The sequence below is a fragment of the Bombyx mandarina genome, chromosome 23, assembly GCF_030267445.1.
Source record: "Bombyx mandarina strain Sakado chromosome 23, ASM3026744v2".
Classification (NCBI taxonomy): domain Eukaryota; kingdom Metazoa; phylum Arthropoda; class Insecta; order Lepidoptera; family Bombycidae; genus Bombyx; species Bombyx mandarina.
In genome coordinates, this window is record NC_143229.1 from 9,072,386 (window position 1) to 9,144,474 (window position 72,089).

The window sequence follows — 72,089 nt, forward strand, 5'->3', positions numbered from 1 at the left end:
GGGCTCATTTTTGCATATTCTACAAAATGCAAAAACACGCTAATTTCTAGCTGGCCAATTTTAGCCGTTACGTCTTTGGTAGAAAATTGATAATTGCAACTTTGGAAGTCAGGCATTTACAAAGATTCACTAAGCAGCACTAGTTATTTTTATTAAATGGATAATTATTTGCAAATAGCATATATTACATTACAGAACTCATTTTCAGCATCTAATTAATTTTATCAAAACAATGTAGTATAATATAACTTAAAATTGTATTTCGATAAAATTCATTATTTACATTTAGTTAGTTTCTGTAATGAATCATTTCATCAGAAATGCACAATAAGTAATCTTAATGATTTTTATCGATATTAATATAATATAAATCATAATATTAAGATTTCCATAAAATCATTTATTCTTTTTCATTATTTTTTCCATTTTGTTGATGGCATGATTTTAATAAGTTAACATCGATTAAAAGAACATAGTAACTTCTTGCAGGCTAAGTGGTACCTCGGTTGTAGTTTAGTGAGTTATAATTTAGGGTTTGGTGAAATGCGACAAAACAGCTTGTCTAGGGAACACGGGGCATAAGACGAACCCGACGAACGCGGGTGAGGGTGGGTTTACGCGGGACGAAAGAGTACTGCTTCGCTCGCTCAGTTTGCGGCGAGATACGTTGATTACCACGCCTGTTATAGAAGTTAATGATTTCTGACAAAATGCAACGAAATAAATGTTTCAAACAAGGACGAGGAAGCAAGATGTTGGAGCAATTGAAGTTCCGAACAACCTATTACTGGTGGTAGGACCTCTTGTGAGTCCGCACGGGTAGGTACCACCGCCCCGCCTATTTCTGCCGTGAAGCAGTAATGCGTTTCGGTTTAAAGGGTGGGGCAGCCGTTGTGACTATACTGAGACCTTAGAGCTTGTATCTCAAGGTGTGTGGCGCATTTACGTTGTAGATGTCTATGGGCTTCAGTAACCACTTAACACCAGGTGGGCTGCAAGGCCATCCACACATCTAAGCAATAAATAAAAAACCTAGCAAGCAAACACCTGACCTACAATAGCATCATTCTTTCCACGAGTGTAGAAGACGTTAAATGATACACTGGAGAACGGGCAACATCGTTATCTGAGAATCATACCAGTGGACTACGATTGCCAACTTGTATTTACTGATAGGATGGTTGGTATGGCGTATGGAAAGCCCGTACAAGTTGGTACCACCATCGAAGCGAAACAGCATACGGAACAATTTAGATTTAGATTTCGGGTCTCAATATGGGTGGTGGCATTCACGTTGAGATCTCTATGAGCTGCAGTCATCACTGTAACACCAGACAGGCTTTTTTATATTTTTTTAGGATTGAAGGATTACTGGTGGCCCGGAGGCCTTTCCAGATTCACCAGGACATGTGGGCTATCAAAGGCCCAGCCAAGAGGGGTGGGATTTGCTAACAACTGTCCGTGCGCCTCCGAAAAAGACCTAACAACTCAAGAACAGCTGCTTCGCGAATGAATCTACTACCGGATCGGAATCGCGACCCGCTGAGAAGATCCGGCGAGAAACTCAGCGAGCTGATGTAATCAGTTTCTGTTATGCTTAATGCTATACTTAGTTCAAGTTACCCACCTTGAGGTGATTGAACATAAGTATTTAGAATTGGGCCATACACAGAATAATAATATGGAGGTCGATAATATGCATAGTTCTATCGAGAATCAAATGCGTCTTATGCCAATTTTTTCTATGATAGACCTCTGTAATGTTTTAAGATTGACTAGATCGAACAGAAAGCTAAACAAGAAAAAAACAGCAAAGAAGCCGTATGAACCTATGAGCCACTCTGATATCTTGAACCTAAAAGAGTTGAGAAACAAATTAATGTATAATAAATCAAACCGGCCTAACATTGTTCAATATAGGTATGACTACGTTTCCAATTTTAAGGACCTAGCCTGCAGAGCTACAGCATTGGTATAATAATATACCTGATAAAGAAGGTCCAAATTATCTTAATGAAGAAGAAACCTCTGATACAGTTTTTTTAACCTAGCTCTTTTTTATTTGTTTTATGTTTTTGTATGGTGTTTAAGCTCAGTTCCTAATTTTCATAAAAAAATACATGATTGAATGAATACATGAGTGATTGACTAACAGGGAGAAGAAAATAATTTTTAGTTTATTATTGAAGTCATCCTGGCCTAAAAGATAAGACGTTCGATGCATTCGTATCTAGCGATGCATCGGTGTTCGAATCCAGCAGGCGGGTACCAAATTTTCTGATGAAATACGTACTTAACAAAATTGAAGGTGAAGGAATAATATCGTGTAATAAAAATCAAACTCGCATAATTATAATTTGCGTAATTACTGGTGGTAACACCTCTAGTGAGTCCGTACGGGTGGGTACCACAACCCCGCCTATTTCGGCCGAGAAGCAGTAATACGTTTCGGCTTCAAGGGTGGGGCAGCCGTTGTGACCATACTGATACCTTAGAACTTATATCTCAAGGTGGGTGGCGCATTTACGTTGTAGATGTCTATGGGCTCCAGTGACCACTTAACACCAGGTGGGCTGTGAACTCGTACACCCATCTGAGCAATAACATAAAAATAATATTATGTAAAACTTTTGAGACTGCGAAGTTGTCGTGAGTACTTGGCAATATTAGCTATTGCAAGTTCTTACGTCAACTGTTATGAAAAAAATGTTTTTGATTATTATGTTATTATTCGTTTTTGTTTATTTCAATAAGGTTTGATAAGTATTTTGTTGTTTTATTTTAATTTAAGAAATAATTAATTCACATATAAAACTGACTTACAGTAGCAAGAAGTCATTAACTTTTAGTTTTAGTTTATAAATAATATATAATGTTATATAACTACCGACTCTCACTTGTTTTAATTAATATACATATTAAGCAATCCAAAATATTCAATTTTTCTCACAGTAATTATGTATGAAGGATAATATGGGCTAATCAACATAACCACTAACTAATTCCAACTAAAATGCCGTTTTCCCAAAATATTGAATATGTCACATAATGACTTCTTGCAATAAGCCGACGATATGGTCTTAAGTAGTCATTGTCAGTCATGGGCATTGACAATGTCAAGAAACTTAGCCTAAGTTTGTGTCTACTGCTAGATTATTATTTAAAAGAAGATGTGTTAGAGTACTCCCAAAAAAAGCTGCAATGGGTTATTCTTTTAGCACCAAAAGCATAATGTCCAACACTTTATGTCAAAAGTTTTTACAGATCACATTGGCCTAAAGTATGCCTGGTGCTTTAGTATCAAGAAATGCAACTGTGCAACTGTTTGAGACCTGTGCCGAGGCTGCCTAAAAATGTTTCTATTATAATACATACCTAACTGACTTCTATGGCTTAGGAATGTAATTGTTTAATAAAAATGAAACATGCTAGCATTTTCGGTGCTAGCATGGCTTTGCCCCTGGCATTGCTGAAGTCCATGGGCGACGGTAACCACTCACCATCAGGTGGGCCTTGTGCTCGTCTGCCTACAAGGGGAATAAAATAAAAAAAAAGTATTTGCTGGTGCTAGGGCCTCTTGCACTGGTAAAGGTACCACCACCTTACCTATTTCTGCTGCATTCTGGTTTAATGCATCTGGCAACTGTTGTATTATTAAAATGAGACTAGAAACTCAAATCTCAATGTGGGTGGCTGCATTTACCTGGTAGTCTTGTATGGACTCTGGTAACTATTTGACACCAGGTAAAACGTGAGGCACCTGATTTAGGAATAAAATAAGCGAGGGTTGATTTTGTATACCTATAAGAGCCTATATTTTAGATTTTCGCATAGCGATAACAAGGTAAGTTTATTCAATAAAAGCGTGTCAACTAAAAATAAATTCAATAATAGCTTCTAATGTAATACTCTTAAGTTCCTTAAATTTTCACACCATTGCTTTCCTTATTCTCCTTACATTTAAATGCATAATAACAAATAATATTAATAATTCTATTGCAGGGTCTCCTAGGACTAGCATATCTACCAGTTGGAGCAAGGGGAGCAGATGTGATTGTGGAATCATGGTTAGATTCCCTTGACCGTACATTGACTAGACCTGTATCATTTCAACTCAAACTTTGTGCTACATTAAGCACACAAAATGCGACGCACTATGGAAACTTTCAGATACTAGGTAATGAATTACTAAAAACTAATGAGGCATGTCTAATATAATAACTTAGGTAGTTATTATATTAAACATCGGTATAAAGTTACAACCAGAAAATGACGACTATGATTGCTATGTGACCCATAATTGTTTTTATAATCGGTTCATTATTCAGCAGCAACATAAACAGAGCACTGAATACTAAATTTCTACGAAAATATTATACAAAACTAATAATTTAGTTTAGTTAACATCGATTGATGGTTTCCCAAATACCAAAACAGTAATTTAAACTCTTCATTTTATTACAGATGGTAAACAAAAAAATGAAAATTTAAACAAATCATACCGAACAACTATAATACAAAAAAGATGGTATGAAGTTGGTGTTTTATCTGTGAGGGTTATGGGACATATAAATAAATCAAGCAATCCTCCAGACATAGATGAACATATGTGTCAAACGCTTAATAAAATAAAGGCTATAGTTGATAGCGGAACAACAAATATAAGGTTACCTAATTGTTATTTTAGGCAGGCAAGTTGTTTTTAATTTATAACATCATACACGACATGCATAATTATCTTAAATTACAAAAAAAAAGTTCATGTTAATGTTTTTAAAAATAATTTAGATTGAACCTGCTCAATTAGAATGGCATTTGAGACATCGTAACTGTGACATCAGTTTTACAAAAAAAAAATGTATATAATTATAGAATTGACATGTTATGTTTTTTGATATTAATAGTGGCACCAGTGTCATGTAGTCTGTGAAACTAAAAAAACAAACGTCGCGTTAGTTCCGATTTTAACCACATGCAAAGTGACATGTCAGACTGATATTATATTTTTTCTTTAGAACGTGATTTTTTATATAAAAAAGACATTACATAAATAATTACGATGCTTGTGGTGCATATATCAGAACTGGTATGAGATATCTTATTAGAGAAATAGACGTATCAACGCCACTTAAGACCGAGTGGTCCAAGTGATCTTAAGTGGCGTTGAGCGTCTTATCCTTTAGGTCGCGATGACTTCAGAGTTCAGTACAAGTGACCCCCCTATAACACGGTAGATACGTTTGTGCTGTGCGAAACCGCGTTATATGAGTCTAGAAGTCAGTACAAAAAAGGAGAGTATTTTTTCTGAATGAAACATCTTAAGTTATTGTACATAAACAATAATAAGTTGTATAATTTCGGGTATTCCCATATATTGTGTGTTCATAGTACATAATGTAATTTTCGAAATAATTTTAAACAAAATCTCGTTATTATGTTGTATGTAGAAGTACCGTGTTATAAGTAAGAGAGTTTTGGCGATTTTTTCTTTTCGTATTAGTGTGGTAAAGAATACCGTGCTATAGGAGAGTTATATAAATTTGATTTATCTTTAGATGTATATTTCTTATGTGCGTGTGTTTGTCACTGAACTCCTCCTAAGCAGCTGGACCGATTTGAATGATTTTTTTTGTATGCGTTTGGCTGGCAACCTGGGTGGTTTAGATTCACAAATCAGCCTGGCAGATGGCGCTGCAGTCGGTATCTAGGCTATTTATCTTTCCTAGAAATAATTTATTTGGCAAAACAACGTTTGCCGGACCAGCTAGTGAATATTATTATAAGAATACGACCAAAATTTGATAAGATCAAGGAAGTAATAGAGCAATTTTTTTAGATTGTTGATGATTTGAGAAGCGCAGCACAGACTTCTAATATGTTAATTACGGATGACTTTTGGTATGCAGGAGAGGTAAGTTTTATTATTTATTAAATTTCAAATTAAGAAAATGCTGTTGTATTATGTTTCCAAATACACATTTTTTGAGTTATAATTTTGAATAAAAATTTTACACAGCTCATGTTACGTTGTGTTAATTTGGAGTCAGTTATCAAAAAGATGTCATCTTAGAAACAATTTAACTCAATTAAAAAGTAATAAAAATAAATAATAAGAAAATCCATTAGTAAGATGTGCCTTTCGAGTGATAATTCCCATAACATTTGTTTATACCAGGCACGGATGTGATCTTATCACGTGATCTTCTTCTAGAAATTACTCGTGTACGTTAGTACTAAGTCCAACATAAATTATACTTTGCAATGTATTTGGAACATCACATTCAAAGTGAACGTAAATCAATCTCGGGGTAATAATGCTCAGTAGTATTAGAGGCGAATTGACTCCAAATAATTTCGTATAAATAAAATCCTGTTGTAATATCTGGAGTTATGCGATATTCTAGTCTGATGTTAAAGCCAAAATCATGTGGCATAAGTAATGAAATTACTTTCCGAGTATGTATATCGTTTGCGTATAATCGCAAAACAACACAACAGGTCAGGTCACACCATACACATATTAATAACACAGATAATAATACAAGAAAAAATATACGGTCCGAGTCGGGAACGTACCGTGACCTTAACTCGGCCACCCGGCCGCGTCCGAAGTCGCAGATAACAAGTAAAAAATTAAATTTCAGCTTGCAATTAAAATGTGTTTTTTTCGTTAGTTCGAGAATACTGTGTCCCGTACCTGTGTCTTCTAAGTTAACAGCTGCCACTTGTAGATCCATTGGTCTAATACATTAGAATACAATTTTTTTTTATTTTGCAGACTGGATGTTGGCCAGAGCCTCAAGACTGGTCACTACCCTGGGTAGCGGTCGACCTACTTAGCTACGAAGCAGATAACCAGTACTTTACGTTAATGCTGTCGCCGCAGGTAAATGCGTTTTCATATACGAGTATAATATCTGTCATTTTATTTCTAAAACAAAACACACATGCGTCCATATTTGAAAGTTACGATAGTCATTATTATAAAACACTTAGGGCACGTCTTTTGAAATGGGTGCGTGCGTATATTGGGTTCCGTGGAAACTATTGAATAGCAGGTAGACCGCAAACTCTTTATTATTATTTTTTTATAGAGATTTTATGACCTGGTAACTTAGACCTTTAAGTCATGTCTTATTTTAATTTATATTATTCGTATTTTTATGAAAAATGATATTATGGAGTGAAATGAAATGAAGATGATTAACTTGAGACACTAATCAACTGGGATGAAATTAAATGAAATGAATTGTGATGACATGGGATGAAATATAATCTCAGTAAAATGGTGGTCATTTACTAAGATTTTTTCAGTGGACTTTTGTGGAGGATCCCGAGAAGATACGTCCAGCGGCTTTGTTCCATTTTCCCACATTTGTGCACTTTCACAGATATTAAACAGTTAATAAACCACCATTATTACACATTTAAACCCGAAGAAACACTAAATAGACAAAATAAAACAAATCACACAACTTCACCCCTCGCGTTCCCGCCAAAAAGTCCCCACAAACTCTTTAACAATAAAAAAAAGAATTACCCTAATACATATTATGTAGACTTGACCTAATGGTTTCATACCATGCACAATAAAAAAAAATCATAAATTTGAAAAATAAAATATTTACAGAATTATATGAGAGTCGTGGCAGCACAGAACAGTAGCGGTGAAAGTGGTACCGTATCAGAATACTGTTATAAATTGGGTTTTGAAAAAGGCGGAGATGAAACTGTACTCGGCTATACAGCCATGGAAGGATTTCAGGTAGGCACGCAATAATATTCTAACATTAGTAATGTCGTAATAACAAAAGCGAACCACAGAGCTATTATTTTTCAACGTTGACGCGAACGAACTTCATTATGAGTGACGTCATTGGAGGCCAAAATTATATCTGACAAGCCAACCATAGAGTATGAACTAAAACAACGGTTAGCTTCAAATGAACACAATATGCATTGTGATTGGTGTTAAATTATCTTAGAGTTATTACGTTTTATTTAATGATTTCACATTTAAATCATAATTTTTTTAAAGTAAATCGTTTAGATATATGATTCTTATCGATAAAATGTAATTGAAAACTTTAAAAAGTCGTTTCACACATGGAGTGCGTCAACCAGCTACGAGCAACTTGGTTGTTCATCAATTTTGAACATAATTTAAATGACAATTATTAGTGTGTTTTAGACACGTCATTACGGATCCTCCCGATCCATTAGCGGTGCTTTTAGTTACTACGAACACCGCTCACCGTCCTAAATCAGTAAATTAACCCATAGACACAGCCCACTGAGTTTTTCGCCGGATCTTCTCAGTAGGTCGCGTTTCGGATCCGGTGGTAGATTTTGCGAAGCACTGCTCTTGCTAGGGTCAGTTTTAGCAACACTCCACTTTGAGCCCCGTGAGCTCACCTACACGTCAAGAAGCTGAAATGGCCGGTCAAGGCTATCAGCATAGGTAGGAAAAAGTGTGTTTTATTTTATTTTTTAACTGATATTTTCTTTAGCTGTAGGATAATATTCCCGTTGTATTTGATACGATTTCCTTCCATCACGTATTGAGGTATTGCTATTCTAAATTTTAAACGTGTATGCCATTAATGCTTATATTTCTAATACTATTTCAGGTATTATTTAACAGATCAGCCGGTTGGATCGGCTGGCAGACTTCGGACTGTGGTCCAAGCACTAAAATAGTGGGACCGTTTGTCGTTTCTAGTTCTATTAAATCAAAATGCAAACTCCGCCTTAAGTCCGCGCCTGACTCTACGATTTCGATAAAAGCAGCTCAGTGGGCCTTAAGCGCCATATCTGTTATAGCGGCTAGTATATTACTGTACTTACTGTATCCGTGTTTAAAAACATTACTGACGAGACGGCTTAGATCTCCTTCACAGATTTCTATGTCGCAAGCAGCCTTAGTTGAGCAAGAATCTACGTGATTGACGTAATGTATTAATAGATGGCGTTGTCTATTGATTAGCTTAATAGTCTTCATATTGCAACTTCAGAATTGAAGTAGCTTAACTAAAAACTTGAAGACAACATGTATGCTATAAGTATAACATATCAAATTAAAATTAAAAAATTAAAAATTCAATTTAAATTTTAGGTTAGAAAAGGACAAAGTACACTTTCCGTCTCTTTTAAGTCAAGCGCTTAATCTATAAGCACCTTGAACATCTTAAACTTTAAGCACTTGAAACTATGGTGTGGTACTGTTTAGGGCTTAAAGTATTAAAATCGAAACTGAAAAACTACAATTCTCCTAATACGTTTTTGGCGTATACCAAAAAACAAGAATTTTGGATTAATTCACTTCAATTCTAAAGGTGCTATATCATTCTTACGTTGAGTATGTATGTGCAGATCATCCAATATCCAAAATGTTAGTTTAGAATTTTTAATCTATCATAGATATGTTTTTCAATAAGCTTATAATTTGTGTTTGTGTACGTGTTTTCAAGTAAGTTTTTATTCAACTGGCTATTGATTTTCTGCAACCGGTGTTTGTAGTAAAAATAACACCATTAATAATTGATAAAAAAAGTTTGGTTAAGTTATTTTAAATAGCAGTCATAGATACTGGCAATAAGTCCTAAGAATAATGTTTTAGTCAAAACTAGTTGATAATATAATTATTTAAAGAAAATATGTGTTAATAAAATTTTAAAAAGATTGAAATGTAGGAATTTGTTACATATTTTGTCGTTTTGCGTTAAAATAACGCCAAGGCGAGAAAAAAAAAATCAGGAACCAATACCAAAATTCGAATTATTCTGTGTGATAGTTTAGTTGTGGGCATTGTATAATAAGTATTATGTAATAAGATCTTGATTAGATTGTAGTTACTCTAAAAGAGTCGTAGTTTTAAAAGTCTGAGTAGAATATAGTCGGTAGTTTAAAATACTCATGAAAAACGTCTTTGGTAGCAAATAAATGATAAGTGATCTGGAAAATCAGTGATACATATTAATTCAACAGCAAACTTCCCAAAAAGGTTCTGAGGTTTTTAAATTTACATACATAGTAATATGTTTTGATTTTTTAAAAATGCAATATTCACTCATACTGCTTCATAAGTGTAATAAAAAACTGATAATTTTTCAGCACGGTACTTAAATTATTTAATAATTTTTAATCTTAGCTGCACATTCAAAAAAAATCATATGAAATAACAAATTTTAGTACAAAATTGCGATTTAAAAATATCTTTCTAGTTTCACATTTTATGAACATTTACAATTATTGTCTAGCTTAATAATTAGAACAGGAGAAAATTTATAGTATTAATCGCTCTAACGACATTTTCAAGGTAAGTTTGCATAAATGTATACAACTCGACCAAGCTAAGTTTGCACCTCGCTGGAATGCGGCGGTCCGCCCGCTTCCCCGCTCACCTTCCTGCGATCGCCCTGTCGCGTCAGTACGGTTAACATCTTTGTCGCCGACACGCGTCATACGAGTTTTCGTCTCCCTATACGTTGAATTTTAAATTTTTCAACTGTTCCTGTTAGGTTTTTTGTTGAAGTTTAGTTATATTATTGGACTATTTTTGTTAAGTTTTTGTAGAACTGTTGTTACTGAACGCTTAACGTTCATTTTTTTTACTTCGAGAGGATTGTTGTGAGCAACAAAATGAAAGGAAAGGTGATACACAGTGAAGGGAGAAGCATAATCCTGAAAAAGAACCATAAAGGAAAATTATTACTGAGCAATTGGGATACAAATTTAAAAAGTGCAAGAACACCCGGGCGGTCTTAATACAAAAACCCAATATCGCTATATTCTAATGTACCTATGTTTAATATATTATTTAAAAACAATAAATGCAAAGTAAAATCTAACAAACATTTGTTTACATTTTTAAAGTCATAGCGAATCCTTTTTTCAGACCGTAATCTAAGCGGCAGTGTGACGTAATCGATGCGAGGTGCAAACTTAGCTTGGTCGAGCTGTACACGTCTCTAACAATAACATTCGGATCGTCCATCTACCGAGAAAAATTAGAAATGAAAAGAAATGTAATGGCGCCAAATTTTCTGACAATAAGTTTAAATCATGAATTGCCTTTATTGTTATTAGTAAATATTATTGTGTAATAGTCATTGGTATCACTACAAGAATTTACACACACTGCTTTTGTTATTACTTTAAGGAATTTACTTTTGGCATTACCTCGTGATTCGTTAAATGAAATTTGAAAACATATGTTACTATGTAATTAGGGTAATTACTACATATTCTTGCCTTTTTTTGGTGGTAACGAAATATCATATTATGGTCAATGTTTGTCACACTATTTAGTTGTACAGTTGAAATAATATAGTAAAAGATGAATCATATTTTTATATCATATAGTTTTATTAATGACGTAAATAGGGCAGAATAATATATTTTTCAATAAACACTGTATATTTCTTAAAAGCAGGCTATATTCTATAGGCTTATATTCCAAGGATAAATAATATTAAATAATATTTACCTTATTTTAATTTTTTGGAAACAACTTGCTCCCAAAGGCCCTTCTCGGTCACAATAAAGACAATTACATTCCGGAAAAGATTCTCTAATTATAACAATACTTAGTCTCGCACCATCTGAAAATAAATAAATTTTATGTGGTCGCAAATAAAATGTAAGGTGCTTTCAGACTACACTATACTATAGTGACATATAGTATTGCAGCGTATACTTAGCCAATAATATATAGTACAGTACAGTGTGAACGTTTCCTTAACAATGTATGGTGCGCGATATTGTTGTGCTATAAGCTATATACTATATGCTATTATGTTATAGCGTAGCCTGAAAGTAGCTTAAGTCTGCCCTATCGATGATTAACTATCCGACATTTATATATTATGGATTAAAATTGCAAACATTGACCTAGAATGCTAACTTTTCTGCTAACAATTTTTAGATTGTTAGCACACCTTTAATATAATCAGTATGTAGGTATGTAACATATTTTTATGGTATAGTTTTTTAATGTTTAAGATTTTTCTAGATTGCCCTAGATTCTAGAAACTGAGTATTTTTTATTTGAAATGTAATCAAGCCCATGCGGTGTTTGAATTTTCTATAAATTTGCATTGTGTTGTATTTGTGACACAGAAGCGAAGTAATGAAAAAGTAATGAAACGTGGAATTGCGCGCCAATATTGCGTAATTGACGTTTTCACGCATTCGTTACATAAATACGTTAAGGTTTGAAAAATTCGGCTTTTTTGTGTTGTGATATTTTTAAGTGAGAAAGGCAAAGGGAAAGTATTTCTTTCATTCACATTTATTTATATGTATTTAACGCTTTAAACACTTGACTATGATTTGTATTTGTCTCAATTATTAACGTAAATATTATTGACCAATCAGGTAAAAGGGTACAATTGTAATTGGGAAATAAAAATATATTTACAGTAAAAAAAACACGTTTTATTAAAATATATTCTGACAATTATTTCATCAATCTTTTATCACTTATACATTTTTACAAAGTAATTTTTTACTGAAATATTATAGTTTATAATTAAAGAACAGTTCTCGACTTTAGTAGCATCTTGTTTTTTTAATGTTGTTGCTGACCTTATTGGGACTTTTAAAAAAAAGTAGTATTTGAAAATACATTAATTTAAAATTTGTAGCCTGTATCGAGATCCCTTGGATCAATTAAAAAATAATACATACGGACTCAATAAATGCCGTTTTTGCAAGCAAACAAATCGAAGTCGACCAATGCGAATATGCTATTGTTGAGGAAAAATTCAGGTACGAAATGTTCTAAAAAATACGTGCTTGCCAAGTGTTCATGAACTACTTTAACGTTGAAGGAATAACATCGTTTTATTACAGTAAAAATCGTAATTACAGTTGGTTGGGCGTATTGGAAACCCACTCTGATAGGCATAAAGATGTTACCTAATTTTCCGTAAGGCAGTCATGCATTCCTGTTTGACACGTAGCACAACTCCTGTTGGATTCGGTGAATCGTGACAGAGGACGCCTTACTTTCCGGCTCACGCAGGTGCTCACTGGACATGGTTGTTTCGGTGAGTTCCTGCACCGGATCACAGCCGAGCCGACGGCAGAGTGCCACCATTGTGGTTGCGACTTGGACACGGCAGAGCACACGCTCGTCGCCTGCCCGTATGGGAGGGGTGGCGCCGTGTCCTCGTCGCAAAAATAGGAAATGACTTGTCGTTGCCGAATGTTGTGGCATCGATGCTCGGCGACGACGAGTTGTGGAAGGCGATGCTCGACTTCTGCAAGTGCACCATCTCGCAGAAGGAGGCGGCGGGGCGCGTGAGAGACGCACAATCCCGCCGCCGTCGAGCGGGGGCCAGGGAGGCGGATCTCGCCTAAGCCCTGGCCCTCTAAGTGTTTCTGGTCCCCCTCACATGTCGGTCTGGGGACCGGCGAGTGGGGCCTAAGAAGACGACGTGCAAGCTGCTCTGCACGCGGTTTACGCAAGAGCATCCGGGTGATGGAAGGCCGGCTATCCTCGACCCACGCTGGTTCTGGTCCAGCGGGGTATTCCGTAGGATAGCTCACTCTAACCGGCGCCATCTAGGCGGGCTTCGGATAGCCTGCCGACCGAGAGGGCTGGTGGGCGTGGCGTGGGGAGGGTGATGGGAGAGATGTGCTCCGCACTAAACGCTTCACTTCCCCCTTTACCTTTTCATGAGTTATGTCTCATGCGAGGTTTGGAAGTTGGTTGTTGAGCGACAGGAGGTTTTAGTCAGTTCGACTCTGACATACCCCGCCCTCCATCCCCAGTGAAGGGCGGAAGTCCAGCGATTTCCTCCTGACCAAAAAAAAAAGCACAGCCCATGTGCAAGACAATTGAAACTGACCATGACACTAAAAAGGACCTTGTTTCCAACATTTGTGTGGGTGTGTAATAAAATTTTACACAAATAATGGAATTGTCTGTTCACAAACGTGCTAATCTTTTTATAGATAGGCCAAATTGTGATAAAGTTTTTGTCTGTATGCTTATCAGTGGCTTTTTTTTTCCAACCTATTCGCTGGTAACCTATTGGGCTTTTCTAGATACGCCCGGACGGGTAGGTGAGCTCACAGGCGCAACCTGAGAGAATTTGCTAACACAAGCCCTAGAAAAAGCAGCGCTTACCCGAATCTACTACCGGATCGGAATCGCGACCCTACCGAGAAAATTCAGCGAGAAACTCAGTGGGCCCTGTCTATCGTTTAGTGTATTTTGCTTTCTCGCTAGTAAGGTATCGAAGAAATAAATCTTAACAACATTCGTTGAATACCTTGACACAGACGCGGTAGCAAATAGCCAATGCAATGTCTTCGAAGGAACTGGTTGAAATTGCATCAATATTTTTATCGCATTCGTTGTGGTTAGTATTGCGTAAAGACACGATTTAAAACTTTAATTTGGTTGATTGCAATGTGTTTACGGAAACGAAATATTTTTGATTAACATACCTAAACCATAAATAGATTTACAAGAAATTTGTTGAGTAATACAATAACTTTAGTTTTAGAAGTGGAGAGTTTTTGTGAAAGAAACATGATGATTCGTATTGATATTAAGACTGCTAATCAAGTTCTCATAGGTTGGTACTGGTGGTAGGACCTCTTGTGAGTGCGCGGGTGGGTACCACCACCCTGCCTATTTCTGCCGTGAAGCTGTAATGCGTTTCGGTTTGAAGGGTGGGGTAGCCGTTGTAACTATACTTGAGTGAGACCTTAGAACTTATATCTCAAGATGGGTGGCGCATTTACGTTGTGGATGTCTATGGGCTCCAGTAACCACTTAACACCAGGTGGGCTGTGAGCTTGTCCACCAATCTAAGCAATAAAAAAAAGGTTAATATTTGTCGAACGTAAATTTCATAGTTATCTGAACAGATGATACAGTAGTTAGCATTTCTGACCGATAGGCTAAGTAATGGATCGATTACCACCTCGGATAACATCGTGTGACGAACAGGTTTGATTGCATTGTGTCTGGGTGTTTCATGTATATATATTTAAACCTATATATATAAGTGCGTATATAAAATGTATCAAAATTGTGTGATTACCTGTAGGAACATTGAAATATATTTGTCAACCTAAACTGAAGACGCGGATTAAGTAATCAATTTCCTATCCATTAGCTATCGGTCATTTCCTGAAATCTTAATAACTTGAAGTTGTGGAAATTAAGATTGGAATAATTTCCGTTTACTGATTGCAGTTAGATTGGATTCCGAATTAAGTATATCTTAGTGTTCAAATTTAGGTATTTCTAATATACACTCCTACTTGTTCTATTGTCCTATTGCCATATGAAAACAGATATTATGGCAGAAGTTAACCTTCGTGAGTGATAAGTCAATAATCCATGGAAGACCGTATTTTACTGCTCAAGGTGGAGATTGCTCGCTTCGTAGGCCAAAAGAAATTTTGGCTAATTAAGAAAGAAAAAAAATTCATCCAGAAATTAGTAAAATTTTCCAGGTCATGGCGGTCTTGTGAATGACGATTAATTGACATCGTTAATGGTATGGTTATTAATATATCTTATGATACCACATAACAATTTCCTATATAACAAATATAATATAATTTGCTCCCTCCATCAGTTTCCGGCTTTACTTGTCCTAGGTTGTGCGCATCCAATTCTTTGCTGTCTAGTTTATTATGCCATTCGAGTAAATTTCCTTCGAATTTCCTACGCTTTCTTTGCCTTTGAGCTCGACCATTTCCATTTTTGATTTTTTTTATCTTGCTAAGTACCTGCTTCTATTCTGTTTTAAGTTCAAATGAGCATCTGTTAATATATTTCGTTTCGTTTTTGAAATTTTCTCGGCTTCAAGATTCTATTGCATGTTGACACGTTTTAAAACGTATTGAGCACAAAAATCAAAATGCGACGTGCCATGTTTTCATTACTATTTGCTGCAATTAGATACATAAATTTATCCGCATTTCCATCAACCTTAAGTTTTTTTTTTACTTAGATGGTTAGACGACCACATGTCCCAACTGCGGTTATGTGGTTACCAGAGCCCATAGTCATCAACTACGTACATGCTAATACTCTCCTCCTTAATATTTTGTTTGTATAATTAATTCTCAGTGAAGTCCTAAGTGTAAGTATAGACGACATGTCGGATGCTATAATAATGTAATAGTCCGTAAATACTTATGAAATGGTTTCTTAAATACTTTGAATTGCTTTATTATTTTCGCTATTATGTGAATCTGATTAATTGTTGAGTAGTGTGGCCGGAAGCCCACTTGTGTTATTGGTTTTTTTTTCTTCTGTCAATTTCAGGTGCCATTCTATACAGAAAGTTTATTGAAAAGAGTTTTTCTATTGGGGATAATAAGCTGGTCGACTTGTATTTGCTGATGTAACGCGTGTTCCCTTTCAAACAATAGGTTTTTGATTTTGTCCATTGTCATGATACAATATGATCATTTCTCGGTATTATTTGTTTGTGATATTATCTTACTTTGGGCAAAGTTAGACACGTTGAAATAATTGTGTTTTTAGAAAGCATGTTTTTTTTTTATTGCTTGGATGGGTAGATGAGCTCACAGCCCACCTGGTGTTAAGTGGTTACTGGAGCCCATAGACATTTACAACGTAAATGCGCCACCCACCTTGAGATATAAGTTCTAAGGTCTCAGTATAGTTACAACGGCTGCCCCACCCTTCAAACCGAAACGCATTACTGCTTCACGGCAGAAATAGGCACGGAGGCGGTACCTACCCGTGCGGACTCAGAAGAGGTCCTACCACCAGTAATAACGCAAATTATAATTTTGCGGGTTTGATTTTTACTACACGATGTTATTCCTTCACCGTGGAAGTCAATCGTGACCATTGGTTAAGTACGTATTTCATTAGAAAAATTGGTACCCGCCTGCGGGATTCGAACACTGGTGGATCACTACACACGAATGCACCAGACGTCTTATCCTTTGGGCCATGTAGCGTCGCTTTTAAAAATATGCGGCAATACTTTTAAAAATATAAAAACATTATTTTTTAAATTAACAGTCTATGTTAATCACGAACAAAACTATAAATTTCAAGGTACATAAAGTTCTAAAGATCGAATACAAATAACAAGGACTTTCCTTCCCAGGGGTGCCTTTAGGACTTTTCCTCGGCGAGTTCGATTAAATAATTCAGTCGTCAAGCGTTTTGCGGCAATTTGCATAGAAACGAGATCAGACTGGAGTCGCGAGTTGAAACTGAAATGAAATCGAGATTATTCCGAGATTGGAAAGAACCGTGCCTAATGCACTGTAGAAAGAAAATTTAATTTTCTACACGATCAAACTTACGTAGAACGATCGGGGGATTGCCGCAGATCATTCAGTGCTTCGACATTGTCATGCAAATTGGTTGAATTTTCCATTCGTTGTTTTTGTACAATATGATTGAAAAGTTATCAAATTAGATAATACGTAGTAATATTACCTATATAGTTTTTTATACACCTGTAGGTAGGTATATACGACAAAGGGAAGATCTTCCACTGTTTTCCACTTTCTTCCAGATAGATCAACCGAGCGGGTGATATCGCTCGGTAGACCGACACGGTCCGAATGTTGTTGTTCGGAACTTGTATATATGCGAGCTTAGCTTTTTTTTTTTACGCGCGCATTACTGCTTCACGGCAGAAATAGGCGGGGCGGTGGTACCTACCCGTACGGACTCACAAGAGGTTCTACCACCAGTAAAAATTATAATAACTTGATAATGTCGTAAGCGAGATTCAGGCATCTGTCAAATATCTTGTGTTCTGTAATGTGCACCGCCACACACCGAGAATACTTTTATCGTTGAACATTACAACGTATTTCGATTGAATAATTAATATTCAAATTAGACTTGAAGAATTAATGTATTTAAATTAGACTGTTCGTTTTGTCATTTTGATGAGTAACTTTGTAATTAGATTTTGATTTAGGTACACGCAACCATGGATTTGTGCAAACACAGAGGTAATTACTATGTTGATTACCTATCTATTAGATGCTGCGTTTGGTCAACTAACGTAAATTTGGGGCACATAATTTAATATTCAATAGGCTCTACCTGTGTAAATTAACTGCAACACCGAAACACGTTGTTTGCGTTGCCAAATCGTCGTCAGGGCTGGTGGAATATTTTCTGCTTATCGCAATATATGAAGCCATTTCATCTGGAAATTGTGAAACCTTGACACGACTGGCTGACTAAATGTAAATGCACTCGATTACATGCGTTAATTACGCAAAGAACAGCCTCTCATATCGGTTGAGTTAAATTTTGTACTGTCCGATGACATTGTGTAAGCTATTTCGTATACCTAATGCAAAAAAAAATAAAAAACGTGTACCTACCGGTCTTTTATTTACTTATTTAAATTCAATGTTTACACGTATGGATTTTTGTTCTTTGCTTGAATTAATTTAAATTAATTAAATATGTATATGTATTTATTCCAATAACTAAAATTAGGGGGATCTTACATGAAAATAGTCTATCTGGTTTTTAAGTACAGACTGCTCCTGGTACCTTCTGTTTCTTATTTCATGCTAATGACACTGTAGTTTTGCCACATAATTTTATTACCTAACGTTCTCATCGAACCCGTCGCTTGCGACGAAGGGCTCGGCGAGTAAATTAATCCACAGATGCAACCCACTGAGTTTCTCGTCGGATCTTCTCAGTGGGTCGCGTTTCTGATCCGGTGGTTGATTCTGCGAAGCACTGCTCTTGCTAGGTTAGTGCTAGGAACGTCATCAGGTTTGAACCCCGTGAGCTCACCTACTAATTTGGTGAATCTAGAATAACCCCTCAAGGTTACTACTCGTAGAATAGGAAGGAAAAGAGAAAAAAAAACTAACAGTTACTGCTTATTCTTTTATTCCAATATTGTAATTCTGGTCTTTTTTCTTGAGAAGCAGTGATCCGTATCGGTTTGCAGGGTGCCATATTTACTATTCAAAGACCAAGACATGGTGGTAACCGCTTAACATCAGATGGACCCCAAGCGCGAATACGCTAATAAGTCCCTCTCGCAGGTAACAATTTTTCTAATGAATTTCCTACTCAATGCATGTTCCCGTATAACTCCCACAATGAAAGAATAACCTAGTGTAATAAAAATTAACTAACCCATAGACACAGCCCACTGAGTTTCTCGCCGGATCTTCTCAGTGGGTCGCGTATCCGATCCGGTGGTAGATTCTGCCAAGCACTGCTCTTGCTAGCACCAGTATCAGCAATACCTCCTGGTTTGAGCTCACCTACACGCTAGGGTAACGCTAATAAAGCCTCTCAAGGCTATCAGCATAGGTAGGAAAAAAAATCAAACCAGCTAGAATATTATAATATAATTTGCATATTTACTGATTGTAGGTAGTGCTTTAACCCTGCAATGATAGGTACCACCTACCTTGCTTATTTCTGTCACGAAACAGTAACTAATTACGGTTTCGAGGTTGGGAAAACCGTTATGCTATAGATTATTATTACCTGTATTATTTAGAATTAGATTAGTATTTAGAATTCGACCTTATGTAGCAAAGTGGGTGGCGGTACTAAGGTCGTGACCATTATGTGCTCCAATAACCACTTAATAAAAGGTGAGCCGCGAACTCATTCGCCCTTCGAGGCCCAATAAAAAACCCACATATTTAATATCAGAGTGGATAACCCAATATCAAAAGAATCCGACTTGCTTTGAGATAAATTATACGCGAAGGGTCCCGAGGACCAGTTCTTTTTAAAAAAAATTTATCTTTATCTGGATATACGAGCTCACGATCTACGTGTTGTTAAGTGGTTATCGGAGTCCATAGACATCAACAACGATAATGTCACCACCCATCTGGAGAATTGAGTTCTAAGTTTCCGTTTTACAGTACAACGGCTACCCCAGCCTTCGAATCGAAACGCATTACTGCTTCACGGCAGAAATTGACAGGGTGGTGGTACCTACCCGTGCTGGCTCACAACACGCCCTACCACCATATCTATACTAATATTATAAAGCTGGAGAGTTTGTTTGTTTGAACGCGCTAATCTCAGGAACTACTGGTCCGATTTGAAAAATTCTTTCAGTGTTAGTTAACCCATTTATTGAGGAAGGCTATAGCTATATATAACATCACGGTAAGACCGGACACGGGAAGTGGAGCACCAATAAAGGATGTTTCAAAATAGGGGTTTAAATAGCTCCTTAACATTCTATAGTTCAAAAATATTTTCACTATGTAAATGAAGTGGGGGGTAAAATTTAGCGCTATGCCAAAGTAACTTTTCCATGCGGACGGAGTCGCGGGCGAAAGTTAGTAAGAAATACATCTTCCTTGTGAATGTTAGTTTTGACCTCCTAAACTAAGTTTAATCGAATATACCGGTAAATATTTTTTACCGCACTATTGTGTTGGACTGTTGGTATAGAATGAACACCTTGACACTATACAATGCCGCGTAACAGTTTATATAAATCAGATGGCGTTCCGTTGATTTTAATAGTGAGCGAGCTTTCATTTGGTGTGACCAGTTCGCTTCGGGAATATGAAGAGAAAAGTTTGTACGTTTTTCGCGTTCAGCAGTGTCGTGTCAATATTCGGAGCCTGTAAGTTTATTGTATGAAATTTAATGAGAGATTCCATGGCCACATTTTTCGTTAAACGGATCAAGATAAGTAGCTCTTTGAACGACGTTCGTTCGAAATTGGTGTACATGCATTTGATGAAGATCGCTAAAGACATTTTGCAGACTTGAATTTTAGTAAATGCCCGAACATAGAGTTTGTGAAAAAATCATTGATATAAAATAAAAAAACCTCAATGTTTTTAAGGAAACGTCGGGAGAGCTTTACATGTTATTTTGGAAATCAATTTATATGAAAATAATACGATTTACGTATTATTTGAAATAAGCATCGAAACATCAATTCTATACTTTTCTATTATTCGACCAACACGCCTACGCAGTAGTTACCGTTATCTTTCTATTCTGAGTGTCGTGGCTATCATTCGTATAGTTATCAACCAAAAATTCGTGTGACTAACAGGTTTGCTTGCTTTGTCGTTGAGTGTTGAATTATTTACTAAATATATGTATTTAAATCTATGTAAGTTTATAAATCACCCCTGTTTATATAGTACAGGGATCTTAGTTTGGAGCCAGATTGTTCTATGTGATTCGTCTCCTAAATATTTACTAAAATATTTTTTCAAATACAAGCGCTAAGCAGATCACTTGACTGATACTGCAACTATAATTTCTGTTGTATAATTTCTATCTACATGTTTAAAAACTTCGAATTTTGTGTTCTTAATATAAAAATATTAGAAGTGTCATTCATTACAAACAAGGCGAACAGTGTGGTGGACTAGACTTCAACCGTTTATAGGGCATAACAAACTACGGAATATTTGCAAAAAAAGAAACGATTAAGATATCATTTTAATCATGTTTTAATAAGTAATGAATAACGAAATAAAATATTATTTTTTATTATTTAATTCTTTTAATCCATGAATGTTGCCAGACACGAAAATAAAGATCCCAATACGGAAGCGTTCAGAAACACTTGAAAAAAAAATCCCTTTGCCTTATAAAAAATTAAACTAATACGAACAGTGCGGCGCGGCGCCTAAAAATATCGACGTGAATTGTCGTGAATCTACTTTCGGGAGATGTTGATGAGTATGATCAGATAGTGTATCAATCATAATTATATCGCAGTTAAAATTACACATTTGCATTGTCGATTTTTTTAAAAAAACTTTTGCTGTACGTACTTACTATGACATTATTTCCGTAATCTACATTATTGGATAATCTAAAATAATTTATTTGTACCTACCTGTATATATATATGTTTACTGATGGTAGGACCTCTTGTGAGTCCGCACGGGTAGGTACCACCACCCCGCCTATTTCTGCCATGAAGCAGCAATGCGTTTCGGTCTGAAGGGTGGGGTAGCCGTTGTCACTATATTGAGACCTTAAAACTTATATCTCAAGGTGGGTGGCGAATTTACGTTGTAGATGTCTATGGGCTCCAGTAACCACTTAACACCAGGTGGGCTGTGAGCTTGTCCACCCATCTAAGCATTAAAAAAAATATAAACAAAGTCATTTCACAAAAATATCAGCCTAATGTAAATATAGCGTGAATTTGACCTTCCGTAACAAACTTGTTCCGCAATGTAATACTTGTGAAATGCTAAACGTATTTTTTTCGACTTCATTGCATTAAGCGACTACTTCGTTTTCATCTCTCGTATGCGTTAGTTGACGAATAGTTCCTGCCGGAGTCACGGTTATTTCAGGGTTAAAACTCCACGGACCGTGGTTAAAACGTGACCGTTTTACACATGGCTTATTTAGCAATAACATTATTGTGAATGGTTTTTACGTGTTTGCTACTTTGTACGAAAACCAAACAAAATATTTCAGTACGTGAAAATTGTTTAAAATCCAAACGATTCCGCTAAACATAATATTGAGTGAGAGTAAGAATAGCTTATCGTTATGGTAAACGGTTTTGGTACTGGAAGATATTTCGATTGACAATGTTAATGGTATATTTAGTTTTGTACCTGATGAGACGAAAACGATATTTTGAACTGAATTGATATTTTGAGCGGTTTGTTGTGATGTGATATGTATTTGATTTGAAGTTTATCGGTACTTGTTATATGATATGAAGATTTAGTAGGTACCAGGATCATACCACTGAGAGTGATAGTGCTACAAAAGTGAAATAGAAAGAAGAAATTGAGAGAGAGAAGAGATTTTGTAGGCAGCGGCTTGGCTCTGCCCCTGGGCGACGGTAACCACTCACCATCAGGTGGGCCGTATGCTCGTCTGCCTACAAGGCCATTAAAAGAAAAAAAAAGAAAAAAGTCGTTATTTTATTTTTGAAAACTATTGTTTCTAAAATTACAAACAGTATTTCTCTGCACTAAAAAAATTGTTCTCAATAAGCAGAGCAAACAATTTTAATAAAATCTATTTTGGGTAATAAATGTTGTTTACTTGTTTCATCATCAACCGTCGTCGATTCCTCATGACCGAGGACCGTGAGCACCACGGTCAAGTTTCTGTACCGGTTCTCTCTTGGCTTCCTGGTATTTAACAAGTTTAATCGCAACTGAGACGCTGGTAGCTGTGGCTCCTTTAACACATCTGGTTGACAGTCTTCCGCGACTCCTTTTACTTTCTACAGTGGCCTACAACTTTATATTTTTTAACTCACCAAGTTCGCGTTAGGCCACATGTTCGGAATATAAAGATGTATAAGGAATGTATATGTATGTATAAAGAATTTCAGCATGCAAACTGTAGACAGTTTTTTTTCTGTGTTAAACTATAGTCATTTAGTATTCATTTTGAATTTTAGACGTATGCTTTCACCATAACCACGGAACCCTATGTTATAATCTAAGGTGCAATGACCCAGACTCTTTTTGCATAGATCAACAGACACTCCGCATTGCAAAAATATAATTTGGCGATTTAGGTTGATTACTTCGAAATTACTATAATATATATTATTATAGTAATGTCCGCGGCATTAATATAATATACTTGTTTAATAATTTCATTATTAAAATTTACACGAAATATGTAGATCTATTAACATTATTACCTCTCTTGTTTATGTACGTTTTATAATACAATGACTTGAAAGATAAGTAACTGTAAATACACAAATGTTACAGCACAAAAACAAGAATTTTATTATTTTGGTTTTGTATTTTTCTTCCTCGTTATTCGCAAAGGACATTTAATATCGGGAAAATATTATTTCTTACGATCATTATGCATCGGCTACGGCCTCGTGGTCGTTATTAATGGTAAGGATAAATAGTTTATTGAATGTATATCTCCGGTAGCTTCAATATCCAAGAGGAATTCGTTCAGTTTTGAAATTATCGCATTGGCCAAACTTGTTTCGTCACAATGTAATTAAATTTAAATGTAAATATTTAACTAGACTCAATCGTTTGGACTAGTATTAAATTCAGTTAAAATATATTCTTATTTTATGAGTGATAAGCTAGTCGGATAATCCACTTATTGAAACTAAGTTGGCCAACCAAATTGATTTTTCGATTCAGCATCGGTAATTCTAGGCATAAAATTGCGGATTTATGGAAACTGCCAAATTTTATAGAAGTTGATCGACATATCTGGTTTTGGAACTTCATTCCATTAGGTAATTGGTGCAGTTTAAGCCGGTCGGTTTTGCAAAACTTTTATTCGGATTGCTCACAAAGTTGGAATTTATTTAGTCTGCCAATGATTGGTTGGAAGCGGAGTATTTAAAACATAAGTGTAATTGAATTTTACAAGCTATTTTTAATACACGAATATTAATTGTTAAAATTGATAGTTTTGAGATAATTTTGGATAAAACTGAATGCTTCCGTTTTTTTTAATTTTAAAACGTAATTTCCTATCTACGACTCATGACATTGGTAATGCCAAGCCACTGAAGTTGAAAGAGAAGCTGAAGGACGGTGTCTCATACAGAAATATCGAGGAAGAGAGTTAATTTTTAATGTAATATTTGGATTTACTTCGAGGAAATTCCTGAAGGCCTACCAATTGTAAATTAATACGTTACTAGCACGTGTACCGGAACGACTTCCACGATTAATGAATAACGTTGAGTAATAAAAACCAGACCCACAAAATTCTAAATCTACGTAATTCCTGAGGTGTATTGTAAGTCTCCACTGTAAAAAAATTTTTTAAAGGAAATCTTAATAAGAAATAAGGATGTTCAACTAGGAAGTTCTTGAAATTTAGTGGTGGTAGGAAATATTGCGAGCCGATACGGGTAGGTACAATCACCCTATTCATTCCTGCCGTGACGCAATTATGCATTCCAATTTAAAGGAAGTTAGGATATCTGTTAAGCTATATAATTATTTTGGACCTCATATTCAAGTTGGGTGGCCGCATTTATGTTTTGATATCTCTGAGCTTCAGTAAATCCTTAATTACAGATTAACTATATGATTCCTTTGAATCCGTTGTAAAATACCTCGTCTAATTTCCAGTACCTGATGTCCAGAAATGTAATCTGACTGATGCAGTATGCCTGAAGACGTCAGCGCAATCGATGGTGCCACAGCTAACCGATGGATTACCGGATTTGGGGTCTAAGGTGTTAGATCCCCTTTACGTGGAAGCCATAAAAGTTGACCTTGCCGGATTGAAATTGGCGCTTACTGATGCACAGATAACTGGAATGAAAGATACAATCATTGACAAATTGAGGTAATTTTACGCTATCATGGCAACGTTGAATCTGGGAAACAGGATAAAAGAATCAAGAGCGATTATCTTGTGAGCGATTATGTTGTTTTGAAAAAAAAAAGATCTCTCCATTTATTCAGATATTAATTTTGTTTGTGTAAAAATTCACTAAAAACTGAACAGTAGAATCAAAATAAATATTGACTAAAGGACCCTAATATGCTATAATATACCCTAAGGACCTTATTCACTCGTGGTAGGACCTCTTGTGAGTCCGCACGGGTAGGTACCACCACCCTGCCTATTTCTGCCGTGAAGCAGTAATGCGTTTCGGTTTGAAGGGTGGGGCAGCCGTTGTAACTATACTGAGACCTTAGAACTTATATCTCAAGGTGGATGGCGCATTTAAGTTGTAGATGTCTATGGGCTTCAGTAACCACTTAACACCAGGTGGTCTGTGAGCTCGTCCACCCATCTAAGCAATAAAAAAGAAAAGAAAAAAAATATATAAATGTACCTATAGTTATAATATTTAATTTTTTTTTCTTCATATTAATGCCGGTACAGAACAAAGCTTTATTTTGATTTTGTTTTAGCGTGGATTTAGCAAAAAAACAGATACAAGTTATCTGTCACGTCAGTGTTTACTTGAAGGGTAAATATAAGGCTTCAGGGAAACTCCTCATTTTGCCCATCACAGGTGATGGGGACACAACTATTAAACTAAGTAAGGATTATATAATATTAAACTTTCATCATGCGTTGAACATTAATACCAAATATACTATATTTACCAACATATATTTAATTCATATTCTTTTACAAAAGCTGATTACGCTTTTTTATTTTATTTTTTCAACTGACGTGCTTAATACGAAGTACCTGCGCCTAAGGGGTGCTTGAGGTATGTGGGTTTTGACGGTGTACAGACGTTGGGAGCAGACCACGGGCCCAAGGTGTTTTTAGGGTCCTACCCACTAAACAAAAGCGGATTACCCTGCCTTCCAAACGAGTCCTTATTACAAGCCTTATAAAGTCGTCGTGGCCTAAAGGATAAGACGTCCGGTGCATTTGTGTTGAGCGATGCACCGGTGTTCGAATCCCAGGCGGGTACCAAATTTTCTAATGAAATACCCTACTCAACAAATGTTCACGACTGACTTCCACGGTGAAGGAATAACATCGTATAATAAAAATCAAACCCGCAAAATTATAATTTGCGTAATTACTGGTGGTAGGATCTCTTGTGAGTCCGGACAGGTAGGTACCACCACCCTGCCTATTTCTGCCGTGAAGCAGTAATGCGTTTCGGTCTGAAGGGTAGGGCAGTCGTTGTAACTGTACTGAGATCTTAGAACTTATATCTCAAGGTGGGTGACGCATTTACGTTGTAAATGTCTATGGGCTCCAGTAACCACTTAATATGAGGTGGGCTCTGAGCTCGTCCATCCACCTAAGCAATAAAAAAAGAAGCGATTTCCGTTGCAGTGTAACTGTTATCAAATATGCAATGGTAATTGAAAAATCTAATGAAATAGAGGAAGCTGGGGGAAAGATGCGAACGTTTATGGGCAGATGAACGTCACCATGACTACTACTCGTGCGAGCTTACAACAGGCCCAAATCCTTCAATTAATCACATATTATTCGTTGCGTTATGCTTACAGAGAATCTCAGGATCCAAATGATATACCCGTTCAATCTTGTTAAGAATTCGGAAGGAAAGGACGTTATCGACTTAAGCAGCTACAGATATAGCTATGACGTCAAAGACAACGCGCACTTTCATATGACGAATTTGTTTAATGGTAACAAGCAATTAGGTATGTGGATGCACTTGAGTTGACTAATTGACTATTTAACTAATTGACGCGTTTGTAAAAACGAAGTCAGAGTGGTTTTTTTTATATCTAAGCTGATGGTCTAGAGAGACCATATCAGAGTTACCGGGCTAGTAGGTGAGCTCACGGGGCTCAAACGTTGTTGCTAACACGAACCCTAGCATGAGCCGTGCTTCGCAGAATCTACTACTGGATCGGAAACCCGACCCACTGAGAAGATCCGGCGAGGTACTCAGTTTGCTTCTGAGTGATGATTGAGTGAAGTGGCACATGTATAGTGTCAAAGTTTAACAAAAACCAGACTCCGTTACGCATTTTATCTTATACCTTTAAACGAGCAATTCTTGTATATTAATATACCTAGTCAGGTCATAAATTCTGTCACATGTTTAATGTAAAATAATTGAAACAAGTTTATTCATTATGTAACCATTCATATACCAAAATGAACTTAACAAAACATAGATTCTTATGACACTAAAGTTTATTCACAATGACCTCCGTGATTTTGTATACAGGCCTTCAATCTGCGCGGCCAGTCGTCTATCGCAGCACGAACGAGGTCCATGTCAATATCAGCGGCTGCCTTAATCAAGGATGTCTTGAGTGACTCCAAATTGGGATGAGGCTTTGAGCACGCCTTTTCCTCCAAGTGTTGACATATTCTGTAATCTAACGGATTCAAATCTGGACTGGAGGAGGGCCAGTCTTCGTGCCGGATGAAGTCGATTTCACGCGCCGCCAGCCAGTCTTGTGTGCTCTTCGCTCTATGAGCTGGCGCCGAATCTTGTTGGAATACCCAGTGCCTATTATTGAACATGGTATGAGAAACAGGTTCCACAAGGTTCGTCAGGACTGTATTTTGATACACAACTGCATTCGTTTTTACACCTTTCTCACAAAAATGTACCTCTGTTAAGCCCCAATAAGAAACTCCCAACCATACCATGAGCGAGGATGGAAAATGACCTCGTTGGACACGCGGAATACGGTTGCTCGCTTCTTCACTACTGTGTGCGTACACCTTATCATTTTGTTTGTTGTAGCTCTCTTCTACGGTAAAATTTTTTTTATCCGAAAAAAGAATTTCCCGATATTTTTTTCCCGCGTACCGCTTCAACAAAGCGCGGCATATCTTCAGTCTCAGGTCCATTAGACGAGCATTCAAACGATGTCCTGTTTTTCTTCGATATGCCCGAAGCCCTAAGTCTTCATTTAACACCCTTTTCACCGTGGTTCTGCTTAACCCCATCTGAAGGGCCAACAGTTTCTGCTTACGTTTGGGATTTCTTTGAATTCGCGCCTTCACAGCTTTTATCACTGCTGGATTCCTAACAGACCGAGGGCGACCACTTCTTGACCTGTCATCTACACTAGAGTCTTCATTGTATCGTTTGATGGTACGATAAACGAATCTTTTGGTTATATTAATTTTTTTCAGTATGTTAAAAATTTGAATTGGCGCGTAACCGCAACGATGCAACGCAATAACTGCAACACGGTCTTCTTTAAGCGTCCACTCCATATTTAAAAATGAGTAAAATTCTAAAAGTATACATTTTTTATTTTCATGAACAATTCGAAATTCGAATTCAATAAACTTTTTTGTGGCCAGCATTCTAAAAGAAAAGTTTTTACTGTGTGACAATACTTATAACCTGACTAGTTATATGTATATAATCTGAATCTCGGAAACGGCTCCAACGATTTTCATAAAATTTAGTATACAGGGGATTTCGGGGGCGATAAATCGATCTAGCTACGATTTATTTTCAGAAAATGTTGTTTTAGTCGTTTTTTCAATAATCAACTCTTCCGGACATCTATTGGCGAATAATAATACTATTTATCTTAATTGAAGGCAACTAACCGCTATAAAGACACGAGATGACGTTCTCAAAAAAAAATCATCATCTAGTATATAATTATACTAGAATAGACTACGCAATTTAGGTGTTCATGACTAAAGTAAAAGTTTCGATGTCATTCCCTTAATTTGAAGACATAAGCACTGGAATTTAAAATACACGTTGGTTGGTCCACCTGCAAAAAAAGAAAACAAATTTCTAAATTTTAATGAGAAGTCTCAATCAAGAAAGATAAATCAAAGGTCGAAGTTAAAATTACCTCAATATGCAATTATTAGGATAGGATGTCTATGCAAGATACAACGATCAATATATAATGTATAAAATACATAAATAATCTACAAAGTAATGTACAATAAATAAACAATTTACGTATGAAAATTTTAATGTTACTATTTAAATAAAGGCAGTCCTACCACGCTTCCACAAACATTCTTAAAAACAGTTATATATTTCATACAGGTTTTAATGTATTTTGTTCAGTTAGTAAAAAGTTATAACAAAATATCATATTTTACAGGTGACGTGATGTTGACCTTTATGAATCAAAATTGGAAAGCGTTGACGCAGGAATTCGGGAAACCGCTCCTCGAAATACCCATGGAGATGGTTTACAATACAGTCAAAACATATTTAAAATCTCAACCTTTAGAGGACATAGCTAATTTATAAGATAATGCCAAAGAACCTTTATTTTTAAGATTGTAGGTAGATTTTATATTGCATAATTGAGATGAATGGGTCACTGTTAGAAATATGACAATAGTAATTGAATATGCAATTTCGAAAAGGGCACATCTCTGAAAATGTAAAATGTTCAGGAAATGAAAAAAACTGATTATTTTCTAAAGCAGTGTAAAATTTAAAAATATTAGCTTTTGAGATATATTTTAGTGTTCATTAGCAATTGAAAATTACTGGAATTATTATAAAATGGGTGTAGGTAAGCCTCAAAACTACATGTATATGAAAAAACGTATTTGACAAAATATGCGACATGTGCCCTTTTCGAAATTGCATATTAAATTTAATTAATTGGAGTGGTCGTTGGATAAGACGCACGGTGCATTAGTATCATGCGATGCAACGGTGTTCGAATATCGCAGGAAAGAACCAAATATTTCTAATGAAATAAGTACTTTACAATTCATGTTTGACTTCTACGGTGAAGGAATAATAACATCGTGTAGTAAAAATCAAACCCGAAAAATTATGATTTGCGTAATTGCTGCTAGCTGGACGTCTTGTGTCTCCGCACGGGTAGGTACCACCACCTTGCCTATTTCTGCTGTGAAGCAGTAATGCGCTTTGGTTTGAAGGGTGGGGCAGCCGCTGTACTGTAAAAACTGAGACCTCGGAACTCATGTCTGTCTTGCCATGTGGGTGGCGGCATTTACGTTGTAGAAGCTTATGGGCTCCGGTAACCACTTAAAACCAAATGGCCATGAGCTCGTCCACACATCGAAGCTAAAAAAAAACTAATATTTAGTTGGTATTGTAAATTGTTTTTTACAAATGAGAAAATTTAGTACTTGTCTACATTTTTGTGAGGGTATTTTTAAGAATGTCACAAAATTGGGTTGATAGTGATACATATAATTAGAATCTTAATATAATAAGCATGTCAAGAATGTGATAATTGAAACATATTATATTTAAAGTTATATTTATATTTTTTACCATATTTTTCGATTGCTAAACATTACTTGCATTGAAAAACACATTTGTGGTTTTGATTTATTTCCAAATCCTGTATTATTAATAAATGTTACCTACTCCTTTTCGGAAAACAACAACATTGTTTGAGATAAAAAAATATGTTAAATAAGCTATTTAGTTTAATAATAAGGTCTTAGAATGTAATCTATTTCTTCTATGTTAGTACTTTTGTGTATAGAGCTTTAAAGAGAAAATTGCATAAAATGTAATTAAGGATTCTGTTTTGAGTTTTATTGAAATCTAATAAAGTGATAACCCTGAAGAATCAACAAAAGCGGTAAGCAGATTCAAACTAATCGGATAATACGCGAACACGTACATACGAGACTAAATACAAAGAAATAATCATTTTTAATAAATTATTGTCCATTTTAATAGTTATGTAACTTTGCATTGCGCAAGGAGATTTTTTTATTTCTTGCTTAGATGGCTGGACGAGCTCACAGCCCACCTGGTGTTAAGTGGTTACTGGAGCCCATAGACATCTACAACGTAAATGCGCCACCCACCTTGAGATATAAGTTCTAAGTTCTCAGTATAGCAACGGCTACCCCACCGTTCAAACCGAAACGCATTACTGCTTCACGGTAGAAATAGGCAGGGTGTTTTTTTTTTTCGGGCCGGGGGCCGAACCTCCTACGAGGTCCCCCCGCATAAGGGGCGCGCGGGGTATGTGAGACTCAACGATCTGCAGGTGTTGAGAGCAGATCGCGGGCCCAAGGATTTTAGGGCCCACCCACTAAACGACTCCCCTGCACTCTTACACCCGACGTCCGATCCCGTCCGAGGTCAGAACTCGGATGAGGTACGGGGTTACCGCGGTCAACACTGCAACCAGACAGCGCGGCTCACCCCATGGACGCCCAGCCGACGGAGCCTTCGAGGCGAATCGAAGGCTCTGAAACGTCAGCCGTCTCGGTACGGCAGCCCGTCAGGCCGCCCAGACGGTGCCGCTGGTGTTCCGGGATACCCCGCTGGACCAGAACCAGCCTGCCGCCAACCGGTCGCTCTTTCGTAACTCCTTGGCAGCGCGCTAGAGTGCTGGTAGCGCGCCGCGCGGCCTCTACCCCCTCAGGTCGCCCCTTGATCTTCATCTGGAGGAAGCCGCCATCTACAGGGGCCGGAGTCGGGCAAAAATCCTTCTCCGGCCCCCAGCTCGGCGGCAACGGATAGGTGCGGAGAGGGATTAGCTCTCCCTATCTCGTTCCGCCGCCTCCTTCTGCGAGATGGTGTACTCGCAGAAGTCGAGCATCGCCTTCCAGTGTGGTGATGCCTACCCGTGCGGACTCACAAGAGGTCTTACCACCACTAATTACGCAAATTATAATTTTGCGGGTTTGATTTTAACTACACGATATTTAGTATAATATCCTCCTCTGGTCGGCTCCAATCAAAGGGGGTGCAATCGAACGGGGGTGTATGAATCCCGTACGGCTCGACACTACCATCCTGTCTGATTCTGTCGCCAAGCAGATATGCTGCTCGGTTTTATTTTTTATTTTTTTTATTGCTTAGATGGGTGCATGAGCTTATGGCCCACTTGATGTTCAGTGGTTACATGGATATGGATCTTAAGACATATGAGTTCTAAAGTCTCAGTTTTACTACGCCTCCTTTCAAAACGAAACGCATTACGGCTTTATGGCAGAAACAGGTAGGGTGGTGGTACGTACTCGTACAGACTCACAAGACGCTCTATTACCAGTTTGGTGTGCGCCCTACTACTCGTTGAAGGGTGGGAAATCTGTTGCTTTATACAATTTGTAAAAATACGTCCTCGTGGTGTGTGCTCGTCATTTCCATTGTGACGTCTAGAACCCTAAACATCAAATCGCCGTAAACTCGTTGAACCAACAACGCAATTAAAAAAATCGGTTTGCCAATCAACTTACTTTTTTCAATCCAAAATTATTTAATATCCCACGTAATGTTACATACAATTTAAAACTGACAAAATCGCTTCTGTGTCCAATGTTTTTTCTATTTTTTACTTGACTCTCATTATTCCTAAATGGAAGGCAATTTAAGCAAATTATTTTGGACATTGTAAACATTTGTAGATAACAAATGTTTACGTGATTACTGTAACCACGTTAGCTAATTATATTTAAGAATAGCTAAACTGTTGAATCATTGGGATTTAAATAATTTATGTAGATGAAGATAAATTAATAAAAATAAAAGATAAAATAATTTATAAAGAAAAATGAGACAGGAAAAGTTCTAATAAACGATGAGAAAATAACAAAGTGCTGAAAGATATACTTTGAAAAATTAATGAATCAGGAGAACTACTGGAATAGGGTGATTAATAGGAAGCCAGAGAACGTCGGGCTCGTGAATGAAATCGGTATGTATGAAGTTAAAGAAGCAGTGAGAAGAGAAGAAAAGACTCAATACCGAAAACAAGAAAGATACTCCAGATACTCGTAATAAAACAGCAGAATTCAGTGTATTTTGAGTGAATTTAAATACTTCTTAAGTTTACTTTTACTTTGTTAAATGTTCCAAGTTTTGTGGCAAATAAATTTAATTATACGAAAAAAAAAGGTAAATCTGTTTTCAAGCCTAAGCCGCTGGATCAATTTTAGTGAAATTCGATATGAAATTAGTGTGAATCCTGGGAAAGAATAGATTGTCTTTCTTCCCATTGCTGTGTTTGGGTCTCCGCTCAAGATATACCTATAATATATCGACTAAGCCGAGTTTCAAAATATGTTTTCATTAGGTATTATTTTTTTATTATTATTGTATTCCATCTTCGAGCCGATGAATTGCCAATGTTATGTACGCCATTATTGTCACATGTATCAGGCCATAAATAAAAAAGTTCAAGTTATTTTCAATGTTAAATGTTTGTGATGTGGCAGTACTTTTTTAAATAAATAAAAAAATAAAAATAGGCGCTTGCTAAATACCACCAGCGATTTGGAAATTGAAATATCCAATTTGAAGACGAAACGTACAGGGTATGAAATCAATAATAAGTAACCTTTATGAGTGGAGGCGCTCCACTTAACCAACTAGTTAAGTATGTTATTGTGGAAATGAAAATGTTTGAAAATATTAAGTATTATTTTCCATGGATGAATATTTTTAGATTTACTTATAACGCTCACTTTATGAAAATGATCTGAAACTTAATAGAGTTGTTGTTGGCACTTCGCAGAAAGTTTCTGGAATAGTATCTGTCGGGTGGAGTGCGAATTGTTTCAACGAATGGGTATATTTTATACATATTTTAGTGGCAGTCACAGCGCGGTCGACTTTTACGAGTTTTATGGTAAGTTTAGTTTTAGTTTAATTTATCGTTTTTGTTAGGGTGAAAATCGTCATTGCTCCCTTTGCCTTTCCATCTTATTCGGTTCCTTTAGGTTGTTTTGATTTGTTTTTTTTTGGGTAAAAATAATCTTTAGGCTATACCGACTTTTACTTATTTTTCTATTTACAAAACTGTTTATTTTTAAATCTGTGTTTTAATTGTTAAGATACTGACAACTTTTTAGGCTTTTTATTGGCTAATTTTTGTACATAATACACACAAAAAGGAACATAATTGCTCTGGCCTCTGAAGGCCTGTTTTGGTGGACGGATGGATGGATGGACGAATGGCCCCAGGATAAAGCCTCAAGAAAAATCTAGAACGTACAGGAAGCGACATAGGCCCGAAATATCCATTTTATCCACACATTACGTACTATCGTAATTCGACACGGGATTCGCTAGATTTGAAACGAATTAATGTTATTTGTTAACACAGTGAACTTGACGGCAAAAGTAGTCGAGGGAAAAATATCTCGCGGACTATCTCCATAACGATGGACTGACCTCATAAAATCTGTCTTCACTTCAGCATAAATTATTGCTCTCACTCTGCGAAGCAACGTGCGAAATGGCGTCGCATCGCGAGAGCATCGATATCGCAGGATCCGACTGATGTATGACCACGACCACTCTGTCAAGAGTGTACGACTGGGAAGAAGAAGTTAACGTGCTACGTACCACCTCTGGACGCATCTGGCTAATTTAGGATTCGAATTATCCTTTAATACCAGGTATACCGTAAGCTCTTAGCATTAAAAAAGCTATAAAATAATCAGCTTCAGAAAATTACCCAATACCGGGTGGACCGTGAAATCGTTTGCGCCTCTAAAGTAATATAAAATTAAAATCTTTGAAACCACTCGCATACGACATCAGTCAAAACTACACGAAAGACATTTTATAGCTTCAAAAAAACAAGATGTTAATTTTATTTTAGATAAATATTATTTCCTACATTTAAGTTAATTTTTGAATTCTGAATTAATTTCTGAATATCGATCGTATTCAATTTCCTGTTTTAGTGTTTGGATAAAGTTCATTTCCAAATTATTTGAATTGAAACGTCGATTTTAGTTTTTTTATTCCAACGTTCAATATACATATTCAAATATTATCTCTAAGTGTTATTATAACACATTATTTTAATGCCAACATGACCGGGATGTATTATATTATAATTTCTGCCATAGTAAACTAGTCTTAAAACTAGCTAGGCACATTACAATATATGTAAATGGCAAATAAAAATCGCGTTGCGTACTATGTAAGAGTCTTTTTTGAGAAGTAAATCTACATTTTATGTCAAAAAGCGTTGCAAATAAATTTGTTCATATCTATAAGTTCAGACAACCGAATTATCAGACCAGATATGGTCCAGATCTCTGGACCATATCATGGATAGGATAGGATTACCATCTGGTAATCCTATCCTATCCATCCTATTAATATGCCATGAGAATATGAAGTTGTCGTAGCCTAAAAAAGAATTCGCCTAGTGTATTCGTATGGAGCCATTCGTGTATCTCTACGTGACTTTTACTATGAAGGAATATGATAGAGTAATAAAATCATAGCATACAAAAATTACCTGTGTATTTTTTTTTCTACAACGTAAATGTGCCACCCACCTTGAAATATAAGTTCTAAGGTCTCAAGTATAGTTACAACGGCTGCCTCACCCTTCAAACCGAAACGCATTACTGCTTCACGGCAGAAATAGGTAGAGTGGTGGTATAAAAAGGTCCCACCACCAGTAAAAAAATACTGCAATTTTGATGTACAAGCCCCAAGTCTCAAAGTGGGGGTAGGAATTCACGTTGCCGTGTCTCTGGACTCCGCTAACCATTTAAGACCGGTTGAACCGAGGGCTCATCCTATGCAAATAATAACTTCACTCTCTCTTCCAAGCTATTTACCTATCCCACATGGCAAACAATAATAAAACATAATTTACCGATTGATCAAATTCAATTGAAACTTCAACTTGAAATCTGTTTCAGTATTTTCAATAATGCGCTCATTTAATTCTAGATAATAACTCTTGATCGACTCTTTTACTAACTACCTCCAAATTCGTATTTTAAGTACTGCTAGCTCATTTTTTTTTTTTTTTTTTTTTTATGATTGAAAGTTTACTGGTGGCCCGAAGGCCTTTCCAGTTTCACCAGGACAGGTGGGCGAGCAAAGGCTCAGCCAAGAGGGGTGGGATTTGCTAACAACTGCCCGAGCGCCTCCGAAGGAGACCTAACAACTCAAGAGCAATTGTTTCGCGAATGAATCTACTACCGGATCGGAATCACGACCCGCTGAGAAGATCCGGTGAGAAACTCAGCGGGCTGATGCATGGGTTAGGTTGCACGTCGACCTCTTTGTCGAGTTCGACGAGTACGGTTACCGGGGTCCCTAAGCCTGCCCCTAGTATTAGAGCTGAAGGCATCTAATGCAAAGGTTATTGGATCTGATGGATCCGTAAGGACGTGTCTAGGGCGTCGACGGTGACTGGCTCCTGCATGATCAGGATTCGGGGAGTAGTCAGCGGCGGCAACGATAAGGCGATTATCATGACGCATAGCCTTATCGAAGTATCGTTCCGACGCTGACTTCATGTTTTTCCGAATTGATTCGAGGCCCAGGTCGTCGTGTAGGTCAACGTTCCTCACGAACCACGGAGCCCCGACAGCTAACCTGCAAAAGCGGGATTGTAGGGATTGGAGGGTGTCTATGTGTGTGCGGGCCGCGTGAGCGAACACCACACTCGCGTAAGTCATGACGGGCCTTATGCAAGTTTTGTAAAGTGTCACCTTGTTCCGAAGGGACATTTTACTCCGCTTACAGATCATGGGGTAGAGTCTACCGAGAATAAACGCGGCACGGTCACGGACTGATTTTATATGCGGGCGGAATGTCATCGATGCATCCAGGGTAACGCCCAGGTACTTGACCTTCCTAGCCCAGGGTATGGGTTGTCTAAAGAGAGTAATCGGGGGTGTGAGATTCCTCCTCCTAATCCGGGAGGAAATCCGTGTGGAGCTTCCCCTCTGAAATAGCACCGCAGTACTTTTCGCTGGGTTGATGTCTATGCGCCATTTTCGGAACCACTGTCCTAGGGCTAGGGCTGCGCTCTGAAGCTTCTTCGCGATTAGGGACTTATAGCTCATATTACAATTCTGTGCACTCTATTAGTGTTTCGAGCAATCGAGATTTCCATCTTACAACTAAAGACAAGCACACCACATTCATATTTTTGTATCTATTTACCCCAGTAAATATTTCCGTAAACTTATTTTTCAATGTACAATTATTAATAAAAAATGTCTTACAAAATAACGTGGCAAATTAGTTTTAATGATTCTCGTAGTGTTATCCTTCACTAACACTCAGTACTTTTTGAGACTGTTGTATATTAAGACGTAGATTGTGTCGTCTTAAAACAGTCTGAAATCGTTTTTCTTGTATTCACGTACATAAGGAACATTAGAATAAAAAAGGAAATGTTTATTTTAAATGGAATATTTTTGTTATTTCTCATGGACTATACGCGCTCGTCAGGTGAGTATTGCAAAAATGGAGAATATTTCCTCGATTTGTTGGGATTCAATTTATTAGCTAAAAACTGTTGGCGTAGTTCAACTATTCTATTGATATTATTCTTTTATCGATGAAAAATACGGCTCATTTTCATACAGTATATTTTTAGTTACATACATCATGTTTCGCACAGCCTTAACATTACCATTCGACAGGCATTGTACAGTTAATTATTTCGGATACAAAATTAAAATACCAAGACTTTTATTGTTATGTAAATTTTTTATAAATGTGGTGTATTTAGTGAGATATTCAATGATCAACGAAAAAGAAATGTTAGATAATTTTACTAGTGACTAATGTGTAAATTTATTTAAGAAATAGCTATACATATTTGCAAATATATGTATGTATGCAAGCCAACGCGTTAGTTAATTATAATTGAATTATTTAATTTAGGTACTGAGCTTAATAACTTCTGTATTTAATTAGCTCATCTAAGAATTTAGGATTAGTTCTTCATTAGAAGTATCACTAATTGAAAATCACTTTTCCGACTTACGTGATATGACGTTTACTAGCCCGGTACTATCATAATATGACTATTCCTGTCCCGAAACAGTCATGTTTTTGTTTGAAGGGCGGGACAGCCGTTGTACAATGCAATGAGATTTCGATTAGGGAATAAAGAAGAGATACGATGGGTGTCAGAATTTACGTAGAAACATCCATGGGTTCTGGTAGCCAATTTATACTGAAAAATATGTATAATAAAATAATGTTCCGTAATAGCAGTAGCATCTTTTCAAAGTTATTCTTCTTCTCTATCATCCTATAGAGTTAATTGTGAGAATGCGTATTGTTAGTTCATACAGGCAGGTATGTTCCGAAAAGCAATCGTGCAAACGGGCTTGAATGTATAATCCTATTGGAATTGTGATGACAAAATAGGCCACGGTTATCGCTTATCTATAGTAATATTATAAAGCTAAACAGTTTGTTTGTTTGGTTGAATACGCTAATTTCAGGAATTACTGGTCCGATTTGAGAAATTCTTTCAGTGTTAGATAGCCTATTTATTGAGGAATATATTTATTATATTAAATAACATTACGCAAAGAGCAATGAGAGTTTTTGAAAATCGGGGCTTTTTTCCCTTTTTCCGAGCTTCCGCTGCGTGCGCTGCGGAAACGATTAAAGTTTCACTAAAGTTATGTATGACAGAATTGTTTCCCTTTAAAAGTTCTAAAAAAGTCCACGATAGCATATGTCTATATTTTAAGGTTGGCTCACCATGACCTTTTTTATGCTAATAAAATTTGTTCTAAAATAAAGAATTATTTGTGAAAGTGTTTTTATATAGATGATATTAATCCTTATCCAAATAAATATTTTTTTCATTACAAGTAATTTTTAATTTAACAAAAACTAAAATTTTTATATAATTAAAAAAAATATAGTAAAAAGTATTATTATTAGAATGGGTTCAAGCATTCTCGAGAAATCGGTGAATATACATAAACAAAAAAAAAGTGTTCGTCGAATTGATAACTCTTTTGAAACGTGATTTTGGTATCTTAAATAGCTCCTTATCATTCTATTATTAAAAAACATTTTCACCTTTCTTCTACATAAATGAAGTCGCGGGTAAAATTTTGCGTTATCCCAAAGTAACTATTCCACGCGAAGTTGCGGGCAAAAGCTAGTTATTGATTAAAAACGGTGTACAATATGACAAAATATATGGTAACAAGAGTAAGCTGAAAAAGTAATCTAAGAATTTTTCTATCACACTACTAAATATCGACACAATAATTAATTTAGAGCATACTATGTACGAGTATAACCAAAGTGTATTGATTGAGTTAGAATATGCATTGTATAGAATCTGTCCTTTCAGTTTTGCCAGTGGATAAATGTAAACTAGAGAATTCAGCTTGTATGATAACGGCCTTTCAAAATGCGATGCCCGTGTTCTTCAGTGGTCTTCCGGAGATCGGTGTTGAAGTTCTTGACGTCATGGAGCTGGATTACGTTGAATTCGATATATCTGGCCTTAAGTTTACGCTGTCAGATGGTCGTTTGAAGGGACACAAGAACGCAACTATAGACGATGTCAAGTAATTTCTTCTTTAATAACATATGGCTTAATTAATATAATATATGAAGCGGTAGGCAGCGGCTTGGCTCCGCCCCTGGCATTGCTGAAGTCCATGGGCGACGGTAACCACTCACCGTCAGGGGGGCCGTATGCTCGTCTGCCTACAAGGGCAATAAAAAAAAAGACTATTTGTGCAGGTATGAAATTCGTCTTTTTGCAATATCAGTTCTGAATGTCTGGCGTTTTTATCAATGCTCATAAATACGTTGGAGAGCAGGATGGCTATTAAAAAACCAAATGTGACTTCGACTAATTGTAATCTGAAGTGTAAAGGTAATCCTTTAATCAGGCGGGCTATTTCCATTTAAAATAAATTAAAAAAACCAACGATGCTAATTTAATAAGTGTAGAATATGTTATATTTTACTAACCGTTTCCTCAAGTCCATGCGAATTAAAATAAACCATGCGTGGACGAGCTTACAGCCCAGCCCACCTGGTACTAAATGGTTATAGGACCTAATAGATATCATAACGCGAATCCTGTCACCTACTTTGAGACATGAAATCGAAGTCTCAATTGTTTTTTTGTTTTTTTATTGCATAGGTGACTGGACGAGCTCACAGCACACCTGGTGTTAAGTGCTTACTGGAGCCCATAGACAGCTATAACGTAATTGCGCCATCCACCTTGAGATATAAATTCTAAGGTTTCAAGTATAGTTACAATGGCTGCCCCACCCTTCAAACCGGAACGCATTACTGCTTCACGGCAGAAATAGCCAGGGTGGTGGTACCTACTCGCGCGGAGTAAGAATTAACCTGTGAAAGCAATACAAGCATGATTCTAGTTTTTTGGTCACCAGGACCATATGTCATAATGGCAACTGGACATAGTCGGAAATACATTAATATATTAATTCAATAGCCTGACTTGAACACGGGTAGAATTTTTATTCGAAGCCTTAATCTTTGAACACTGTTCAAAATACAATTGATGCAAAAAAAAACATAAAAATAAAGAGTAACGTCAGTAGGAGTAAGAGAAAAACAAAGGAAAAACCTTTTTAATCGCCTTAACCAATTCGTAATTTCAAACTATACTAGAAAGTTATTTATCTAAACAATTGTAAGATATGCGACGTTTTAGGATCGACTGGGATTTTGTGATTAAATATCAAACATTGTTGGCTTTGGTTTAATATTCACGTCATTTGTCACAATGGCTAAATAGCCAAACTCTAGAGTGGCCAACGCAGATGTGATTTAGTTCCGACCGATTGACTCTGATCGATTTATTGCGATTAGCGGAGCTGTGTTCGGTTGGCATTGTAATTAGAGTAAGCTTGTTGTTACAGCTATAGTATGTACACACCGTAAATGGTTTTTAATAAGATTGACTTAACAGGAGTTTAGGAGTACTGTTTTTATTATGATAATTGTGCTTATTCCAGATTATATATGAATTTTATGTAGGTACATACTGAAGATATAATTCAAAATAGGTATTGTTATAATAATAAAATAGAATTGAAAGGCATTTACTGCATAAGATGCTAAATAGAAGTACTTCTTCTGTATCTGTTTGTCGCGTTATATTTGCAGATAATTTTAAAGCAACAAAAATTATTATCAATTTGGTCGTCGTGGCCTAACGGATAAGACGTCCGGTGCATTCGTGTTGAAGCGATGCACCGGTGTTCGAATCCCGCAGGCGGGTACCAATTTTTCTAATGAAATACGTACTCAACAAATGTTCACGATTGACTTCCACGGTGAAGGAATAACATCGTGTAATAAAAATGAAACCCGCAAAATTATAATTTGCGTAATTACTGGTGGTAGGACCTCTTGTGAGTCCGCACGGGTAGGTACCACCGCCCCGCCTATTTCTGCCGTGAAGCAGTAATGCGTTTCGGTTTGAAGGGTGGGGCAGCCGTTGTGACTATACTGAGACCTTAGAACTATATCTCAAGGTGTGTGGCGCATTTACGTTGTAGATGTCTATGGGCTCCAGTAACCACTTAACATCAGGTGGGCTGTGAGCTCGTCCACACAGCTAAGCAATAAATAAAAAAATAAAAAAATGTGGGGATTTCTTTACATAATTTTTTTGTGATGAAAAACCGTAATGTGATGATTTTTAGCGGTATATAATAGCGGTCTGTGTGCATTTATACTTTATCTTGATGTCATTATATTCTTTGGTAGATACATTCTAAATATTGTTGGTTAATAAAATGTTGTTATACAATCTACGGATAAAGTTAATGACAAGTGAAAAGGAAAAGTAGCTTTAAATAGTGTAATTTTGTTTTATTTTGCAGATGGGACACAGAGAAGAGGAGATTTGATGTAATCTATCATCTCGATTCTTCTATCAAGGGACATTATACCGCCGGCGGTAGCATACTCGTTTTGCCGATCACTGGTGATGGACAAATGAAGCTAAAATTGAGTAAGTCTCGAAATTTTGTCTCTTTTAAAAAGCAACATCAATTCTGTAAACAAATGGAATATTTCGTTTGCATTAAAACAATATTATTATATGAAATTTTATTATTAAAAAGAAATACATCTTTTTTATCTCGTTTTGCTATATACACACGATCCCGATGTTAAGTGGTTCTGTCGCTAAACTTAGCTGTGTGGTGTAGTCTAATCTATACTTACTTATAATATTATAAAGAGGAAAGATTTGTTTGTTTGTTTGTTTCGAATAGGCTCCGAAACTACTGGACCGATTTGAAAAATTATTTTTCCATTAGAAGCCGACATTGTCCCTGATGAACATAGGCTACTTTTTTAATTTTTTTTTTAATTTTTTTTTTTGGTTTCATGTGTGTTTTAATGTTTCCGAAGCGAAGCGAGGGCGGGTCGCTAGTATATCATGAAATATATAGCAGAGAGGTTATTACGACGCGAATTTTTGAACTAAATAGGTATACTCCTAATTTACGCTGGGAAATAACGATTTTGTTTATGACTTACTTATTATACTAAACTTTAAAAAAGAAATTATATTCATTGCCAGTATTCAAGTATGCAATTATTTTCAGAGAATATGCAGATCCACTTTTATATTGAATATGACGTGGAAAAAGCAGACGACGGCAAAGATCACATTGTTCTTAAAAAATATGATTTCGATTTTGACGTAAGAGAAAATGCACATTTTGAACTGTCAAACCTTTTCAATGGTAACAAGGAATTGAGTAAGTATGGTAATTGCAATTTTACTGATGAATCATATTCTATTTTATTTAGAACACATCGAGAAATGTGTAGTTTCCTTCTTCCAAGTATCCTACTAAGTGGAATTGTCACAAAATATAATTTGATTTGACATATAGGTCAATGGTAAATTACATATGGATATAAATGGACAATAAATGGATAATTGTATAGTATTATTACGGACGGATTATTTAAATGAATTATATTAGAAGGTCGAAGTAGTTGAGGTCGCAGACACATAGATATAACATATTGTAAATCGTATTATCATTAAACAATTACTAATTTTAGCCTTAAAATATAATATATAGTTTAAAAGTAAACTAGCTCAAGATGAACTGTTTTGAAAATATTGTTATCAACCTAAAATTAAATTAAATCTTCCTATTAATATAAAATGTTGAGTATCTAGAAGTATTTATAACAGCACTGTTCTCACGCATAGACAGATTAGAATTTTTTTTTGTGAAATATGTGAAGTCTAAGAATGTATACAGTTTTACTTATTAAAAACATCGGGTAACTATTTAAAGTCATAGTGGCATGACGGATAAGAACGGGCGGTGTTCTCATATGCCCATTGCATTTGTACCGCCAGTATCCGATATCTATATATCTATGTACAGACGCAGCAGGCAATTAATTACTTTTCATAGGGAATACACACTTGAAACGTGCTCACGAATATATAACAGAGTACTGTCGCAGTCAAAACTAGTTTTACGGTTTAATCTGGCGTTTTTTATTGTCATGATATTATTTCCCTGCCTATTTCTGCCGTGAAGCAGTAATGCGTTTCTGTTTGAAGGGTGGGGCAGCCGTTGTAACTATACTTGAGACCTTAGAACTTATATCTCAAGGTGGGTGGCGCATTTACGTCGTAGATGTCTATGGGCTCCAGTAACCACTTAACACCAGGTGGGCTGTGAGCTCGTCCACCCATCTAAGCAATAAAAAAATTAAAAAAAATATTCATGTAACTGTATTTTTTAAATTTGTATTTTATGATTACAGGTAAAATAATTCACAGTTTCCTCAATGAGAATTGGAAACAAGTAGTAACAGAATTCGGAAGACCAATTATGGACGCTACAGCAAAGAAATTCTTCAAGAACATAAATATATTCTTCGAAAAAAATTCACTTGAAGATATAGCGATTTTGTAGAAATAGCTATTATAATGTGTATTAAATGGTTCTTTTGTTTATATTGCGAATTTTTCAACATTTCACCTAAGTAAGCTGGTTACTTATTATTAAATGGTTTTTTACATATAGGGGACATTTTTTTAAATTTAGATCAAATCATAAGTTTCATTGATTTACTTAACGTCTTCATCGATGAACAAAATGAAAGATAAATGCGCTCAATGTTGCTTGTTGAATATCTAATGAAGGGCTCGTATTTTATTAGAACGATGTTCTTCGGTGACTAAAAGCGTAGCTAATATGTACATATGTGCTTTCGGTACTTTCCTTAAATAAATAACTCGTAAACCATTTATGTAATTATTAAAACGAATGTATCTAAATAATGTATCTAATTGTATCTAATTACTGGTGGTAGGACCTCTTGTGAGTCCGCACGGGTAGGTATCACCGCCCGGCCTATTTTTGCCGTGAAGCAGTAATGCGTTTCGGTTTGAAGGGTGGGGCAGCCGTTGTAACTATACTTGAGACCTTAGAACTTATATCTCAAGGTGGGTGGCGCATTTACGTTGTAGATGTATATGGGTTCTAGTAACCACTTAACACCAGGTGGGCTGTGAGCTCGTCCACACATCCAGGCAATAAAAAAAAAATGTGTTTACAATATAGAACATTTAAATATAAAACATTAAATTTAAATTTACTTATAAGATCGATGTGTGTGTGTTTGTGTGTCTTTATATGTATGTATGTATGTATGTTCCCTATTCCGAAATGGTTGTTTTGATTTCTATGAAATTACCAAGAAGTCTTCAAAATGGTCTAACAAGTGATGATAATGTTTGATAGCGATTGGATTAAAGTCAATTTAAAGATTGGCTAGCAAAGCAAGCGAGCGGAGTTTGTATAGTATTTAATAAATTTAAATTTGATAGCTTGAAACACAAATTAACTTGATAAACTTAAGATATTTATATAGATAATCAGGGTCTTAGCCCCGGCTGTGTCACATCACTCGACACCATTATATCGGACATCTTATCCTATATGTACTATGAAATTTTTGTATAAGTACAGTCTGTTTGTTTTAACACGCTTTTATTATTATTAGAGGTCCCGCAGTAGTCGAAATTCGACTTTAATCAATTGGAATTGTAGGATAGGTTTGTACACTATTATGATTGTAATTTATACTTCTATGATCACAAATTTCGCCAAGGCTACACTATAAAAAAATATTAATAAAGACAAACCATATTTAATCTATTCTCAATTTGACCACAGACGTCAAGAACCAAAGTTTGACAATAAATAGTATGCATGCGTCTGTGCGTCAAATACATGGTATGTAGTGTGTGTAATGTTTTCTTTATTGATTTAATGTATCTTTTATGCTTATTTAGAAAAAATTATTAGCTTTGTGCACTTCTTCTCTATATTCTCTATAAGTGTGGAAAATTTCATACTTCTCCGTCAGCGCAATTTTCGTAAAAAGGGATACAAAGTTTTTGCTTCACGTCTTAATATATAGATTACATTATTATGTAACCATGTAACGGAACCCTTGAACGTCGGATTGAGTTAAAATTTCGCACACCTATCAAGGACCAATGACAAAACAATAGGTACTTTAATTTATAGGTCGAATATTTTTGATCAAGATTTCCAGTATGTACGCGCGTGCTGGATTCCTTGGACACGAGGTTAGTTTTTCAGACTCCTTTTCCGAATTCGAAGTTTCAATCCCCGCTAAAACTCTGGTAATCACAGAACGTATGATCGGATAGAACAACTTGGTTGCACAAAGTTGACAGGGACAGTCCCTTGTAACGGTGAAACATCGGATAAAATGGTTATATTACGAAATAAATCATAGAACGACTTAATGACCGGTCTTCACATATAATACACTAAATTAGATTAGATTAATTAGATTCTTCTTTACAATGAAATTACCATCGTGAAATACTGAAAAAGCAAAAAAATAGTTTAAATAACAAAAAAAACACGGTTCTTTAGCTAACTGAACTAAAAAGTAGAAAATAATTATCAAACTGTTAAAAAACACAGTGATTAAAAAATAAACAGATCATATTAACGTAAAGAATATTGCCCTGTTTTTTTTCCATTAGCGATATAGTTAGTGTTGAGGTTGTTTTTAAATAAAGGAGACCAGTAGTGCTCTAGACAAATGTATTTACGAAAAAAGGGGGGGGAAGGGAGCCATGACAGACACATTTATAGAAAAAACCATAGACTACTATAAATCTGCATTATAAAATTACATGCAACCATAGATTACAACACGCCTCCTTAAATTTATAATGCTGATTCCTCACGTCTACAATATTGTTAAAGACAAAGATTAGTACCTATATTGTGTGTACTAAAATAATTTTAACCCTGCTCTATTTTTCAAGAAAGTAGTCTTATCTAAACTTTTAGTTAATATGTCAGCAAAATTATATTTCGTATCAATTTTAACAATATCAATTATACCCTTTTCATAGTTTTCATTTATATAATGATACTGAACTTCAATGTGCTTTGAATTCTTAGTAAAATTGCCGTACTTAGCAATCAAAATTGCACCTGAGTTATCTTCATACAACTTTATTGGTTTATCAAATTCTATATTGAATGATTCACATAACAAGTTTCTAATGAAAAGTATTTCTGTGACTGCTTCTGACATAGCAGTATATTCTGCGAAAGTGGAACACTTAGTAACTGAGCTTTGCTTATGTGTTTTCCAAAAAATCAAGTTTCCAAATAATCTAATTACAAAACCTGTAGTAGATTTTCTATCTACATTATCCCCTGCAAAGTCTGAGTCTACCATACAATCTAATATTTCAGAGTTTATCACATTATCATAGTATGTTAACTTTAAATCCTTAGTCTTATATAGATATTTTAAAATTCTCATTGCGTATTTGTAATGTGTTCTGTCATAGCAACCTTGGTATCGACTTAAGTAATTAACACTGTATGCTATATCTGGCCTAGTGCCTGTACTAATATACAATAATTCACCAATTATATTTCTATACTTTATACTATAATCTACTTCTTTAGCCTGTTCTAGTTTTAAGTTTGTTTCCATTGGAGTATCATATAACTTAGTGTTCTCCAGATTATATTTTACAGCCAAAGATTCAATATATTTTGTTTGACTTAAGGTCATTCTATTTCTATCATTATTATAGTCAATATCTATGCCAATGTAACTTTTGATTTTTCCTAAGTCTTTCATTGCAAACTTTTCCATTAAACTAATTTTCAACTGCTTTACTTTATCTATATCTTTACAACAAATTAAAAGATCATCAACAAATATTAGTATATATATTGGATCTTTGTTTGTACTATTTACATATAGACAGTAATCATAGCTACTTCTAACAAAATTCAACTTTTCAAAAAAATTGTTGAAACATTCATACCATACTCTAGGGCTTTCTCTAAGGCCATAGAGTGCCTTATGCAATTTGTAAACTTTATTATCTCCAGTTTCATAACCTTTTGGTTGATTTATATATACTTCTGACTTTACACGACCATTTAAAAATGCTGTTTCAAAATCCATTTGTTCTATAAATAAATTATTTTTACAGCTATATGATAATAAAATTTTCAATGTTTGCATTTTTCCTACAGGTGAATAAACATTTTCAAGGTAATCCTTTTGTTGGAATCCTCGGACGACTAATCTAGCTTTATAAATATTATTACTTTTTCTTTTAAAGACCCATTTGACATCTATAACCTTTTTATCTTTTGGCCGTTCAACAATTTGCCATGTATTGTTTTTATTTAAGCTATTTATTTCAGAGTCCATCGCTAACTGCCATTGCTTATAATCGTGCAAGCTCATGGCCTCCTCAATTGTGTTTGGTACATTTGCATCAATGTAATTTACATAAATAAAATGTGATACTGGATTACCATATCTTAAAATTGGATTTATCTTTCTTTTTGACTTTCTTTCTATTACAAGCTTATCCTTATTGTTACTTAAATTTTCATCATCGACAGGAACTTCCAGAGTTTTATTAGAACTTGTTTCAATTGCATCATTTACATTTTCATCAATATCACTTTCAATTATTTTATTTTCAATGTCTGTTTGCTTTTCATTATAATTTTTTTCTAAACAAATTAATTGAGTATTTTCTTCGACTACCTGAACATGTCTAGCATTAACTATTCTATTATTTAATAAAACTCTATAACCATTCTCAGTGTAACCTACCAACACTCCTAGTTGGGCTTTATCGTCCCATTTACTTTTCCTTAAAACTTCTGGAACCCTTACATAGACTCTACTTCCATAAATCTTTAAATGTTCTACATTTGGTTTAATACCAAAAAATATTTCATAAGGAGTTTTATTCTCTACTGTATTAGCAATTGTTCGATTTTTTAAATATGCTGCTGTTTTTATAACTTCAGGCCAATATCTTCTGTGAATTTTAGCTTCTCTCATTAAGCATCTACTTATGTCCATAGCAGACCTGTTATACCTTTCTGCTACCCCATTTAATTCATGAACATAAGGTGGACATGGTAATAGCTCTATCCCCTTATGTGTGATGAAATCATAGATATCTCGATTTAAATATTCTTTGCCATTATCGCACTGTAATTTCTTAACTCTTTTATTAAATTTATTTTCTACTAAATTAACAAATTCTATAAAACAACTTGCAGTTTCTGCTTTACTTTTAATACAAAAAATTCTTGTACATTTACTATAGTCATCAATAAAAGTCAAAAAATATTTTTCTCCACCATATCCAGTTGTGCTATGTGGACCATTTAGATCAGTATGAATCAGTTCTAAAATTTCATTAGTTTTGGTTCTATTATTTTTAAAAGGTACATTAGTCATTTTGCTTTCAATACAATTTGAACATTTCATTTCTGTGCTTTCAATCTTGTCCGGCAAACCTTCTACTAATTTGTTATTTATTAATTTGTTTAAATACTGAAAATTTACATGACCAAGTGCCCTATGCCATTTCTCTTTATTAGTTAATTTTAATGAATTTACATACATTTTATCACTGTCAATTTTTGAAATAAAACTTTTTATGTAGTACAAGTTGTCTATTTTATTAGCAATAACTAGTAATTCTTTAGATTGGTTATATATTTTTGCATTTTCATTTCTTGCTACTATAGTGCAATTTTTGGTTATTTTTGAAAAACTTAACAAATTTTGCTTAATATCTTTGACAAAATATACATTTTTAAGATCAATGTGTTTTTCATTATAATCATTTTTAAAATAGATTTTAATAGTACCTACTTTAGTTGCTTTTAACATTTTACCATCTGGCAATTTCACATCAATGGGAATATTTAAATCTACATAATTATAAAAACATGTATCATTCTTTATAATATGATCGGTACACCCACTATCTAACAACCAATTAATTTCATTAATATTATCATAATCCCCTTCGGTACACCCCATTACCTGATTTACTTGCGGATTAGACACCTGGGCTGTCCATGACTCTTTTGAAGAGCTGTCCCGCTGAGTGCTCGACGACTCACCTCTGGTATGATTTTGAGCTCTGGCTCTGCCACGACCTTGATAGAATCCACCTCTGTAATAACCTCTTTGTAGACCTTGCTGTCGTTGACTGGTTGAATATCTTCCTTGGTAGTTTTTCTGATACCAACAATCTTTCTTGAGATGACCTGTCTTTCCACATATAAAACATTGAGCTTTAGTTTTCGTTGAGAATGTACTCATATTACTCTTCTTATCTGTGTCACTTGTCATATTTTTTTCTTTTATTTTAGATTTTACATAATCCACTGTTCTTTGTTCTTCTGGAATTACATCAATAAAATCTCCAATGTAACTGTAGCTTGGAGGTAAGGCTCTGAGCAAATATCTCATCTTCTCGGGTTCATTTATAATCCCACCAGCCGCTTTGAAATCATTCGTTGTTTTTTCGAAATCAACAAAAAAATCTTCTACGGTACTGTAATTGTTTAATTTAACCTCTTCAAGTTTTCCTCTACATATTATTTGCATAGCAGTAGACTGTGTTAAATACATTTTGTCCAACTTTTTCAACATATCGTAAGCCGTTGTACATTCACTAATATATTCTAATTGTCTATCAGAAACTGTGCTCATTATTATAGTTCTTGCTTTTAAATCCATTTTCTTCCATTCGGCCTCTTGACTTTTATACTTAGCAGACATAATGCAAATGGCGGGCTCGTTACAATCTTTGTATTCTAGTAAAGTTACTAACCTTAATTTCCAGCTTGAATAATTTGCACCATCAAAAATGGGCATCATTATGTCTTCTATCTTTGCTTGTTTAGCCATTTTCTTGATAATAATGTCGAACGAGTTAAATTAGACGAGACGCCAACTATTTTGCACGTGGTCTTTTTAACGTTCTTATTAAACAATTTTCAATTGAACCACGAACTTCTTTAATTCAATGGACTTCTTTAATTCAATCACGAGTTTTTTTTTTTTTTAACTTTTATAACCTTTTTTTTTTAAACAACCACGAGTTCTTTTTTAACAACCACGCTCTGCTACCATGTTGAGGTTGTTTTTAAATAAAGGAGACCAGTAGTGCTCTAGACAAATGTATTTACGAAAAAAAGGGGGGTGAAGGGAGCCATGACAGACACATTTATAGAAAAAACCATAGACTACTATAAATCTGCATTATAAAATTACATGCAACCATAGATTACAACAGTTAGCTCGTAAAATTTTACATCTTCATTTCTCAGGTTTTTAGGATTTTATAAATATACCTGAGCGTCTGGTATTGATTTGTACTGGTTGAATGGAAATATGTATACGAAAACGAGAAAGTAAAGTGGGCGTTCAGTTAGCGAAGTTGTAAAGCTTCTTAGCACGCAAATAGGCAGGTGCACTAACAAGCAACCAGCTATTGAATACCAACTGCCGCTGACAGAGTTACCGTTATGGAATTTGAAAAGTGGCATTCGAACGAAATCTATCTAATTTGTCAAGCCGAATTCAATAATAGTTTGTATTAAAATTAAACTATATTTCGGTGGTAGGGAGTTTTGTGCAGAGGCAGTGGTATCACCCAAACAGCGTTTTTTTACCACGAAGCAGTCATACGGAATGTATATCGACGCTTGAAAGGCAAACGTGACTAAGCGACAATGCGTGAACTTTACAGTAGACTAATATAAAATTGAAATACCTTTTTTTTTTTTCCGGGTAGTGGGCCTAACCTCCTACGAGGTCCCCGCGCAAAAAGGGCGCGCGGGGTATGTGAGACTCAACGATCTGCATGGTGTTGTGAGCAGACCGCGGGCCCAAGGATTTTAGGGCCCACCCACTAAACGACTCCCCTGCACTCTTACACCCGACGTCCGATCCCCTCCGAGGTCAGAACCCGGATGAGGTAGGGGGGCTACCGCGGTCAACACTACAACCAGACGGCGCGGCTCACCCCAAGGATGCCCAGCCGACGGAGCCTTCGAGGCGAATCGAAGGCTCTGAAACGTCGGCCGTCTCGGTACGGCAGCCCGTCGAGCCGCCCAGACGGTGCCGCTGGTGTACCGGAATACCCCGCTGGACCAGAACCAGCCTGCCGGGTCGGGACGCGATACACCGTCGACCGGTCGCTCTATTCACTCCACGGCAGCGCGCTAGAGTGCTGGTAGCGCGCCGCGCGGCCTCACCCCCTCAGGTCGCCCCTTGACCTTCACCGGGGGGAGGCCGCTACCTACAGGGGCCGGGACGTACGGGCGTATTCCCGCCTCCGGCCCCCAGCTCGACGGCGACGGATCGGTGCGGAAAGGGAAGAGCTCTCCTTCTCTCGCTCCGCCGCCTCCTTCTGCGAGATGGTGGACTCGCAGAAGTCGAGCATCGCCTTCCAGGACGCATCGCTGCCGAGCATCGTAGCCACGACGCGTGGCAGCGAGAGGTACTCTCCTATGACCGCGACGAGGGCGGCGCGTTGCTCGTCGAATCCAGAGCAACACGCCAGTGTGTGTTCCGCTGTGTCATCCTCGTCGCGGTCCGCGCAGTGGTGGCACTGCGCCGTCGGTTCCCTTCCGGCTATCTTGAAGAGGTACCGGCCAAAACACCCTTGGCCGGTCAACATCTGCGTCAGCCGGAAGGTGAGGCATCCGCGGTCGCGGCCCACCCAGTCCGCGAGGACCGGACGGACCGCCTCGACGGTACGGAGGCCGGCCGACGGGTCCGCCAAGCGGCGAGACCACGCCTCCAGCACGGACCGCCGAGAGTAGAGCCCCCGCGCTCGAACTACACCTTCGCTGGGGCGCCCTTCCCCCCTAGAGCGGAGGTCGCTACGCCACCTGTAATCGGCAGCGAGCGCCTCCGCCTCCAGGTCCCAGGGTGGCGCCCCGGCGAGCAAGCACGCCGCCTCGAAGGAGACGGTGCGGTATCCTCGGATCGCCCTGACCGCGATCGCGCGCTGCGGACGTCGCAGCGCGGCGACGTTCTTGCGGGTCAGGGCCTGGCACCATACGGGCGCGCCGTATAGTGCCATCGACCGCACCACCCCCATGTAGAGGCGGCGCGCCACCTGATCGGGACAAAGTTGAAATACCTGAAAACAAAATTTATTTTAACAAATCTAGCTGTAGTAGAATCTAGCTAGTAGCTGTAGGATTGAAATGGTTTTAATTGACCTAGAATATATATTTTTTTGCGCATCGAATATGGTTATTGTCTATCATTTATGTACAAAGCAGTTATTGTCGCTTAGTCACGTTGGCCTTTCAGGCGTCAATATGCTTTAAAGGATGAGACTTAAAACTTATGTCTAAGTGATTGTTGCTATTGACGCTGTGGATTAAATAGGCTCGGTGCAAAATGCAATAATAAGTTCACATTAGATAATATTATGGATCAGAAATGTATTCGAAAAATAGATAGATACATAGTTCTGTTTGCCGATTTTTATTATTAGTTAAAATTTAGTCTTCAGGTAAATTAACATAATATTAATCACAAGCATTGTAAAATAATCGTTTCACTTAACACACCGCGTCGTTAAATTCGTAAATTTTAAATTACAACAAATATATCGAAATATTTCGACCACTAGGGCTGGTCACACCAATTTCCATGTAAGTCATTTTAACCTACCAAAAATCCAGTCATAAAACAACATGTCCAATTGAGTGAACAATCTGAAAGGCTGCCAAAATCGTTTCTCGTTCAATTTAATTGTCGTCCCTCGACAAAGGTCTATTGGGGTTGACATTTTACATGCGTGCCAAGGGTTAACCCTGCTCTAATTATTTCAATATACGTTGTCTTCGTATAATGGACTTAAATGGATCATTCGCTGCTACGGAACATGATTATTACGTTAAAGCCGGATAATTGAACATACAGTACCTAACAAGTTGTCATGTTATTTACAATCATTTTGCAAATATAGCGTTTTCTTTCTATTTGTTGCTCTAAATAGGCAAAAGAGCTCAAGATCTACCTAGTAATAAGTAATACATGAAAATGTTACAAGCAGACGAATATGTTAAAGGCTAACCCACTAAACTACTTCCCTACACTCTCACCCGACACCCGATTCCCAGCTAAGACAGAAACTAAGTAGGAGAGATACCGCGGTCCATACTAAAACCAGACGTGCAGCTCTCCTCACAGACGTTGATGTGAACAGATTGCCCCCTGCACGTAAGCACTAGATGCGCAGCCGATAAAAACATGGCGACTCTGCTCAGAATGTGGCGACGAAGAAAAAGCCAAAATATTATGTGAAAAAGAACAGCTGCTGTTGATCAAGATTGCAAGTGAGGTTAAGATACGGTAGCAGAAATGTTTCAGTTCAAATTCAATGAAAGGCGTTTTGTACTACAAAATATATATTTATTTAAGCTAAAAATGATTTTGTTCGAAACTAATATTTTACATGTAACATAGCGGCTTAATGAAACTTTGATTAGTTCAAACTTCGGAGGATCCACGAATTTTCCAAGTTTCCGACCTGAAATCAAAGGCTACGTCACTGCCTATTCATGGATGGACGTTGATTAATACGTTTGCCCTACCTTAAACCCGGTCATTACCCTAAGATAAGCTTCTAAGCTTATATCTATCGGATAAGACGCACTGCCAATAATTATGGCTCTAAGATAAACATCTGGAACGTAGAGATCACAACCTGTTTACGCAAAGGTTTATGATTATTATATAATATATTATTACCAATATGGTCACAATAATGAAATTTCAATCTTAGTTTTTGTATGTTAATAGATTACTTACATTAAAAATGATTAGAAAAAAAAACAACTATTTTGAAAATTTAATGACATTGTTCATTTCTAAGGTTACAAACATTTCGCTGTTCAAACACGAGTTATTAGTCCGCTTTGGCAGCTATTAATTTTGTAATTGCCAAAGGTTTCTCTCAGTGTAGCCACAGCTGTGGTTTTATGCCTTTTGTGTCTTGATATCATGATAATATTACGCGCCTTACTTCTATACAAACATTCCAATCTTCTAACTTCTATCTTCTTCTTCTATAATAATATATATAAAAATGAATTTCTGTTCGTTAGTCTCGCTAAAACTCGAGAACGGCTCGACCGATTTGGCTAATTTTGGTCTTAAATTATTTGTAGAAGTCCAGAGAAGGTTTAAAAGGTAGATAAATATGAAAATGCCCGGAATTAAATAAAAATAACAATTTTGTTTTTTCTTAGATGCGTCCCCCGTCGGACGAATTCCTTTTGTTTGTTTTAAGTTTATTTTATACAAAAGTTTAGGTCTTTTAATTATCGATTGAGGCACTACGAAATCTGCCGGGTCAGCTAGTAAAATAATAAATATTCACCGAAATTCGTTGTAACCATAAATAAGAAACGTTAACATTATTCCAGTAAAGCTAATCCGTGAACTCATTAGTCTGGTTGTTGGGAAAGTATGATAAAATTTCAAGAGTTCTAGAACAACAGCGTGACATTCGCAAACTCAATCAGAGAAGCGCTTGCTAAAGTTTACTGTTCAGCATAAATGCGACCGACTGCAAATGTATACATATTAGTAGCTACGTAAACTTTCTCCGTCTAATCTAAAGCAATTTGGTATGTTAATTTAGCTGTTAGATATGTATAATTTCGTGGAAATCCAAGCAGTGTAGTTTTTTTTTATTGCTTAGATGGGTGGATAAGCTCACATCCCACATAGTGTTAAGTGGTTACTGGAGCCCATAGACATCTACAACTTAAATGCGCCACCGACCTTGATATATAAGTTCTAAGGTCTCAGTATAGTCACAACGGCTGCCCCACCCTTCAAACTGAAACGCATTGCTGCTTCACGGCAGAAATAAGCGGGGTGGTGGTACCTACCCGTGCGGTCTCACAAGAGGTCCTACCACCAGTAATGTTACACGATAAGTTTCTGTTATCATTCAACGAGCGCTTAATCAATATTATTATAATAAAAAAGTACTAAATTGTGACTTAGAAGCAACTGTTACGTCTATTGTATGTAGGTTATCGTCGTTCCGAGGTAGTGGTAAAATTTAATAAACAATTTTATAAAAGTTGCCCACTTACTGGAAGGATGACTTGTTTTGAAGTCACAAAAATTGGTACATCTTTCTCATTTCTGCTGCGATGTATTCAATACATTCCAATTTGCGTAATTGTGTTGTTGATTGCTTCCTAATAAAGTATAAACAAATTCGTATTCCAAAGAAAATTTTCATTCAATTATTACAGAATAACAATTCCACTAATTTCTAAAGTCATAGCTCAAAGTCAAACACTAATAAAACTCTCAATTAATCATCAAAACTTTAAACTTAATCTCGACCGCAAAAGCTATGAAATATTTACGTTATAAATTTGCTTAAAATCCTGATTACAAGAGTCGAACTTTAACGGGACTCCGCACTTCGTTATAAAGACAAATAAAAGAAACTAGATGTATAAAATGGAAAATCAATGAATCTTGATTGGAATTTATGATTTGAGTTGAGGTACTTATAAAAGTAATCGAGGCATTATTTAATTGATTAAAGGATATACTGAATTTGAAAAAGTGCCGTTTTCTAACTAAATTGCAACTAAACTATTATTATTGGAGGTTTGAGGCTTAACGGTGGGCAGCATTGGTTACTCCCTCCCATTGCCCCTGGCATTGCTGAATGCTGACGTCAATGGGAGGGAGTAACCACTCCCCATCAAGCGGGCCGTATGCTTGTCTGCCAACAAGGGCAATAGATAAAATATGAATGTCCTGAGCTATTTACTCCCGAGCTACAAAGGTCGGTAATTGCTCCTTATCGATAGAGCCGATTTAAAAAAAAAGGAAGTCATTTTTTAAGAACACAATTAAGGTTAAGCTTTGTTTGTTACTTATGTCTTTCAATTGATAAAATGTTATTATTTTTAATGTTATTTATTATTCAGTCGTTTTTTAAAATAATACCTACCTAAATATAAAGTAATAATTTTATCAAACAAAATTATTTTATCTTCATTCAATGTTACTGGAAGGTGATCGCTGTAATCTTTAAGTCCGAGCGCTGATGTTTGAACTCATTTAATTTGTTGATGCCATCTTAGCCTAAAGAATAAAACTTCTGATGCCTTTCAAGCGAAGCGAATATACTACTTTTCGAATTTCTTAAGCAGGTACCAATCTTTTAGCACTTAGTACAATCTACATGCACGTCCTCGCGTACGTCATTCACGCCTGTCCTGGTAAAACTGGAAATGCCTCTGAGCCACCACCACACATTCATAAACAATTCACAGTTCAGTAAGCCCACATTCATAAAAACAATTCATAAAAAGATGTATGGTGTCGTGGGACACCGGATAGGATTGAAGTTCCTTATTATAAAAATATTAATTTTAAGTTCTATTCGAGGTATAAAGAAAATAAAACTGGAGGTTTCGCAACAACCCACGGCCATTCGGTAACGTGCGAACTTATTGTGGTACACTTCATTCACGAGTGTATTGCACAAACGAACGCTCTGAGATCGTGGTCAATGAATGATAAAAAAATATGTTATTTTTTGTACGTTATTACAAAGTTAAGTCGTACACTGTGTGCATTACTAATTTGACGTTATTACAAAATTAAGTCGTGCACTGTGTGCATTACTAATAAAAATCTTACGTTACGGACGTTTTTTCCCGGTTAGGATGCCTCTCCGCATCGTCCCATAAGGAACTTCGTTCCAAAAAAGTCATTCGCGGTGATGGAATAACATTGTGTATTTTTTTTTGTTTTATTACACGATGTAATTTATTCCGTGGAAGTAATTCGTGAAAAATTTTCAAGTACGTATTTCTATAGAATGCTACCTTGTACCTGGATGGTATCATTTAGGCCAGGACGACTTCATAAATTTAGAAATATTTTTATAATATTTAGAATCATATGCAAAAAAAGAACTTGTGAAGCATTCTCTAATATTGGAAATCATAATCTAAATAGCTCTTTCATAGCTAGAAATTTAAACAATGTTTAATAATTAAATGTTCTCTGTTATACTGTTCAGCACTTGCACGGAGGATCAACTTCGTTAGCGCTGTCTTACTATTAAGGATATTGTATTGAAGGGCTTGACAGGTATCTGAATAATTCATGACAAAACTTTTAGTACTAATACGCTCAAAATGTTTTTGTGGTTACATAAAGTGTTTGTTGTATTAAATTAACAATTTACGTGCTCGGATACGATTGAAATGGGACTTTCAAATATAGTTAGCGTACGAATAGAGTTTTTAATTAAAAGACTTCGTAGACTAGAAAAACAGCGGGTTATAATATAGATTCAGACATCAAGATGGGTGTCGACGTTGTAGATGTCTATGGGCTCCATAACTACTTAACACCCGATGGGCTGTGAGCTCGTCCACTAATCTAAGCTATAAAAAAATCTATCTAATCTATAGGCACAATTAAACACTTTGCACCAAGTTTGCCGTGGGTTCGTTTTTATGTCTATGCAACAATAAACAAATAAAATAGAGACACATTTAAAAATACTGAAAAGAAAAAGTATATATAGAATCATTACCAAATGTGGCGACAATTCCTGAAGACATGACCGCAGATAATAAAAAAATACGGATTGTTTTTAGTTTAAAAATAATCAATCACATATCAGGCAACCCGATCTAACCCCCTAACAGCTCCCTTAGGTACTTACACGGTCTTACTTATAAGGGTGGTGATTTGCATAAAACAATTATGAATTATCTCCCAAAGGATAGGATGATTACGCCTGAATACTCAATGTAGAATATGGCCTCTGATTACTTAATTTTGCAACAAATTCTCTGAATTATTTTGTGGAATAGAATGTTATATAAGAATGGTACTAGAAATATTATTTATTTCTGTATTGGTTATGGTGTGCAGACATCTGATGCAAGCTGCTAGAATATAATATGGAACTTGTTCATTTAGTATTACTAGGCTTTAGGCTTACTAGTGGCCATAATGTTACAAGTCACTGCTCTTCGCAATTTTGAAATGTAATTAAGAATATCAATAATATCGGTAAAGTGGTAATTCTGGTCTGGTACACCGAAACTCTTTATAACTATGGCTAAAAAAGACAAGATGATAATTATGTGGGTTCACAACACATGCTTTTCACTAGTATTATGACATAAATTAGAGGGAAAGTTGAGGTCAGAAAGCCACTACTAATACATGAGGATGTAAGATTTTCTTCAAACTAACATTCCCAGTCGAATATTCCCATTGAAATATAACACCAATTTATAAGCCTTGTCCCCTTCAAGACAAATTCCAATTAATTCTCTTTGTAAAATTAATTATCTTTACGATTCGCAACTAGAATCTATGATATTAATCTGCAAGCGAAATTCAGACAGCTCAATTTTAAACTCTTTTCAACTTCGGCCATTACTCATCGGGGCAACATGTTTCAAACTCGTCAGGGGTCCATACAAAAAGTTGTGCATGGAAATACGGGTAATAAACGCTGGTACTGTTTAACGTATTGTAAAATACCCGTATCTGTTATTTGAGTAATACAGATATTTTTAATACGCTTTTATTAGCTTCAGACGTATGTATGTTAGTATGTAACGGAATCTTTGAACATGATTTTGACCGCCTTCAAAACGTCGGATTAACTCGAAATTTGGTATACTTATTAAGGACCGATAAAAATTCAATATTTTTAAAAAAATGAAAAAAAATATATTGGAAAAAATGAAATTCAACTAAAAAGTGAAAAATAAATAATAGTTTAAAAAAACTAACAAAATCTGCTTTTATAGAAAATCCAACTAAAATATAGAAAATAAATTTTAATAAATATAATTTAAAAATAGTGTAAGAAAAAATGATTTTATTGTAAAAAAGCGTGGGATGCTTTTCGGGATATAATCAAAATAACCCTTCTACTCATATCTGTTCATTAAATATTTATAACTACTGATACCATGCACCCCACGCATGCAAAAAAAAACCCCACGCTTTTTTTACAATAAAATCACTTTTTCTTACACCATTTTTAATTCAAATTTATTAAAATATCTTTTCGATTTTTTAGTTGGATTTTCTATAAAAGCATATTTTTTTAGTTTTTTTAAACTATTAATTTTTCGTAAAAATCATAAATGACGCTGCCCACCTAAGAGCTTTCCTTTCCTCCAACAGCAGTATTAACCTTCGTAGCGGAACACTTCAGTACTTAATGGTGAATATAGACAGGTGGTGCGTCATATTATAGGATCAATGACGCCACTAATTACGCAAATTTCTAATTATTATAATTTAAACTTATGACGATATCTCGGCCTGCATTGGAATATCTGGTAAACCAGATCTACCTATCTACGCTAAAAATTCGATTCTGTGTAGCCAATCGAAAAATACTTCCTCTAGAATGCATTTTTTCAAATGCAGACGAGTTAATGGCTAATCTGGTATAAAATAGTCTCTGGACTCTATTTGAAATTAAAAAGTGAATACCATCTCTGACAATGAGATATGAGTTCGTAGTCTCAACTTGTAATGCATAAAAACTGTGCCGCACCACAAGCCATGCTATTTACTGCAATATCTAGTCAAACGACAGTATTAAAACAAAACCATAAATCCAGAGTTAATAACAATTTGTTCTGGTAACAAACACGGTAGGAATTTAGGAAGAATCGAGTTTACTTTTCCGTAACCAGAAACAAAGGTCCGCTTTTAGATTCGCTTCTCGATATATTTTCCCTTGATGCTCCGAATTACAAAGACCCGGTTTTCAATAGGGCCATTGTTTTACAAAGAGCCTATACAGCAGGAAGACCTTGACTGAATAAGAGTGTAAGATCTCGCACCGACTGCGCTTTTCTCTTATATTTGTGTAAAAAATATGTGTGATTTATTTATTGTATAACATTTGTATGATATTTCATTTTTAACTTCCCATACAGATCATTTCATTTATCTAGTAAAATCTGATATGAAAAAACGAATTAAAATTAACAAACATACCTAATTTACAAACGAAATCATATTGTTCTTTATCTTCAATATAGCCGATTGTGGCTAGATTAGTGGATATAGGCAGGAAAATTTCCAGACAACGAATACGGGGGTTGATTCCTTACAAGACAGCATTAAGATATCTTATTCGTGAATTGTACGGATATATAATATTTCCAAATTACGAATTATCATAGAAATAAATATTTATGTTAAGTTTAGTTTATTCCCGTTTACGCTTCTTGAATGGTTCCGATTCAATCTCGATCCTAATCTCAAGGCTGCTTTAGAATCTCTGTTAATCTTACCTGGTAGGAAGCGGCTTGAGTAGGCCTCCCATAAGATGGACCGACGATCTATTTAGGTTAGCGGGGATCCGCTGGATGCAGGCAGCGCAGGGCCGGTCTTTTTGGCGAGGCTTGGGAGAGACCATCAGTGGACGTGGGCTGCTGATAAGAAAGAAGCGCCTGGATATGTACCTAACAGTACTGAAGTCAAGGCACGATGGTGACTGCTACTAATCTTTACATAGCGCGTCTGGCTTCGAAGGATTAAAAAGTGATTAAACTTCTAATATTTTGAAATCAAATTTCGACTGAATTAATTAGTGAAAAAAATTCTTTTTTTTCTATTTTAAACTAATCGAAACTCTGTTTCGAAATCACGTATTTATTTGTCTTCGCATCTTTCGAAGCCATATAACTACAACATGAACCTGCCCTCCTCTTTAAACTAGAAAACATGAAAGCTTCGAGCCGCAAGTAGTTTTAATGACAACCATCAAAACTTATTCTAACTCCTTAATCGTAACACAAATTGTGTTCAGAGCTGTTTCTAAGTTGGAGATTGATATTCTTAATATAATATCAAAAACGTAAGGATATATAAACTTTCATCACTACAGAGCTTTGTACATATAATGTCCTCGAAATTAATTAGCACGGTATGGGTATTTAAGTAAGCTTGAATGAAGAAAAATAATATAACCCAAACATGACCCATGATCAGCTTAGCGCAAGCACTATTAGACTCATCTACGCGGATGGGTGTCGCCTGTATAGAACATCGAGTGTTTCAGAATTCCAGTTTCAGAATGTGCAGTCTCCGCTGAAACTCCGTGGGGGTCGGTCGCATTGAAAGTCGGTGAAGTGCCGATTCGCAAGTTAAGCCTAATTTCGAATGTCGAAGTTGTATTTGATTTTCTCTTTTTAATTTTTTGTGGATTTAGTGATTTCTGATACTTTAGGAATGTTCGTGAGTTGAAGTACCTGTACTAAGAATCATGATTTCTAACATGATTGGCAGAGGAGCTTGGTAAGTGAAAACAAAATGTGTAGTATTGTATTTTGAAAACGATTTACTGAAAATAGGAGTGGAAATATAAGTACATAATTTTAATGAAATTGTCAAAGACAAAAAAGCTTTCAATTTTGTTCAAGGGAGATAGCGAAATAAAATTTAAAATCACCAAGTCGAAAGAGTATTTTCTTAGGAATTCATCCCTTGTTGAGTGATTCGTCAACGCAAGCTAACAAAGTAGGAGATGAGATTGACGAAGCGAACTCTCAGAGTAATTTTTCATTTTAATTACCAAGTTGGGCGGTTGCTGAATGACTAGCGATTCATAATTTGATTTTAATCAATTCTTATTAATTTTTTAAAATAATTATTTATTATTAATTTGTCATGAATTTGTAGTTTACTTATGTGTCCCGAAATGTAACAAAATAATAGGCAGAGGAGACTTCTGTGGAGTGGCTTTTAATTAGGCCTATTTTAAGGTCGAATAATTAGATAAAAGCTTCGAAATAATAATAAAAATTCCATTCGGCTTAGTGTTAGGATTATTTAATAGCCTGATTATTTATAAAATTCTCCTGATTTTACGTGGTTCTTTCATCGATCACATTATCTATGATTAGAAGAGATTAATACACTATGTAGACACGAGGTACGAGACTTCGTTGTATATACATATATCGGCCATCCCACCAAAATATTACGTAAGGTAGTGGTACTACAAACTTGTTACTATTTTAGGGAACCACATACTTCATCCGACTAAGAAGTTTTTGAAGTGCTGCGTTAGTACGTATTTGATTTAGAAATGAATGTGTGTACATGTTAACACTGGGATCGTGGCATCATTTGAAATGTGCACACGGGGAATGTTACTCATTGAACTACGGACAAAATTAATGTAAAACATCATTTACAAATAAAGTCATTGTTCTTTTTTTTTATTGCCAATCTAGGCAGACGAGCACACTGCCCACCTGATGGTAAGTGGTCACCGTCGCTCATGGACGTCAGCAATGCCAGGGGCAGAGCCAAGCCGCTGCCTACCATAAAGTACTCTCCGCAAGCCTCGTTTGAAGAAGGACATGTCATAGCGCTCGGAAAACACCGTGGAGGGGAGTTCATTCCAAAGCCGGATGGTACGTGGCAAAAAAGATCTTTGGAAACGCACTGTTCTACTGAATTATGTAAATTTTTTTTTGCTAAAGCTGGCATGCCAGCTTATACATTGGCAGCTGGTAATAGTAAGTCGTCAACGTCAGTCGAGGATATCAGCAATGACAGGCAGATAGCCAGACAGCTAGTGTATTAAGCTTAACTGGGATGTCTATTGTATGTAGTTTTCTACGCATTTCTTTCATTCTATGGTCTAAGGTCTCGCTGTACCATGCCTGATGCTAACCAATGCCATTTTTGATGCATAAACATTTTTTTTAGCTTAGGTGAGTGTACGAGTATACAGCCAACCACAGGTGTTAATGTTAATGGGCTCTGGTAGCTCATAGACATCTACAATCTACTATCTACTATCTACTTCTAACGTCTCAGTATGGTTACAACGGTTGCCCCACCCTGCAAATCGAAACGCATTACTGCTTCACGACAGAAATAGGCAGGGTGGTGGTACCTACCCATAATTACCCCCAGTAATTACGCAAATTATAATTTTGCGGGTTTGATTATTATTACACGATGTTATTTTTTTACCGCGGAAGTCAAGCGTGAACATTTTTTATGTACGTATTTCATTAGAAAAATTGATACTTGCTAGCGGAACTCGTCTTAACCTTTAGACCTCAACGAATAATTAGTATTTTTTATATATTGTTTGTGTTACGTCTCATAAAATTTAATAAACCTAACATAAAGATAATCATTCTTCAGGAAACAATAAATTACCATATTAGAGTATAACAAAAGCCGTGTCACTGTGGAAGTCAAATGTTCAATCAAAATTTACCATTTCGGGAAAATTTGTTCCATTCTGTCCGTGTAATTGGTTTAAATTCGACGTGCCACTTACTTTCCCGCTGAAAGCTTCGTCTTAAACTGATTTTCCCTAAATTTAAGATGAAATAGAGTAAGACGGTAATATAATTTGACAACTGTCATTTTAGATGTAGGTCTGAATAGACTTTTTGTTGCCTAACAAGGGTAAGCCTCAATGCCTACCTCTCTACCTAGAAAAAAAGTAACTTTTTGTGCCAGTTAATTCAGTTTATTTGGAGGTTAATGAAATAAATACGACCACATTAACGAGTGTTTTGCTCCGTTAAGAGGTATTATATATGATTGTAGAGTTTTTTTTTGTATTTCATTTATTATTGTTTGAGGGCAAACATGCTCATAGCATTCTTGAAGTTCAATGCTTGTCGGAGCTGACACAAAGTAAATGCCACTGCCTGTATTAATTGTGAAATTACAACGGTCTTGTCTCATGTTAAGCAGTCTGGGCAAAAAGTTGCTAAGCTTCGATCCATAGTTGGTACAATGGTTGTCCAATCCATCGTTCATGGACTTATACATACGTATAACGAGGCTTGAGGAGAGTAATTAATAGTAGACAGCCGCTTGGCTCTGCTCCTGGTATTGCTGATGTCCCTGGGCGACGGTAACTACTCACTATCAGGTGGGCCGTATGCTCTTCTACCTACAAAGGCAATTAAAACAAATATATACGAACTTACACCTTTAATATATATTCGTATAGTAATATAATATATACTAGTACTTAACATAGAAATCAGCGGGTTATGATTTGGCAATTACGTTCGCTTGAAACAACTGATGTAATTTCGGCTTCTAACTCAATCAAGACTCAAGTTAGGTAGCAGCATCATTCACGCTGTGATATGCATGGGCTTCGGTAACCACTTAATACTAGGTCAACTGGAATTAATTTATCCATCTAAGGAAAAAACCATCCAACACCATAAAATAACCGAATTCATAAAATTTTATTATTGCTTATTAAACGCAGCAACAAAAAAGTTTATTAATAATCTTAATAAACCGAACGAAAACAATAAACCGAAGCATATAACGGTACATAAACTTTATTTTGCAATCAAAATAAGTTACGAACATTCCGACAAAAATTGTGTGACGCCTCAAAAAACTCAAACAATAAATACATTTCTCAATTAAAACTCAGAGAACCGTATAATATCTGTTTCGAGGAAAGCGCGACAAGAATCGAGTGCGGAACCCTTTGAATTTTTATCATAACTTTAATTTTAGAATTAGTATAGAATGGAATACCTATTTTTCGTGTCATAATCATCATCTCAGCCTTTCCGTTGTCCACTGCTGAACATAGGCCTCTCCAAGTGATCTCCAGTGCGACCGGTCCGTTGCCACCTGCATCCAACGTGACCCAGCGGTTCTTACCAGGTCGTCGGTCTATCTCGTAGGTTTCATTTTTCATTTCATTTTTGGTGTAGTACATCGGAATGTAGAATAGAATAATTTTATTGAAACGTCACAATTAAATGAGAAACAGTAAATACTATTATGTCTGTTGCACTGGGCAACCATAATATCTGACAGCTGAGCAAGAAGGATTCTAATATGGTAATTAATTAGATTACATAAAATACATAGACATTTTTACAATTCATTTATTATTAGATAACATTTGACAGATATATCTAATTTATTTTATTGTGTGAAAAAGTATGACCTGATAATGTGAAATATGAATAGGCAAGGTCAATTTATTTTGCTACGAGTATGTGTGTGATTCCGTTGAGCTGTGAGTTTGATTATTCATTTAAGTTTACAAACTGATGTTTGGCCCTCCTCAGAAAATTATTTATATTACACGCGAACTAGAAATCTATTATGAGGTACTTTTATAGTAGCATATTACAATATCGCTTGTTATAAGATTCTCATCCTGTACATACTACTGTTGACAAAAGTATTCGCTCCGACAAAATAAAACAAACAAACATTCCATTGTTAGCAGCTTCCAGACTAGAAATTTCTCGCGGGCACAAGACGACAGTTATCAAATTTAACTACTTTTTTTTATTTACCCATCTTTTGCAGTCCAAGTTGCAGTCAGTAACTGAAACCAGAAATCAAACCGGAACAAAGTCAACAGTTACCGACTTCACTAACTAGAAATTTGTTTTCCGCCGATTCCTAAAATCGTTTAACCAGTGCATTTTTTTGTAATCATTTGATTAAATTAGTCTGAATACTGGTTACAATATCTAAAACTGCAATGAAATCATTAAAAAACGCCTTTGTCGCATTTACATTCAATGAACTTGTCCAAACAACTTAGTTGGAGACAAGAATTTATTGCGGGCTTTAGGTGTCTTAAAATAGTCTTTACATTTAAGGGTTGAATTTGTTCGGTTCCTTGAAATTTAAAATTCCTAAACTTACAATATTAATAGACAGAGAAAATAAACGGGACATTAATATTATTCTTTTAACGAAACTGTATTTGACCTATCACTTTTTTTTTTCCTACCTAGCTGAGAGTCTTGAGAGGCTATTTCAGCGTAACCTTAAGTAGTAGGTGAGCTCACGGAGCTCAAACCTGACGACGTTGCTAACACGAACCCTAGCAAGAGCCGTGCTTCGCAGAATCTACCAACGGACCGAAAAAGCGATCCACTGAGAAGATCCAGCGAGAAACTCAGTGGGCTGACCAAACACAATAAAGACATCTACTGGTAAGGTTTTATTACAAGTCCATCCGTATTATGTGCCGCGAAAAAGAGTAGATACACTATACTTCTTTAAGTAGTATTGTCATTTCGAAATCAACCACTGAAACTTCCACCATAAGTACCAAGGTAAGCGATATTTATGTCTGACTCCAATAACCAATTTACATTAGGCTTACATCAGTCATTTCTGCTGGCCTAATAGAAAAATGTGTATGTAAAAAAACAAATCATAAAAATATATATGAATCGTTTCGTTCTTTTGATCCGTGAAATAAGGATGAACTGGCTGGCACACATAATCTTATTTTTATATCTCTCTTTTGAAACATTGATCTTTTAATTCTTTATATGGCTTCGAAGCCTTCTATTGGATCTAGTTAAAGGGTTTATTTCTTATTTGTACTTGGGGTTCTTGTGTAATATGCATTCGCGGTCATAAATAATTGTAACGAATCCTTATCGTACAGCAGAGTACGGAACCCTAAAATAATACAATAAAACCAGCAAATCACGGCTAGAGGATGCGTAAACATCCACAATTGTGAATCACCGCGGAAAAATGTTCCAGTATTTTTCGAGTCGTTTCAACTATTAACGAATGCTTTCTCGTCAAAATCATGCTAATTAAATTGCATATTTGTCTGATATTATTGTAGATTAAGTGAGAAATGTTACCTAAATATAATACGCATATTGTAGAACTCATTATTATTTACTTTAAAGCTCTGAGAGATAGGCGCTTAAAGTTTTTCATGCAGGATTCAGAGGGGATTCTCTATTCATTTCCTGTAGCATGAATGTCTCTAAATCCAAGCAAAGTTGTGTCATTTAATATGAATTCAAAGCGTAAGTATATACATTACCCATGATGGTCCGGACGAAGCTCACACATAAAACTTTCTGTTTAACAGATCATCATTAACAGATCACATATCTGTTTAATCCAAAGAATACATTTTTTGGCAGTTCTTTCATGGTTTTCGTTGTGTGATGAGGTCACCGCACATCCGGTGAGAAACTTTTACAAAAATCCATAAATTCACAGCATTAATTTCGTCATTCTTCTTGTGACACGCGGTATACGTATAAATTGCAACGGATAACAGTCATATTACAATTCAAACCTGAACACATGTCTGACTTGTGGCAGATTAACGTGGGATGGTAGCACCTACCCGTGCGTGCTCACGTCTTACAACCAACAACTATAATTTGGAAGCATGTGAGTTTATCGGTTTATCGAGACAATTCGTAAGTCATTGTTACAATAATTCCACATACGTTCAACATGTTACAATAAAGATTATAGTTTCCTGTACGTATAAGCGGCTTATAGGCTTTTTCGCAAATTCATTAATCTTCTATCGTTCACGAACTAATTATAAGATAAATAATCGATATTGTTGCGATTTATATTATTATTTGAGGTTTTAATTTATTTCTGTACTGCGTATTTGGTTCATCTGATGCTAAGTCGCAACGGTCGCTCATGACCGCTGCCTACTGTTGAGGACTCTCCTCAAATTTCGTTTAATGAAGGATATCTTACAGCGCTTGGGAAACATCGTGGAGAGAAGTTTGTTCTTAACCCAGACGGTATGTGGCAAAATAGATCTCTGAAGATGCACTGTGAATTAATGCAACGGTCCCAGAATGTATTATATTTTGGGCAGATATTTGTCTAACATTGAAATCTTTGCGAAAACGTGTTTTCTTGATTTTGTTTGTTTCTCTATAAGTGAGTAAAGACGATTCCCAAAGGATGGCAAAAGTAGTCAGTAAGCTCATTTTTTCGTGAGCAGAAACAATCAAAGGTTAAGTTCATGTTTTTGTGTACGAAATCACTGAACACTCTTATCTTACACAGAAATAATATTTTGAATTACGTTTTTTTTTAAAACGTTCAGTCCGGATTCAGTTTTCTTTAATATTTACGCAACATTAATACCCTTACTCCTCTAGTTCTAAAAGATTACATTGACATGTTCGCCAAGTAAAATTGTTTTTGCACGCTTTATTTAGCTTCACTTCTATGTATGTTTTTTATGTTTGTAACTGACTCCTTTAGACGCGATTTTGACCCACTTTAAACGGCCAGATTTCATTCAAGCTTTGTAGATTTATCGAGGACCGATGACAATTCACTACATTGACTACAATGACTATTCCATTATTCAATTAGCAAAAAAAAAAATAACTAAAAAATTAAAACTAATTACAGATAAAAAAAACTAAAAAACACCCTTTATATAAAATTCAACTAAAAAATAGAAAATAAATTTTAATAAAATTTTATTGAAAATAGTGAGAAAAAAATTATTTTATTGTAAAAAAAAGTGTATGGTGTTATTAGTTATAAATATTTTTCTGACAGATATGAGTAGAAGAATTATTATTTCAATAATATCTTAAAAAGCACCAGCAGCAGTTAGTTTTTTTAAACTATTACTTATTTAATCAAGAACACGTCTTCAAGTAAGTAGTAATGGCATTTCGAAATTTACCACACGTATTTACCTAACAAGCTCACGTGGGCCGCTTACGAAGCAACAAATTACTTTACACGTGTGAAGTATTTTCAGGCAACTTATCCCGTCATTTAGCTATTTTGAATAGTAGTGGAAGGTTGTGAATGCGAATGTACGAAGACTCAGTATTTTTTGTATGTCGTTCATCAAATTTCTGTATGATTTTCCTGTAGCCTAATATTGTGATTTATGTAATCTTTGTTGCACAAAAGGGTAAAAGTGGCGAACATTATGCAATCGGGCATTCTATAGTTGTACGAGGGATTTGAATACCGGTGTAGCATTAGTTGTAGTGTGCAGGGCATCTTTTCCTCTAGGCCACGCTGACTTCATAGAATAGGCGAGTATTAAACACCTGTAATTGTACATGTAGTGAATTTTAAACAAATAACTCCATGCAATTTGTAGCGATATGTGGGATGTGAGTTGTATGAAAAATTCAAACATTATGTGTCTATTTATAGAGTTTCCAATAAATTATCAGAACAACACTTCTAATTTATGTTCGCGGAATAAAACTCAAGTAAACAAATTTCAATCGATTTTTTAATAAATTCTCATATAAATTTTACTACCTGCCTGTTAAACTTTTTCAATTAAACTTCTGAATTTACTTTTACCTTTTTCGAGGTTCTCCCAATTAATATGTTAATTCTACCAACAAAATAGAATTGGTTTGTTACTGTAAATTTAGACAGATAATTTGACAGTCAACGTGATAAATTTCTTACCGTTTAGTGGTGAGTAGAGTTAACACAAACACAGTAGTCAAATGGCATGATTTTAGATAAAAAAAAACGAACTGAAAATTTAAAAGAAAACTCTATCATTGTCTTTGTCCAATATCAAAAGGAATATACATTTTACTGGCGGTAGGGCGTCTTGTGAGTCCACACGGGTAGGAACTACCACCCTGCCTATTTTTGTCGTAAAGCAGTAATGCATTTCCGTTTGAAGGGTGAAGCAGGCGTTGTACTGTAAAAAGGCGACTTCGCACTCATGTCTTAAGATGGGCGGTGGCATTGACGTGGTAGACCGATGGCTACTTAACACCAACTGGGCTGTAAGCTCGTCCACCCCTCTTAGCAATAAAAAATAAAAAAGAATAGAGTTTTGTCTTTGGATCTTTTGTGAAATAAATTATTACTTTTAAAATTCATTGGCCTAGAAAGAGTACTACCCTATCTTTTCCCGTGGGCGTCATAAACGTGACTAATGAGTTCACCGGAAAATTGGAGGTTACGTTCTCTGAGTTTTCGACACATATACCGCGATCAGGAACCGGCATTTACTGTTGGTCGGACGAATTGTGATTCCGTCGAGATTCACCTGTTTTTGTTTCGAAGCAATCAGGCGTTACCATTTGAACGGGAACTGGAACGGCCGTTATGTACCGTGGCGGAAAGTTTTATTTTCGTTGCAATCTAGGCGTCATCTAATAGGGCTCCTGTAACCATCTAATAAAGTCAATGCGTAATATGGTCTGCAAAAAAGTTGATATTTAATAAAATTCAATTATCATTCAATTCAATTCAAATTCAAACACACCACTCAGTTCACTTTTTTATTCTTTCTGAAAATTACATTTACAAAGATATAATAAGGGTGCTACTACGGTACGTAGTTTTTACGAAACAGGATTTAAAGTAATTAGATAATGAATCACCGACAAATACAAAGTGAAAGGTTTGAATAAATTGCTTCTACGTTCGACAGGTGACTATTAACATTAATTGCTACTTTAACACATAGTGCATTTATCAGGGCAATTATAACTAGCAACTACTTTGCTTTGTCACGTGTTTGGAGCTTGCGAATGATACCCTGTTATTTTTTTAACACACTTTTACTAACTTTAACCTGATTCTTTTTAGATAGCTATTTGTGTAATCAAATTGTGGCAAAACTTCATAACCGCCGATTATTTCGGGGGAGTGTTAAAGACTAATAATTTATTTCTTTGGTGTAGTATTCGGGCGGAGATGACCAGAATCAAAAGATATTATTATTATTCTAGTTTTTAAACTATTTATAATATACAGAGTAACAGTAAGAATAACTTTATATTATCTAATATTTAATTGAAATCATTAAATATCCGGTAGAATTTTCGAAGAATTTACGACAGCGATTAAATTAAGACATGATATTGCAATTAACGAAGCTCAAGTAAAAAAAAACAATTATGTAGTAATTTGCATGATATCGAAACAGGATTCAAGTACAATCACATTAAAGTTCAAAATACGAAATATATCAGAGAGTGTTCAATCATTTTACCTCCAGCAATATTCGGAAAAATACCATTCGAAAATCCATCCTAAAGAAATACCCGGTACGTCTCTCAGTCACTTATCTATTCTTAGTAACACCTCTGGGAGTCAGTCCTCTTGCGGTCCTATGTTTGCCTCTTCACTTCTTTTACAGACGCTTTTAAAGACCACTTACTGGAACAGTCTGTAGCACTTGATTTAATTGGTCTGAAAATATTCTGTTCGCATTTTACGAAAGTATGTATTTGTTAGATAGTTTGATTATCTCTTCGCAGGATATAAAATTTAAATCTGTTTTCTCCTCTCTAAAATTGAAAGTAAAGTCGCTATCTGCTCTCATCTACTTCTCTATTAGCTTTTTACTGACTAATTTACTTTGAAACTAAATTTTAAGTAGCTTAAACCATTTAACCGATTTTGATACGGTGTTTACTAGAAGAAAGAGCAATAAAACAAAAAAATATTGGAAGCTTTAATTTGTGTTATCATAGACAAAATGGGGAAACGATCACAGTTGTTATGTCAAAAAGTAATGTATATTAATGGCAAAAGCTTGGCAAATTTTAAGAAAAAGCGTATAAGTTTTTGCGGGTAAACCTACAAAATGATAGCTAGTTATGAAAAAAAATTAATATTGCTCTATGCGTTTATAAACTATTCATACGATCGTGATGAGACTTGGTACAAATACAACTTGTAATTGGCACTGTAGAGAAAGTTTTTGTCGTAGTACCACCCAAAATACGATTGGTGGTGCGTAGATTC

General features: G+C 35.8%; 3 protein-coding genes across 3 annotated transcripts in view; all 3 read left to right on the plus strand.

Annotated features, from left to right (window-relative positions):
* LOC114245585 (beta-secretase 1) overlaps nucleotides 1–9,098 on the plus strand; it is a 10,907-nt gene extending 1,809 nt beyond the window's left edge. The window contains exons 4-9 of the mRNA XM_089737559.1: nucleotides 4,003–4,177; nucleotides 4,465–4,691; nucleotides 5,837–5,911; nucleotides 6,779–6,886; nucleotides 7,631–7,765; nucleotides 8,631–9,098. Coding sequence (XP_089593685.1) covers nucleotides 4,003–4,177; nucleotides 4,465–4,691; nucleotides 5,837–5,911; nucleotides 6,779–6,886; nucleotides 7,631–7,765; nucleotides 8,631–8,945 — 1,035 coding nt within the window. The 3' untranslated portion in view covers nucleotides 8,946–9,098. The remainder of the gene's footprint in view (nucleotides 1–4,002; nucleotides 4,178–4,464; nucleotides 4,692–5,836; nucleotides 5,912–6,778; nucleotides 6,887–7,630; nucleotides 7,766–8,630) is intronic.
* An 11,353-nt stretch (nucleotides 9,099–20,451) lies between these two features.
* LOC114245596 (circadian clock-controlled protein daywake) lies at nucleotides 20,452–30,301 on the plus strand. Its single transcript, XM_028177824.2, has 5 exons — nucleotides 20,452–20,612; nucleotides 25,063–25,282; nucleotides 25,858–25,988; nucleotides 26,929–27,084; nucleotides 29,491–30,301. Exons 1-5 carry the CDS (start codon nucleotides 20,552–20,554, stop codon nucleotides 29,640–29,642), a joined length of 720 nt encoding a protein of 239 aa, XP_028033625.2. The 5' UTR covers nucleotides 20,452–20,551; the 3' UTR covers nucleotides 29,643–30,301.
* A 7,085-nt stretch (nucleotides 30,302–37,386) lies between these two features.
* Nucleotides 37,387–50,270, plus strand: ce-0330 (juvenile hormone binding protein ce-0330). The gene is made up of 5 exons (XM_028177823.2): nucleotides 37,387–37,562; nucleotides 39,442–39,661; nucleotides 41,969–42,099; nucleotides 42,701–42,856; nucleotides 43,893–50,270. The coding sequence occupies exons 1-5, from the start codon at nucleotides 37,505–37,507 to the stop codon at nucleotides 44,042–44,044; spliced, it is 717 nt and encodes a 238-aa protein (XP_028033624.2). The 5' UTR covers nucleotides 37,387–37,504; the 3' UTR covers nucleotides 44,045–50,270.
* Nucleotides 50,271–72,089: the final 21,819 nt, after the last annotated feature.

Bases quoted from the DNA above. Each gene is read 5' to 3' on its own strand.
- LOC114245596 (XM_028177824.2), top strand. From the start codon at position 20,552: ATGAAGAGAAAAGTTTGTACGTTTTTCGCGTTCAGCAGTGTCGTGTCA. The intron at 20,613-25,062 runs GTAAGTTTATTG...TCTAATTTCCAG, and splicing joins CGTGTCAATATTCGGAGCCT to TACCTGATGTCCAGAAATGT. The intron at 25,989-26,928 runs GTAAGGATTATA...TTATGCTTACAG, and splicing joins GGACACAACTATTAAACTAA to AGAATCTCAGGATCCAAATG.
- ce-0330 (XM_028177823.2), top strand. From the start codon at position 37,505: ATGTTTATTTTAAATGGAATATTTTTGTTATTTCTCATGGACTATACG. The intron at 39,662-41,968 runs GTAATTTCTTCT...TTTATTTTGCAG, and splicing joins GCAACTATAGACGATGTCAA to ATGGGACACAGAGAAGAGGA. The intron at 42,857-43,892 runs GTAAGTATGGTA...TTATGATTACAG, and splicing joins CAATGGTAACAAGGAATTGA to GTAAAATAATTCACAGTTTC.